The sequence below is a fragment of the Gossypium raimondii genome, chromosome 1, assembly GCF_025698545.1.
Source record: "Gossypium raimondii isolate GPD5lz chromosome 1, ASM2569854v1, whole genome shotgun sequence".
Classification (NCBI taxonomy): Eukaryota; Viridiplantae; Streptophyta; class Magnoliopsida; order Malvales; family Malvaceae; genus Gossypium; species Gossypium raimondii.
In genome coordinates this window covers 17,707,702-17,779,790 of record NC_068565.1, presented here as the reverse complement: position 1 = coordinate 17,779,790, position 72,089 = coordinate 17,707,702, and the positions used below count along the sequence as shown (strand labels likewise).

Here is a 72,089-nt window from a genome sequence, read left to right as displayed (position 1 = left end):
TCCACAACACATGTAGGATCACAACCAATCGGGATGCTCCGAAGAGCTATTAGTGAGATGCTCGCAATAACCATATAATGGGAAGCTTGAGAGGGCTAATAACGGGACGCTCTTTTGAGCTGTGGTGTGTCCGCAACATATGCAGGACTACAACCAATACGGGAAACTTGTATCCATCAATTTTCATTTGTTCAAATGGGACTTAACATTTATCAGGCATTATCGAATATTTAATCAATTTCACATGCATGAAAATTATATAATTCACATAGATAACAATTAATTTAAACAAATAAATGTACACAATTTAGTTACATGAACTTACCTTGACACTTGTTTGTATACAAGAATCTACTAATTCGAAACTTTTTTTTCCTCGATCCAATTCTATACTAGGTCTATCCGAACTATACGAGTAAATTTAAATCAATTTAATACAAATATTTTAGGTAAAAGTACCATTTTGCCCCTATACTTTTAATTAATTTCAATTTTGTCCCTAGGCTCGGAAAATGAAATTAATGAAATTTAATCCTTATTCCAAGACTAGTCAAATTTTTCATATGACAATATTAGTCCATTTATTTCACAAAAATTAGAAATTTTACATCTTTTCAATTTAGTCCTTAAATCCCAATTCTATGAAAATTTCCTTTACAAAAGTTGTTTATCTATCAACAACCTTTCTTTTCTTAAATTTCCATGGATGAATCGTCATAATTATCTACTAACTTCTCTTAATGCTATATTTACCTTATAGGACCTCAAATTTTGAATTCCATAGCTATTTAATCCCTCTAACTATTAGAATTCAACTTTTGGACTGTATGCAATTTGGTTCTTTCTAGCAATTAAACTTGAAATCGGTAAGATTTTCTTAACGAAATTTTCATACGTCATTCCTATCATAATGTATACTATGCAATAATATTTAAGAAACTTTCTTTCTGACTCGAATTTGTGGTCCCAAAACCACTGTTCCGATTTCACTGAAAACGAGTTGTTACAACTCACCTCCCTTAAAGAATTTTCGGCCTCGAAAATCTTACCAATAAAGAGGTTTGGGTATTGATTTCTCATTATTTGCTCTGGCTCCCAGGTAGCTTCTTCTATGTCGTGTCGTTGCCAAAGAACTTTTACTAAAGCTACATTTTTATTTTTTAACTCTTTTGTCTCTCGTGCTAAGATTTTGATCGGTTCCTCACTGTAAATCATATCAGGTTGAATCTCAACTTTTTTCGGAGAAATAACATGTGAAGGATCTAACCGATACCGTTGCAACATAAACACGTGGAAAACATTATGAATTCTATTAAGCTCTGGTGGTAATGCTAATTGGTATGCAACAGGTCTGATTCTTTCAATGATCTCATATGCTCCAATGAACCGTGGGCTCAGTTTTCATTTATGACCAAACCAGAAACTTTTTTCCAAGGTGACACTTTTAAGAATACATTGTCGCCAACTTGAAATTCTATCTCTTTTCGCTTAAGATCAACATAATAGTTTTGACGATCAGAGGCTGCTTTCAAACTATCCCAATTCACTTTCACCTTTTTTTCAGTCTCACTGATCAAATCAATTCCATGTATCTTTTTCTCACTGAGCTCAGTCCAATACAATGGAGTTCTACATTTGTGACCATATAGAGCCTCATATAGTGCCATTTTAATGTTTGACTGATAGCTATTATTAAATGCGAATTCAACTAAAGGCATATATTTTTCACAATTGCCTTCGAATTCCAAAACACAACATCGAAACATATATTCTAGAATCTGTATCACACGTTCGGATTGTTCATCAGTCTGATGATGGAATGCGGTAATGAAATGTAACTGCGTACCTAGAGCTTCTTGCAACTTGTTCCAGAATCGGGATGTGAACCGTGGATCCCTGTCTGAAATAATGGAGACTGGCACTTCATGTAGTCTGACAATCTCAAATACATATAACTTTGCTAACTTATCTAGGGAGAAATCCATATGTACCAGAATAAAGTGAGCAGACTTTGTTAGACGGTCGACGATTACCCAAATGACATATTTCTTTTTCGGAGATAAGGGTAATCCCGATACAAAATTCATAATAACTCTTTCTCATTTCCATTCCGGTATCATTACTGGCTGTAATAACCCTGAAGGTACGTGATGCTCAGCTTGAACTTGCTAACATATCAAACATTTAGATACAAATTCAGAAATATCCATTTTCATTTGTGGCCTCCAATATATCTTTTTAAAATTATTGTACATTTTATTATTCCCCGAATGAACAAACATAGTACCATTATGAGCTTCGTTCAAAATCTTTTATACAAGTTCTGAATTCTTTGGTACACATACTCTGCCTCTGAATAATAGGCAATCATTAGAACCAATCTGAAATTTTGAATCAGAAATCGATCCACACTGTACCCGTTTAGCTTGTAATTCATCATCATTTTTCTAAGCTTCACAAATCTACTGTAGAAATGTTGGTTTTGCTTGTAGTTCAACTATGATTAAACCATTATCAGACAAAGACAACTGGGTATTCATTTCTTGCAAAACAAACAGTGACTTTCTGCTTAAAGCTTCTGCAACCACATTGGCTTTTCTTGGATGATAGTCGATAACTAGATCATAGTCTTTTAATAATTCAAGCCACCTACGTTGTCTCAACTTCAAATCTTTTTGCGGCATCATATACTTTAAACTCTTGTGATCAGTGAATGTATGACACTTTTCACCGAATAGATAGTATCGCCAAATTTTCAGTGCAAAAACAATGGCTACCAATTCTAAATCATATATCAGGTAATTCTTTTCATGTGGTTTTAAATGTCCAGAAGCATAGGCTATTACTTTACCGTCTTGCATCAATACACAGCCTAAACCATTCAATGATGCATCATTGTAAATTACAAATTCTTTCCCGATTCAGGCTAAACTAGCATGGGTGCTTCAGTCAACAAGGTTTTCAATTCGTCAAAACTCTGCTGGCATTTATCGGTCCATTCAAATTTTACATCTTTTTGTAACAAGCGTGTCATCGGAGAAGCTATCATCGAAAACCCTTTTACAAACCTCCGATAATATCCAGCTAGTCCCAGAAAACTTCTGACTTCAGAAACATTTTTCGGTGGTTTCCAGTTAACAATAGCTGATATTTTATTCGAATTCACTCTAATACCTTTAGAAGATACATATATCCAAGAAAACTAACTTCCCGAAGCCAAAATTCACATTTACTAAATTTAGCATATAGCTGTTTCTCACGCAGTGTTTGTAGAACAATTCTCAAATGGTCAGCTTGTTTATTTTCATCTTGGGAATATACCAAGATATCATCAATGAATACAACAACAAATCTATCTAGATACGGTCTAAAAATTCTATTCATTAAATCCATAAATACTGCATTTGCATTAGTTAAGCCAAACGACATCACAAGGAATTCATAATACCCTTACCTGGTTCTAAAGGCTATTTTAGGCACATCAGAGTCTTTTACTCGTAACTGATAGTAACCAGAACGGAGATCAATCTTTAAAAATACTGTAACACCTTTCAACTGATCAAACAAGTTATCAATACGAGGCAATGGATACTTGTTCTTGATTGTAACTTTATTAAGCTACCGGTAATCAATACACAATCTTAGCGATCCATCTTTCTTCTTAACAAACAGAATCGGCGCACCCCAAGGGGAAGAACTAGGTCGAACACAACCTTTATCAGTCAGTTCTTGCAACTATGCTTTCAACTCTTTTAATTCTGTAGGGGTCATTCGGAATAGTGCTATAGATATCGGTGTTGTCCCCGAAATAAGATCTATAGAGAATTCAACTTCTCTGACCGGTAGTAATCTGGGTAACTCTTTTGGAAACAAATTAGGATACTTATAGACTATTGGCACTGATTTAATCTTCAACTCAGATACTTTAGTATCCAACACATAAGCAAGATAAGTATCATGACCTTTTCTGACATATTTCTGTGCTGAGATGGCTGATATCACATTAGACAACCCATTTAAATTATCAGATTCAATACAAATCATTTCACCATTCTGGCATTTCAACACAATATAATTTTGTTTGCAATTTACCACGACATCATGCTAAGTTAACCAGTCCATACCTAAAATTACATCAAACTCATCAAACGGTAATAACATTAACTCAGCCAAAAAATAGAAACCTCGTATCATTAAAGGACAATTTTTTCAAATTTTATCCACCATTACATACTAGCCTAGGGGGTTCGATACTTTAACCACAAATTCAGTGGACTCAACAGGTAAATTTTTATTATTCACTAAATTTTTTCAAATGTATGAATGTGTCGAACTAGGATCAATTAAAGCAGTTATTTTAGTATCAAGGAGAGAAAAAGTACCAGTAATCACATCGGGTGCTGTAGCATCCTCTCATGCACGAATAGCATATGTTTTGGCTGGTGCTCGTGCCTCAGATTTGACAGTTAAATCTTTTGTTGTACCTCGACTTCCACTGACATTGCTGGGTTTACAACGTGGTCTACCCCTTGTAGCGAAGTTGCTCAATTTTAAAGTCTATTTAATATATTCTCAGGCTTTTCTGGGCAATCTCTGAGATAGTGGTCAAAAGAACCACATCTAAAACATGCTTCACTTCTTATGCGACACTCACCAATATGGAATTTATACAGTGTTTGCACCTGGGTTTGGTGTTATTGACACTGCCTGCACTCGCTACAGATGTAGCATGAGATCTTGGATTAGAGCATTGAATACTTCTGTCTCTTCTAGAAAACCCCATAGAAGTGGTACGACGGTTATGATATTTCTTTGATTTCTTTGAAACTGACTGTTGTGCTTTCTATGTAAATCTTTTACTTGTAGTTCTGGCTTCCATTTCAGCCTGTCTCTTTTCGTTACTCAGTTCTTCAACTTTATGGGCTCAATCGACCAATACCATAAACTCTTTTAATTCTAGAATCCCAACCACCAACTTTATGTCTTCATTTAAACCTTCTTCAAATCGTTTACACATGGCTATTTCAGTCGGGATGCATTCTCTGGCATATTTACTTAACTGAACAAATTACCTTTCATACTCAGATACAATTACGTGGCCCTATTTAAGTTCCAAGAATTCTTTGCATTTTTAATCAAGGAACCTCTGGCTAATATATTTCTTTTTGAATTCAGTTTGAAAAAATTCCCAAGTAACCCGATCTTTTGGCACAACAGAAATCACGGTATTACACGACTGGTATGTTAAGTCTTTTAGCAGTGATACAACACATTTCAGACATTCGGTCGATGTACAAGACAATTTATCCAGAACCCTGATAGTACTTTCCAACCAAAATTCACCCCTTTCAGGATCATATTCGATTGTTGCTTTGAATTATTCTACCCCATATTTATGAATTTTATCTGCATGAGGCTTACCAGTTCTTACAAGTTCTATACCTTGTGGCGTGTCAGGAACCCGTTGAAAGACAGGAGGGGAGGTTGTTGTACAACCGGATTTGTTCTTACGTATTCTGTAAACCAATCGTTAATCATTTGGAAGAAGGCTTCTTTAGGCTCTCCTCCTCAACCTTCAGATACATGTCTTCTACTACTTGATGCTTCTCTTTGAATTGAAGCTAGAGCATTACTCTCAGCTTCTTTGGATTCAGCTCAGTTGGATGACATTACTATATGAAAAACATATTTAAAAAGGTCAGGAGATATCACGCTATCACATCTTATATAATGGCATGTATAGCTAGACTTGTATATGCTATGTTAGTCCGAGAATTGGCTAAACTGTAGCTCTGAGACCAAGAAATGTAACACCCCTAACCCGTATCCATCGCCAGAATAAGGTTATGGAGCATTACCAGAATAAACAGATCAAATACAGACGTTTCATATTATTTAACATTTATATCAGATATTATTCATATAGTCCCTTATATGAGTCCTCTAGACCCAATACATGCATTAGAAATGAGTCAGGACTAAATCAGATACTTAGAATTTTTCGCGAAATTTTCACAAAATCTTTTCTAGGTGTAGGGGACACACACCCGTGTTTCAGGCCGTGTGGGCATTCGAAATAGGGCACACGGTCGTGTCCCAGCTCGTGTCCGTACCCGTGTGACTCTCTGATTTGGGTCAGACGCCCGTGTGCTAGGCTATGTGTAGGTGTAGGGGTCACACAGCCAAGCCACACGCCCGTGTGTCAGGCCGTGTGAAAAATCCTGAGCATTTTATTTTGAATTTTTAAGATGCAGGGGATACACGGCCAAAACACACACCCATGTGCTAGGCCGTGTGTCACACACGGCTGAGACACACGCCCGTGTCTCTACTCATGTGGACAAAATAAGGCCATTTACAAGCCTTGTTTCTCACCCAAATTTGCCTTGCACCTACATTAACACTTCAACACTTTCCCAAGTCAATTTAAAACATTTAAACCAAGCCAAAACCAAGTCTTATGTATTATATATCACCTCATATAATCAAGTATACAAACTTAATTACTTACCTGCTTGATCAAATATTCATACACGTAATCCCTACTCACTTCAACTTCAATTGTTTTACCATACACATTAACTAGATAAAGACACACACATATATATACATCAATATATATTAATCACAAGTCATTTCAGATGGCTAGTTACAACCAAACATATATGTGCCAACATTAACTAATTAAACTATACATGTCATTATAACCAAATTTGATTTACTAAATATACCGAGATGAGGCGATGGATAGTGTGATGATATCTCCGCCAAACTTCCAACCCAACGAGCTTCCAAAGTACTATAAAATAGAGAAAATAAAATAGAGTAAACATTTAATGCTTAGTAAGTTCGTCTAATGGAAAATTAACTTACCATTCATATTCATTTAAAGTAAGCATACAAAGTACATCCAAATTAATTTAATCAATAACCTAACACATATACATCATTAAACAAGTTAGTCATGTATTTAAAATGCATTTCAAGTAATAGAGATGAGCTCATCGTATAAACATTTCCATATATTTTTAGGTAGATACAATTATTAATTCATTCAGACCTTATCTTAACTTATATCGGAACTTTACCCGTTGAACCTTATGAAATATCAATGGACATCGGGTAGTACACATGAATTGTACGAATCTGTAATTCGTCAATTCATATTCAGGAGTGTTCATAAGAAAACTTAAACGGGAAGCACTCTCTCGAGCCATATATCGGGAAGCTTTTTCAGGCTTTATAACGGAAAGCTCATAAAAGGCATATCCAGGAAGGTCATACGAGCCAATATCGGGTAGCTCTAAAGAGCCATTAACAGGAAGCTCCGGATAGCTTAATATTGGGACGTTCAAGCGAGCCTTATTGAGAAGCTCATAAAGAGCCAATTAATGGGAATCTCACGAAAAGCCATAATCAGGAAGCTTATAAGAGTGGTGGTGTGTCCATAACACATGTAGGATCACAACCAATCAGGATGCTTCGAAGAGCTATTAGTGAGAAGCTCGCAAGAACCATATAACGAGAAGCTCGAGAGGGCTAATAACGGGTCACTCTTTTGAGCTGTGGTGTGTCTGCAACATATGCAGGACTATAACCAATACGGGAAACTTGTATCCAACGATTTTCGTTTGTTCAAACAAGACTTAACATTTATCGGGCATTATCGGATATTTGATCAATTTCACATACATGAAAATTATACAATTCACATATATAACATTTAATTTAAACATATAAATGTACACAATTTAGTTACACGAACTTACCTCGACACTTGTTTGTATACGAGAATCTACTAATTCAATACTTTTTGTTTTTCTCGATCCAATTCTGTACTAGGTCTATCTAGATCTATATGAGTAAATTTAAATTAATTTAATACAATTCATATTCAATTCAATCCAATTCATATTTTAGGTTAAAATACCATTTTGCCATTATATTTTTAATTAATTCCTATTTCATCTCTAGGCTCGGAAAATGAAATTAATGCCATTTAATCCTTATTTCAAGCCTGACCGAATTTTTCATATAACAATATCAGTCCATGTATTTCACAAAAATCAGAAATTTTCCATGAATTTTACATCTTTTCAATTTAGTCCCTAAATCACAATTTCATGAAAATTTCCTTTACAAAAGTTGTTTATCTATCAACAACCTTTCATTTTCTACAATAAATTTCAAAATTTCAGCCTACTCATCTATGATAAAATTTTAATACTTTGACAGCTTTGTAAATTAATCCCAAAAATAGCTAAATTAGGTTATTATGATATCGGAAATATAAAAATTACTAAAAACGGGACAAGAATGCTTACCCAATTAAGCTTGCTTGAATTGTTTTCTCTTAGCTAGGGTTTCCATGCAAATAATTTGGGGAAGATGATGAAATAATATGATATTTTATCTTTTAATTAATTATCATCTTTTATTATTTCCCCTTTCCAATGTAGTCCTTTTCTTTTCTTAAATTTCCATGGATGAATCGTCATAATTATCTACTAACTTCTCTTAATGGTCTATTTGCCTTATAAGGACCTCAAATTTTGAATTTCATAGCTATTTAATCCCTTTAGCTATTAGAATTCAACTTTTGCACTTTATGCAATTTGGTCCTTTCTAGCAATTAAACTTGAAATTGTTAAGATTTTCTTAACGAAATTTTCATACGTCATTCCTATCATAATGCAGACCATGCAATAATATTAATTTTTTTACTTGAATTTGTGGTCTCAAAACCACTGTTCCGATTTCCCTAAAAACGGGCTGTTATGGCAACATCTCAAAAGAGGTCTAATGTGTATGACCATAGTTCAACTATGGCAATCAATATAGTCTGCCAGGACAGTAAACACGAGGTAGTTCGTCGAGACAGTAAACACGAGATAGTCTGCTGGGATAGTAAACATGGGATAGTCCATCAAGACCCTAAAAATGAGATAGTCTGCCAGGATGATAATCGAGGGAAATCACACAAAAGAAGGAAAGATAGAATTGAAAGAAAAGTGCAATTGTTGATGAAAAAATGGTTAGCCAGCAGATTAGTGATGAATTCGTCGAACGAGGCAAAAGAAATAGAAAAAAAAAGTCCGTCAAAAATAGTAATCCTGAAAGCTGGTAAGGCATATGGGTTGGAACCCAATAAGAATCGATCGTGGGAAATGACGGGCCAGTATTGCCTGGTGTTTAGGCAAACAAAAGAGGTTTTGTTCGAGGATTTCATATAAGGATCCGCCATTAAGAAACGCCATAGGGCGTTCAAAGAAACCCTATAGGTTGGAGATTTATCATAAGTACGCCAGTTAGTCTGTAAAAAAAAAGGGGGTTAGTTAGAACCCATTGATAGAGAGAGTTGCAAAAAGAGATACACCGAGTGGTAGATATGTTTTTCAAGACTATTTCTCTTTAAGAGGGAAATTATTGAGGAAGTACTAGCCAAATGGCTAGTTCCGTAGGGAACCAACATATAAGAGAAATCATGAACTCAAATGACAGTCTGTTGGTACTGTAGGTCAAAGTGGTCTACAGTAGACGAGCATGTTACACTTGAAAGTAAGGTATCGTAAATAAGGCGGGTTACAACCAATTAGGACTTAGCCCGCCAAAATGGTATGGGTCCTCATTAGATAACCTAACGGATGAAATGTCAGCAAGTCTTCCAGGACTATGGTAAGAAAAAGGAGTCTGCCAAGGATTAATCAACTGTGGAATGTTCGCCAAGGAGGACATAACCAAAGGGGAGATTAGGAAGGTAGGTTAAAAGAATACCTTATAAGAACATGGTGAAAGGAAGAATCCAACATTGGCATAAATGAATGAAAGAATGCAAGTATAGTAAGGAAAAAGTTAGTGAATATGGTGTAACACCCAAGGGAACGTAGAAAATAGTCAAAAGGTTATAGGATTTAACAAAGGAAAATTGCTTAATAGTTTAACCACAAATAGATGAGCTCAGTAATTAAATTAAAGACCGTTATTTCGAGTTAAGGAAAATTGTCCCCAAAATGAGTAGGGAGTTAAACATATTTAGGTTCTTTTCATTTACTACCCCCATCAGATAGGGTCTTTCGAGTTAAGAGACTCACTAAGTTCTTTTGAACTTATAGAATTTTGGCTTGTGCTTGTATGACTCGTGGGTAATTAATGAACTTGGGAAGGGACCAATCTAGGTCGTGTTGGATTCAAGATCAATTTTAATTTAGTGTCATGCACATAAGAAAAATGGGGTATCTTTAAAGGCTTGCCTGGGGGTCAATTACATTGTACTTGAGTAAATCTCTTTAGAGCTCGGAAATTTTGAGATAGTAAATTTTCATTTAATTTAAGGTTTTTGGTGTAGGAACATTTATTGTTAAGAAATAAAATCAATCTTTAAAATTGTTAAGTAAAAAATTTGTGTTATACAATTTAGTTCATTTGTGGCACCCCGTATCTAGATTCAGAGATCGGGTCGGGTGAGGGTGTTACATTATGATATCAGTTACTCATAGACACTATATAAAACTTTGAAAACAGAGAACAAGACAAGTCAATTTATTCCTTCATTTTTTTTCATTGTTTCTTCTTTACAAATGATTTGTTTCAATGGATCATAGATGCATTCTTGACATTTTCCACCCTTGAACTAGTTTTTCCACCATGTAAACCATAGTGGTGGTGCTAGAGAGGGTTGGTCGTGGCCTTGCCCCTCCCCCCTCCCTCGAAAAGTGGTAGAATTGCTTTAGAGCTCCTTTAAAAATTGTAAGAATATAAATTAGTACAATGGTAACATTTCATTTTAGCCTCCTGAAACATTTAAAATTTACTTCCAGCCCCTCCAAGAAAATTTCTGGCTTCACCTCCAATAAACCATCATAAGTAACATTGAACATGGAGAAGAAAAACTCAAAAGGGTTAAAATATTATTTGGGGCTTGGACTTGGCAAAATTTTTCACATTGGGGCCTGAATTTTTTTATTCAAGTTAGGCCTTGAATTTGGTAATTATTTCCACATTGAGGCTTGAATTTTTTTGTCCAAGTTAGTCCTTAACAGCCCTAAAGTTCAAGCCTCAATGTGAGAACAATTGGCAAATTTAATCCCTAATATGAAAACAATTGTGAAGTTCATGGATTAACTTGGATAAAAAAGTTCAAACCTAATGTAGGAATAATTATCAAATTCAGAGCCTAACTTAGAAAAAATTTAAACCCATAAAAAAAATTAACAAATTCAATCTCCAAATAATAATTTAATTCCAACTCAAAAATTATCAAAAAAGTCACTAACAACTTTAAAGAAACACTTAGAAAAAAGAACTACCACCAACTGCAGGTAACTAAAACTGGAACCCAAAAAATGAACAGAACTTATCACGAGCAGTTGCACAAAGAAAAGACTCTGAAATCCCATACCTTCCCTTGAAAAAATTAAGTATAGTATTAATAGAAGTTTATGTAAGCATGAAGGAAGCGTTGGTGATTAACCGATAAAGTTGTTCTTTTGGTTTTAATTTTATTGTTTATGGTCAAACGCACCTTTCATTATTCAACAATAACCCGACGAAAGTAATAGCGACGGCTTCTATAGGGACAGAAATGAAAAGCTAAAGAAATAGTGGTCGACGTGGCAATTTCCAACGCGGACTCCAAACGTGGTCCCCGACAGTCAACGCCTTTAATATAAATATTCACGCCACTTTATCGGCTCACGTGTAACATCATTTTTAACGGTCCAATCTAACACTTACTTTTTTAATCAACCATCTCTTTGGTTTTAGATCAGAAATATGCCAATACAAGGCATCGAGCTGAGATTTTTTTTTTATTTTAAATTGTTTACATGCCAATAGAATTTGTATTTTAATTAATTTCAAACAATTAATATAAATAAAAGTATTTAATAATTTTTCAATAAATAGTTTTGTTTATATTCAAAAGGTATATAAAAATTAAATTGATTTCTGTTTTATATTAATTTATTTAAAATTTATTTATTTTTATATTTAATTTTTGAAATATTTTATACATTATTAATGTTACAAATAATTTAGATTAATTACTTAAAAGGTATTTAAAATTTATGTTTGATGTTAAATTATCTAAATATCATATAACCTAACAAATTATTTTTAATATCTAAAAAGGACATTCTAACCTTCAACTTCAATAGAAAATATTCTTTCACGACATTTTTGTAATACACTTTTCAAAAACATTTTTTCTAAAAATGCTTTTCAACTACAACAACGATGGAGAGCTAGCTCTTCCAAACACAAGCCAAAAGCAAGTGAAAAAGTACTTTTTAACTGCACTTTTGACTCCGAAAATTAAATTTTTTTTATTGTTTTTGTAGTGAAAAAATACTTTTGAGTTGAAGGTGTTTTTTTACCGCAACAAAGAACATACCTTTTTAAGGTGTTTTAAGTCAACCTATATATTTCATTGATTGGAGATATAAAAATAAAATAAAGGGTACATTATTTCGTTTTTCACATTAATTTGTGTTTGTTTTTATTTTCATCACTCTATTTTTTTTAAAATTTGGTTACTCTAAAAAAAGTTGTTTAAAGTGGTCACTCCATCATTAAATGGTAATGGAAAGATTAACGATACATTTTCATATATTTTTTTAGGACAACCCAAATAGAAACAACCTCTATTTAAAGTGACTAACAGGTAATTTACCCTAATTTTAGGGTGATTAACATAGAAATGCATAGTCAGCATTCTGTTACCATTAACGAAAGAGTTGTCAAATTGGTTGACCAAATTAATAGGAGAAAAATAAAGTGAATGAAATAAAAACGACCTTATTTAGCCCTAAAATAAATCATGTTACCTCATTATATGGTGTTAATTATTTTAAACATATCATGATTGAAAGAATCGAGGTAAATTTTAAGAATCTTTTGTTAAAATATAATATAGGTCCTTGAATTCTTCACAAATTTAGAATTTAATCTTTGTACTTTTACTTTTAAGAAGTTAGTTTCTCTATTTTTAGATTTCAACATTTAATTCCAATTTTAACACTTGTTAATTTTTTCTTAAATTTATTAATGTGATATTATAAATAAAAAATATTTACTTAATAATAATGCAACTAAAATTAATGCAACTAAAAATGACGTTGTAATAAAGTTGAATTTAACAAAATAATCTTAATAATATTAACAACTTGACTTAAATTTAAATTTTAAAAATAGAAAAATTAAACTTTTAAAAATAAAATGTAAAAATTAAATTTAAATTTACCAAAAATATAACCACTTGTGAAATATTTTAAGTTTTTTCTTCTAAAGTATTATCATTATTTAACAATAAATAGATAGAGAATAGTAAAAGTAAAACTAATGAATACTAAAGCGATGAAAATGACGTGTGACTATAAAATATATACTAACAACTTTGCTTAATCATCATTGCATGCAATAATTGAAGAGTAGTCCGCCACAAAGTTGATGGCATATTGACTTGGTCCAACCTATGAAAAATGCAACAGACAAACCAGTTCGGATAATCGGATAATCTGGATTATACTTATATCTAGAAGTATTATTGTTACTTGAAAAGGATGTAGGTTAGTTGAAGGCACTTTAGCATGTAATTATCCTCAACCTTAAGGTTTGGAGGATTATTGATAGTTTAGCATCACAGTTTTTTATTTTTTTCGGCTTTCTCATTCGGATTGCAAAAATGTTGAAAATAATGAAGCGGGTTTGGGCAAGCGATTAATTATTAGAAATCAACTATTATGTTTAGCTTTAACACTCTCCTCTTCATGTGTGAGTCCATCATAGCACCTTTGGGGGTTATTGCCCCTCTTAATTATGGTTGCTATCTTAGGTTTCCATCTTTAATTGCTCGTAACAAGAAGTAGATTTTTTCCTTTGTGCGGGAGAAGCTCAGTAAGCGCATCTTTTGCTAGAAGAATAAGGTACTTCTAAAGCTGGGGAAAGAGGTACTACTTAAAATTGTAGCTCAGTCCATTCCTGTCTTTTGTATGAATGTTTTTTGTTGCCTTTTAATATGGGATGAGCTAAAGAAGATGATGAACTCCTTTTAGTGGGGTTCGAGCTCTTCTGACCGTAGGGGCAGTCATTGGGCGGCTTGGGACAAGTTATGCGCTCCTAAAAAGTTTGGTGGCATAGATTTCTGGAATTTATGTTGCTTCAATTTGGCCATTCTTGGCAAACAAGCTTTTCGATTTCGTTCGAATCCCAATACGTTGCTATCTCATCTCTACAAAGCTAAATATTTTCCTAATGGTAACTTTCTTGAAGCAGATGAGGGATCAAATCCATCCTACGTATGGCAGAGCCTATTGGCTGCTAGGCCACTACTAGTACGAGGCTGTCGTTGGCAGTTTGGGGATGGTGGCAGTATTGAGGTTGTTAACCACCTTAGGATTAATGATGACGAGAATTTTTTTGTAGAACCATTGCCTCTCCCGGGTATGGAAAATTTAAAAGTGAAAGATATATGAATTGTTGATGATAGGTCTTGGGAGAAGGATTTTATTGAAGTCATTCTTACACAATTTGATGTTGGACGTGTTTTGTGGCTACTAGTTCCGTATTACCCAATGTTGGATTATCTTGTCTGGCATTTCAATATGGATGGGAATTATTTTGGTCAATCCAGCTACAAATTAGCATTGACCACCACCATGAATATTGAGCAACATTTGTAGAAGAGACTAGGTCGATTTTGTGGGATAGCTGGCTTGCCCCAAAGGCAACGAACTTTGTTTAGCAATGCCTATGTGGCTTTGTTCCTACGAAAGCTCGATTAGTAGACAAATGAGTGATTGGGGATGTTGCATGCTTAGTTTGCGATGAAGTCAAAAATTTAGATCATGTGTTGCTAGGTTATCTTCGAGCTCGGGAAATATGGGATGTTGTAGGTTGCTAGTTGCAGCACTCGATGGTTCAAGAATTTTTTGATTTAATGTTGCGCTTAACAGATGAAAAGCTGGGAATTCGGTGCTTGGTTATTGCCTGGAGCCTTTGGCTCCATTGGAATCTTGTTGTTTGGAAGAATGTAATGGTTTCACTTATCTGTATTGTATCTATAACACCCTTTGCCCAAGCCAATTGTTGAGCCCAAGCCAATTGTTGAGTCCAGTTATGGAATGATACAGTCGTTGTTGGAGCAACTACCGAAAAAACACTGTAAATAAATAAATTAAACATTCAAATGTTCCATACATGCAGTCATTACATGCTAAATAAAATTTTCTGAGACTCAATCGAGCTTACGAAAACTCCATTGCTAAATCCAAACACGAAATAGGACAAAATTGCAAATTTTTCAAAGTCTCAAAATAGGTATCGATACCCTTCATAGGTACCGATACCATTTTGAACTTCAATGTTTCAGAAAAAATTAGTTTAAATTGAAAGGTATCAATACCGTACTTAAGGTACCGAAACTTCCTTCTAGGTATTGATACTTTACTTTAGTATCGATACCAATTTAAGGTTCTATGTTTGAAAAATTAAAGAAAAACCACTTATGTACCTATACCCTTGTCAATGTATTGACACCTCTGTGCCAGAAGTGTCAAAACTTGCATTTTGGTACCTATTTCATGCCAACTTATCACTTTATCCCAAATGGTGCACAAATACACACTAAAACTGACATAAAAGCTAACCAAATTCATACTAACACATGCATATAACCATTTATAACCAATCTAATTCAACAATTCAAACAACTTGGCATCCAATAATCATACCATCCTATACAAACTTAACTTTCAAATTTATACCATTTAACCATTCAAATTCATCACATTAACCTTACTATTCCACATTTAAAATTTCCATTCATAAACCACATTTATAGCTTAAATTATAACCAAACATACACATATACACATATGAATCATAACATTACCTAATTCAAATATTAATCAAGTTTAAACTAACTATCATTCATAGTAAACACATATATTAACACCTAAGTACATGCCACATAATCAACTTAAAACGATAAAAAAAACTACCTAGTCAGAGATAGATAGTGTGAGCTTCGAGGCGGTCTAGTCGACATGTTCCGCAAACCGATAATCTATAAGGAAAAGGGAAGCAACAGGTAAGCATTTTGAATGCTTAGTAAGTCCATATGAAAATTACCTTAATTTACATTGATATTACAATGAATTACACAATTGAAAATTACCTTAATTGGTACATAACATGGCATTTCCTTGGCATCCTTATACATTCATGTACAATTCCATACAACAACCAATAGGTTAGTATATTAACATAACAAAATCATAGTAATCCATTCATATATATGTATAACCATGTCATTGTAATTCATGCCATTCAAACTTGCTCATTTTGTAAACAAGTCTTTTGAATTCATATTCACTCTTTACAATTATTTCATTTCCATTTAATTACCTTTTCCGTTCAAAGAACTACAGAAAATTGAACTCGAATACATAGGACTAGTTTGCTCACACGAGCTGTCATAATCGGGCTACTAACACTAACTTCAAAACAAGGTTGCTCATTTGAGCTTAGTTCGATGCTACTAACACTAGCTTCAGAGAATCCACAACAAATGTTGGATCTCAAGCCATCATATTAATCCCTGATCAAACACTCATTTTCCTTTTTCAATTGAACAATTTCCTTTTTCCATTTGAACCCTAATGGCATGTCATTCATATCCTAATAGTTTACTAAGTTCACATGGGCATTGTTACCATTTTCGTATCATTTCAAACCTTGTAACATCATCATATATATACCATTCAATCATATAAACATTTCACATCCATTCCATACATTGTATTAATTTGTAATGTTATATTTCTCATACTTTACGATTTAGTCCTTTAGATGCCAAAATCGTCAAATTATGATTAATCTAAACTAATAGACATTATAATATAATTCAAACATAACATAAATAACATAGTAAGTTCCATATGAACTTACCTGACAAGAACAACAACAAACAAGACGTTGAGGATAATTTGTAATTTTACCTTTTCTTTAATTATTCTTCGATTGATTCAATTCCCGGTCATGCAATAGTCAAATATGATGAAGTTTTGAAAATGTTTCTCTAGGTTTCCTTTGATGGTTTCAGTGAAGAAGAAAGGCAAAATGGATGACAATTTCTATTTTGTTTTATGTTTTATTTGTCGAAACCATTTTTTTTGAAAAAAACCAGGAGTTAACTTTGAACAAAGAAAATGGAGTCGCCACCGATCCTTTATCAAGGTGTGATCAGATCACTTAAAAACAAATTTGGTCTACGAATTAAAACAATGGGTTTGGGAGTCGGTTATGTATGAGGAAGGGCTAGCACCCTCATAACGCCCAAAATTGGTACCTAATTAATTAGTAGATGTCTTATAGTCGAATAATGAAAATTCAAGACTTTAAAAAAAATTCCCCTGTGATTAATACCATATATTTTTAAAAACGTTTGGATAAATTTGAACGAGTGTAAAAGGCTTTCTCGCCTCGAGGCAACGACATATTGTACCCCGTAAGTTAGGATGCAACATTCTAATTCTCAAGAATAAGCTAACCTTTAAAAACTTTATTGAAATTTAGCGACTTTGAAAAATAAGAAATGTTTAGCCGTTTTAGTTCGACGAGAAAATCGGAACCCCGTAAGTTAGAGTACGATCCCTCGAAGTTCCAAAGACGACATGTAGCTTGCCTCTAAATTTATTTAAAAACACATGCTTTTGAAAAAGGGTCATTTCGGCTAACATGGAAATCAAGACCCCGTAAGTTAGGATACAATTTCTCGAAACCTCGAAATGCATTATAAAGCCGACTCAAAACGTATTTAATTGATATTAACATACCAATGAACTAGGAGTTAATCCTAAAGAAGTACCAAGTAAATTAACATACATAAAATGTACAAGTTAAAAAAAACTAGAGAACCAATGGCTTAAAAGAATGGAGATTGAAATAAGAAATTAAATATACAACGATTTAAAATAATATATATAAGTTTGAAGTAGATTCAGAATAAAGTTAAAAATAGACTTTACATAAGTGGAAAATATATATATAAAATAGGAAGAAAATCAACACAAGTAATATAAAATATATGTATATATATATATGAGTCTAGGTAAGTAATACATATAAAATGGAGAACTTAATATAATAATATATACATATTAGCATATACATAAAGTTGCAATGAACAAAAAAATAAAGAAATAGAATTTAAACTAATATGAGTAAAACGATTTAATAGGCAATAGAAATTTAAATAAATGTTATATGTAAATAATTTTAGAATAGTTAATATATAAAACAACTTGAAATAAAACTATATACAAAGTAATTCTAAAACAAAATAGTATGTAGTAAAATAATAGGTATATATTTGAAAAAATAAATGAAAATATAAATAAATATGATAGTAATCTATAATACTAAGAATAATAGTAAAATATATTATAATGAAAATAATAACAATAGGGTAATAATAATAATAATAATAATAATAATAACAAACATGACTAAATTGAAACTAAAATAGAAATTTAGGGGTAAATCTGAAATAAATAAAACACAAATGGACGAAATGGAAACGCGAATAACAATGGAGGACCAAAAGGGAAATTAATCTCGCCCTCCAAAATGTTGCGCAGCGACGTGGATTAAAATTCCATAAGGATAAAATATTTGGGCCAAATTAAAAGAAGAACAACATATCTGATTAAAACACGTTGCAAAAAGGGAGGCCTAATTGCGCAAATTCCTCATTTAGGGCAAGAACGCGCGGACCCTGCTTGCGAGTCGAGTCGACGCGCAGATCTTGCCCTCATCAAACGGTGCCGTTTTGTTTATATACTAAAAAAACAAAATTTCCCTAAGAAAAAAAAATTCTATTTCATTTTTCTGTTATAAAAAAAAGAAGCAGAAGGGGAGGGGGTTCTCTGCTAGGGTTTTGACCGTGGCACTTTCATGCCGCTGCCGCCATGCCCACTGGTGAGTCACCGCGAACGGCGCTTGAAACTAGGTAAGTCGTTTTTTCCTCTTTATTATTTTTTTAAAAAAAATATGAAACAAAGATCAAAACCAAATGAAGAAAGCTCGAAGAGAAAAGGGGAAAGAAAAACCTTTAAATTGCTATTTGATTCTCTGTTCTTTTCAATCGTTTTTGACACCATCCCCCTTTTTACAGAGTGAAATTGGCCCTTTATAGCCGAGAAATACAAAAATAAAAATAAAATAAAGAAAAAATAATAATGAAAAACTATCTATTCCATTATTTGCTGAATCTACTACCGTTTAGATCCATTTTTTTCGCAGGTATGGAGGCCACGAAAGAGTGCGCATGCATGTGGAGGCGCAACCCGCGCGAATGGGACTGTGGCTGCTGCGGCGCTAGAGATTGTATGCTGCTACTAGGGTTTCTGAAAATTTTGTTTTGGGCCACATTTTGATTGGGCTAGGGTTTAGCATTTGGGCTGGTGTAGTTTGGGCCTTTTTAGACAAATGTAAATGGACTTTATAAATATTGGACTTTATTTAGTTTTTATTTGGTTTAATTTTTAATGTGTTATGTGGGTCTTGGGAAATTGGGCCTATTACAGCTGCCCCTCTTTGCTCATTGTCATGTAACGAAAATGAAGGAAATACTAAAGAAAGCCAGTTTTGCCCAGTCGTGTTGGACTTTGGTGCACTTCTTTTTCAAGTAGCCTCTTCCTAACCCACTGTAGCTTCGGGGAGATAAGACTCACTTCCTTCAACCTACTCCACTGCAACTTCAGGGAAGTAGGACTATTGGCTTTAATCTGCTCCACTGCAACTTCAGGGAGACAAGATTCGTCATCCTCAGTCTACTCCACTGCAACTTCAGGGAGATAAGACTTGTAACTTCAATCTGCCCCATTGCAACTTCAAGGAGATAAGATTGATATCTTCAACCGGCTTCGCTGCAACTTTAAAGAGATAAGGTTGGTTATATTCAGTCTTGATATACTCTGCTGCAATGCCATGGAAACAAGATTCGCTACCTTTAGTTTTAATTTGTTCTACTGTAACGCCAATAAGATATGATTAGCTGCCTTCGATCTGCTCCACTACTGCTTAGGGAGACAGGATCTACAATCTTCAACCTAATCTGCTACTGCTCAAGAAGAAGGGATTGGTGGCTTAAATTTGCTTCCCTACTACCTTGGGAAGATAGGATTTGCTGCCTTCGATCTGCTCCACTACTGCTTAGGGAGACAGGATCTATAATCTTCAACCTACTCCACTGCTGCTCAAGGAGATAGGACTGGTGGCTTAAATTTGCTTCCTTACTACCTTGAGAAGATAAGATTTGCCATCTTCGATCTGCTCCACTACTGCTTAGGGAGACAAGATCTACAATCGTCAACCTATTCCGCTGCTGCTCAGGGAGATAGGATTGGTGGCTTAAATCTGCTTCCCTATTACATTGGGAAGATAAGTTTCGCCATCTTCGATTTGCTCCACTACTGCTTAGGGAGACAAGGCTTGTGACTTTGATCTACTTCGCTGCCAATACAAGAAGACAAGATTTGCTATCTTTAGTTTGCTCCGCTGCAAACTCAGGGAGGCAAGGCTAGTGTTTTCGATCTGCTTCGCTGCCAGTACAGGAAGGCAAGATCTACTATCTTTAGTCGGCTCCGCTGCAAACTCAGGGAGGTAAGGCTAGTGTCTTCGATCTGCTTCGCTGCCAGTATAGGAAGGTAAGATCTGCTATCTTTAATCTACTTCGCCGCCAATACAGGAAGACAAGATCTGTTATCTTCAATCTACTTCGCTGCCAATACAGGAAGAAAATATCTTTTATCTTCGGTCTACTTCGGTGCCAATACAGGAAGATAAGATCTGCTATCTTCAATCTACTTCGCTGCCAATATAGAAAGACAAGATCTGTTATCTTTGATCTACTTCACTGCTAATACAGGAAGACAAGATCTGCTATCTTCAACCTACTCCACTGCTACTTAGGGAGATAAGGCTTTCTGGTTTCACCGATCTGTTCTCTGGGGAACATGACCTTTCATTTTATGAACCTAATTATGCCTAGTGATTAGGATGTCATGATCAAAATGAATCAAATGCTCCTAACTAGACGCGTATGAATAATGTTTGTATGATTGCAGAATGTCATTTTTCGAGAATGATCTTTCTTTATCGCTTAGGTTGTTGTTGCTCAAAGTTTATTAAGGCTTTATCACTGACGTGCTACAACGCCTTTTTACTCAGCTGGCATCTTCAAAGAAACACTTGATCAGATTGCCCCCACTGTAAACTTCCAAGTTCGATCCACTGGGATGCAATCTTTCTCCCGTTGTAACCTAAGGGTAAAAAGATCTGGCCTTTTCTCAATCCTCTGCTATCACAATTCAAGGATACAGAATGTGAAACTCTTTGGTCTCTTACACCATTCCCAGGGTGTCATACCAAATGCTCATGCACAAATAAAGAATTTTCTTCTCAGAGGAAACCTCTTCTTATTGCTTGCTGATCATTGCTTACTTATTCATTTAAGCTTTGTCACCAACCTAACATCTTGCCATTTTGATCAATCAATGTTTTTGACAACAAAATCCAAAGAGAAAGTCTTAATTTAGACTCTTCCTTCTCAAATTTCCAACCTTTAAGCTTGGTGCGTTTTAAACAATAGTCTTGTTTCAGATTCCCGTATTATTTAGAAACTTCTAGAGTAATATGCAAAACTTCCCTTGTGAAAGTTTTATTAGTCCATTAATCATTATTCCAATGCAACATGCTTGCAAGAGATCATAAAAATGGGTAAGAATAAAATTGATTTAGAGCATGGCTTCGAAATTATCAAAGATAGTAAAGAAAGATAACAAAGAAATTAGTTGGGAACACATATCTTGGAAAAGAATGAAGTATTCCAAGAATAACAAATTCAAAATAAATAGTATAAAGACTAGGTGCCCCAGATATCGCAGCTTAAACTTCTCTGTACAAACTTTCTAAAGATCATTCTGAGTTTGACATGTGTTTAGAAGATCTACAGTACTCTGTCGATGCCTTAAGATGTCGCATATCCTTTCCTGCTGATTCAAGTATAGCAAGACCACTGCATGCCCCATTCTGATCAATATTTGAACTGCCCTGACCATCTTATGCCCTATTCTGATCAATATTTGAGTCACCCTTTTCAGGTTTTCAACTCAAATCCCTTTGGTTTCAAGGAGCCCTTTGCGGGTTTTCACCTTGGCCTCCCTATTTTCTTTACTTTTTGGACTCAAAGCGCCCTTTGTGGGTTTTCACCTTGGTCTTCTTTTCCTTTTTCCCTTTTTTTAGGACTCAAAGCGCCCTTTGCAGATTTCTACCTTGATCCTTTCTCCTTTTAGGTACTTCTTGACTGAATTTGAGTTTACAAGGTTTGACAAGTTTTTACCATCTATCTTACTCAAGATTAAAGCTCCCCCGAAAAAGGCCTTCTTTACAACATAAGGATCCTCCCAATTTGGCATCTATTATTCTCTAAAATATTTTTGTATAGGAAGGATCTTTTCTAATACTAGGCCTCCCTCATGGAATTCTCTAGGACGAACCTGTTTGTTATAGGCTCACATCATTCATTTCTGGTACATCTGACCCTGATGAATAGCACTTAGCCTTTTTCCTTTTATCAGGTTTAACTGATCACATCGCGATTGGATCCATTCTGCTTCATCTATCTTTAGCTCAACTAATACCCAGAGAGAAGGGATTTCTATTTCAATGGGTAAAATTTCCTGCATCCCACAAACTAAAGATAAAGATGCTGCCCTGGTAAAAGTCTTGATAGATGTTCGACAAGCAAGGAGGGCAAATGGTAATTTCTCATGCCAGCCATTGTAAGTCTCAGTCATTCTTAATATCCATTTCTGGGTGAAACAGTGATGAATCGCAGTGTCTGATTTTGAATTGATTACAGACCTTAGCTATCGTGCTATCATTAAAGTTCAACGTGTTTTTCATATCTTCTCTGGAATTTTATATCGGCACATGATGACATTGGCGTATGAAACAGCCTCTACCCGTTTGATGAAGGAATTGATAACCTCAAAAATTAGGTGATGCCCATTAGAAGCCTTCAGTGATATTGACGTTCATGCCCCAATTTGCTCAAAATTTGAGTCACCTTTTTTGGGTTTTCAACTCAAATCCACCTTTGGTCACAAAGCGCTTTTTGCGGGTTTTCGCCTTGGCCTTTCCTTTTTCTTTTCTTTTCTTTTCATTTTTCATTTTCTTTTATTTTTCCATCATTTTCAGTTTTTTGATTTTTGATTTTTTTTATTTTTTTTGAATCTCATAGGATTAGGCAAGTCCTTGTTACCCCTTTCGATCAGAATCAATGCTTTTCCAAATAAAATCTTTCATACAAGATCCTTCCTATCCACTTTCATTTGTACGCGAATGATCTTATTTGGTATCAAACTTCTTTCATAGAGCTTTCTGAGCGAGATTTGTTTCCGGTGCATTTGACTATGACAGAAAATTTTGGATCTTCCTCTTCAATTAGAGTAAAATCCAACAAAGAATGCGGAGAGATGGCAACTTGACTTCAATGGGCAAAGCTATGATAAGTCAAAGAGAAAGGCGTTGTCCCAGTAAAGAATTTTCACTGCATCGTTCATGATGTTAATCTTGAACATACTGTAAATTACTGATATCGTGCTGTTGTTCAGATTACAATATCAGTGTTTAACCCGGGCATATCCTATTATGACCATGCGAAGACATCATTGAACTCTTCCCTTAAGGTCACAATCTCTATTGTCTCCTCAGGAGGTAAAATTTCCTTCCTGCTATACCATCCTCAACAAGTCCAGAGATAGGCTACACTCTATGTCATTTTCAAAGTCATGAGATCCCTCTAAACACATGTCTCGCTCAAAAGGAAATTTTGAGTCTGTAGCAGCGTCACTCTTGTTATTAATATTTGGGGACCTATAGTAAGTACCAAAGAATATACAAAAGAATGTATGAATTTATGAATAATTATTTGTACAATATGATTATGAATGAATAAAAGAATGATGTGGAAGAAAATCCAAAAGAATGAAAGAATAATTGTTCAAAAAGAATGAAAGAATAGTGGCACAAAAATAAATGCAAAGATGTATTTTATTAGAATAACGACGTTCAGACATGAGTCTATTTCATAAAGAAATTCTTATTGCCTCTAGGCTAAAAGCAACAAGTGTGTTCTAAACATTACTCTAAGTAAGCTCTAGATGCTCTAGAGATTTCTTCTATAATCCGATTATTTAGAACACTCCCAAGTTTATAAGGGTAGATATCTAACAAGGTCCCTTTTCAAGTGTGTCTTCATATATGGCATTGATGTGAACACTTCCCAATATTGTGTGTATATTTCTCTCTTCTTTAATTTCCTCACAGAACTCCATTTCTTTGTCGCCCAACCAGCCCTGAACTAAGGTCCTGAATTCCACGCACTATTGGGTCTCGTGCCCCTTCTCGTGATGGAACTCATAATGGTTCATTGTCTTTCCATGGTTTCCTCCTGAATAAGAAATAACTAATCCCCTTCTTGCCTTCACGTTTACCCCATTATCCACATGATTGGGTAGCAGATTAGATGAGTCATCGAACTTGACGATACCCCTATTGATGAGCCTTTCAACTAGCTTTTTGAAAGCGGTGCAGTTTTCTATCGAATGCCCCATGATTCCTGCATGATATTCATACTGGGCGTTTGCGTCGTATATTTTAAGAAATAGGGGCTACATTGATTTCAAGTAGAAAGTTGATACCACATGTGCATTAAATAAGCCCTGGTATAGCTCTCTATATGACATCGGTATAGGCGTGAACTGAAGTCTTCCTATATTTTTCCTCATGTAAGGTTCTTGCTTTAAAGGGCCCTGATGGCTGGTGGTTTTTGTCTTTGGCTGCCCCACAGTGATTGGTTTTGAGTAGCCCCTATTGTACCTACTTGCATTAACCACCTTAGTCCCCTTCTTCCTTGGGGCTTTTCCAGTATCTGGGTGCTCTATTCTCGCATGTTTTGTTTCTGTTGGATCATCAAGGGCAATAAGATTGGTTAGATTGCCTCTTAAATTAGAACCTGGGCCTGTTGAGTAATTGGTCGGCGTCGATGTACCAGTCTGATATTGTTGGGGATTGATAGTAAAGAGTACCCCTTGTGGACGTGCATCTGGCTGAACCTGGACACTTATCGGCGTAAAACCTAGGGAATAGGCAAGATCCTTATTATCAACCTCAATGTGGCCCACTGAGTCTTTCCCTTTTTCTAACTCTCTAGCCAATAACTGGGTTAACTAGTTTATCATATTTCTTTGAAACTCTATCATCTGGTCTTTCATATCCTGTTGAAATTTGGTCAATTGCTCTAGCATCTTTATTTGTATCTGCTCTAATCTCTCCAACCTTTGGTCCATTCCCTTAGTCTTTGCTTAGGTACCATAAGGGTGTTGGTTTTCCAGATTAACTGCAATAACTTTAATCAATTAGGCTCTTTTAATGGATTTTAATGCATATGATGTAATGTAAATGCATGAAATGAATGCCTAAAGAGATGTTGATTCTAATTCAATTCCATTTAGAAAACTTCACTAGAAAACAAACTTCTTTTCATGAAACGGCTGCATGTACGGCCTCGCCCTTATACTCCAAGAAACATCAATCTCTTTCTTTATTCGTATGTTTAAGATAAGTCTCGTAAATTTCCAATGGATGCCATTGCTAGCTCCTTTTTCTTGATCCTGGTCGCGATCCATCATTTTCCCATCCACGTAATACTCATCAGCTTCTTTAAGGAAGTTGGAATTTCAGCGGATCTTGAATAATCCGCTTGAATCCTCGGCCACGAAGTAACGTCATGTACTTCTTCATCACTGTTATTTTTTTGTGTTTCTTGAAATATATTCGGGTAGCCATATTATCTTCCACTTTATCAAGAAATTCGTTTTCCATGACAAGCTCTCTAATTTAATAATCAAACTTGAATCAACACCTTTTTTTATGATGAAAATACAATGCAATCAAAATGCCATGCAAACACAACAAGTCAGTATCACGCAAAACAAAAACAAACAGAACATAATCAAGTACTTACTCGGGTAGCTACTATGGGTTTGGTGCAGTTCTACTTAAGGGAAGCTCCTAAGGTTCATTATATGAGGTTCGGCTTCTAGGGCGAAGGTACCCGAAACAGCAGATTCCTCGATCCTCACCCATTACAGGCTCATAAAGACCGAGTTCAGTTCAGGGGAATACATTTCCCTATGGCTGCACGGAGATAGAAATCTCACGAAGACATAGGTACGGATGTATCCCGAAAGTGATCTGCTATCCTGCACGGAGGTGAAAACCTCATGAAGGACTAGTTTCTCACTCCCACTTAGAGAGGTAAAATTGACCAACTTATGCAATGCAAAATGCAGATACAAATTAACAGATTTGGACCAATCAAGCAAACATATCAAGATGAAAACCAATGAATGCGAAGGGGAAATCGTGATTTTAAAAAAAATTGATTTTTTGACCACAAGACAAAAAATTAATCAATTTATGGCTCGACTCTCTAACCAGTCCCTAGTGGAGTCGCCAAGTTGTCAAACCATTTTTTTTAAAAAAAAATAGAAGTTGACTTTGAACAACGAAAATGGAGTTGTCACTGATCCTTTATCAAGGTGTGATCAGATCACCTAAAAACAAATTTGGTCTACGAATTAAAACAATGGGTTCGGGAGTCGGTTATGTATGAGGAAGGGCTAGCACCCTCATAACTCCCACAATTGGTACCTAATTAATTAGTAGATGTCTTATAGTCGAATAATGAAAATCCAAGACTTTAAAAAAATTCCCCTTTGATTAATACCATATATTTTTAAAAACGTTAGGATAAATTTGAACGAGTGTAAAAGGCTTTCTCGCCTCGAGGCAACGAAATATCATACCCCGTAAGTTAGGATGCAACATTCGAATTCTTAAGAATAAGATAACCTTTAAAAACTTTATTGAAATTTAGCGACTTTGAAAAAATAAGAAATGTTCAGTCGTTTTAGTTCGACGAGAAAATTGGAACCCCGTAAGTTAGAGTACGATCCCTCGAAGTTCCAAAGACGACATGTAGCTTGCCTCTAAATTTATTTAAAAACACATGCTTTTGAAAAAGGGTCATTTCGAGCTAACATGGAAATCAAGACCCCGTAAGTTAGGATACGATTTCCCAAAACCTCGAAATGCATTATAAACCCGACTCAAAACGTATTTAATTGATATTAACATACCAATGAACTAGGAGTTAATCCTAAAGAAGTACCAAGTAAATTAACATACATAAAATGTACAAGTTAAAAAAAACTAGAGAACCAATGGCTTAAAAGAATGAAGATTGAAATAAGAAATTAAATATACAACGATTTAAAATAATATATATAAGTTTGAAATAGATTCAGAATAAAGTTAAAATAGACTTTACATAGGTGGAAAAAATATATATAAAATAGGAAGAAAATCAACACAAGTAATATAAAATATATATATATATATATATATATATATATATATATATATGAGTCTAGGTAAGTAATACATATAAAATGGAGAACTTAATATAATAATATATACATATTAGCATATACATAAAGTTGCAATGAACAAAAATAATAATAAAGAAATAGAATTTAAACTAATATGAGTAAAACGATTTAATAGGCAATAGACATTTAAATAAATGTTATATCTAAATAATTTTAGAATAGTTAATATATAAAACAACTTGAAATAAAACTATATACAAAGTAATTCTAAAATAAAATAGTATGTAGTAAAATAATACATATATATTTGAAAAAATAAATGAAAATATAAATGAATATGATAGTTATCTATAATACTAACAATAATAGTAAAATATATTATAATGAAAATAATAAAAATAGTGTAATAATAATAATAATAATAATAACAACAACAACAAACAAGACTAAATTGAAACTAAAATAGAAATTTAGGGGTAAATCTGAAATAAATAGAACACAAATGGACGAGATGGAACACGCGAATAACAATGGAGGACCAAAAGGGAAATTAATCCCGCCCTCCAAAACGTTGTGCAGCGACGTGGATTAAAATTTCATAAGGATAAAATATTTGGGCCAAGTTAAAAGAAGAACAACATATCTGATTAAAACACGTTGCAAAAAGGGAGGCCTAATTGCGCAAATTCCCTATTTAGGGCAAGAATGCATAGACCCTGCTTGCGGGTCGGGTCGACGCACGGATCCTGCCCTCATCAAATGGTGTCGTTTTGTTTATATACTAAAAAAACAAAATTTCCCTAAAAAAATTTCTATTTCATTTTCTTTTTTTAAAACAAGAAGCAGAAGGGGAGCGGTTCTCTACTAGGATTTTGACCCTAGCACCTTCATGCCGCCGCTGCCATGCCCACCGGTGAGCCACCGCGAATGGCGCTTGAAACAAGGTAAGTTGCTTTTTCCTCTTTATTATTTTAAAAAAAATATGAAACAAAGATCAAAACCAAATGAAGAAAGCTCGAAGAGAAAAGGGAAAAGAAAAACCTTCAAATTGCTATTTGATTCTCTATTCTTTTCAATCGTTTTTGACACCATCCCCTTTTTATAGATTGAAATCGGCCTTTTATATCTGAGAAATACAAAAATAAAAATAAAATTAAGAAAAAATAATAATGAAAAACTATCTATTCTGTTATTTGCTGCGTCTACTGCCATTTAGATCCATTTTTTCTGCAGGTATGGAGGCCACGAAAGAGTGCGCACGCACGTGGAGGCGCAACCCCCGTGAAGGGGACTCTGGCTGCTGCGGCGCTAGAGGTTGTATGCTGCTACTAGGATTTCTGAAAATTTTTTTTTGGGCCACATTGATTTGGGCTAGGGTTTAGCATTTGGGCTGATGTAGTTTGGGCCTTTTTAGACAAATGTAAATGGACTTTATAAATATTGGACTTTATTTATTTATTTATTATTTGGTTTAATTTTTTATGTGTTATGCGGGCTTGGGCAAATTGGGCCTATTACATTATACATATAATACATTAAATAAAATTTTAACATAACTTATATATAATACTTTACCAAACCGTCCACTCATGTTTCTAAAATGATTTATTTGTCATTTTATACCTTAGTTTAATTGCTATATAAGTCCCTAAGCCTTTGATCAATTATAAATTTACAATTATGGACTTTTACAATTTTGTCTCTTTACTATAATTAACTATCGATTGAAAAAATTAAAGGAACAAATTTTAGTTAAACTTCATATGAACCTTTAATATTTATGAGACTTAAATATCAGAAATGGGGTTCCGAAATCACTGTTTTCGACATCATTGAAAAACAACTATTACAATATCTTTTGTTGATACTTTTGCGCAAAATAAGGGGGAGGCCGATCAAGTTATTGTTGCTACTCATCTTGGCTTTGGTGATTTGTTGGTTGTAACAGGGACAATGGCTACTAGGACTGCATTGAATTTGTGGACAGCTCCGTCAATGAGGTAGGTAAAATGTAATGTTGATGCCGTTAGGTCTGTCGAGAATGGTATGAAATCTTGAACAACAACCCTAAGAGATGAAAATGGCAGTGTGCTTAAGGGTATATCGAGTTCTTCTGAAGGGTTGTTGGATTCTTTGCTTGTCAAAGCCATTGCAGTATGAGAGGTGCTTTCCTAGCTCAAAACTATGCGCATGGACAATGTTGTTGAATCGGATTGTTCCATGGTCATTGACGAGCTTCATAGCTCAAGTAATATGGAATCTAAATTTGGCTTACTCATTCATGATAGTTTGGCATTGAAAACTTCTTTTGAACACTTATCTTTTCATTGGACATGTCGAGGTGCTAATAAGGTGGTTCACTTACTTGCTCAGGTGGCCTTATTCCATGCAAACCACATCGAATGAGATTGTTTCTGTGTTAATGTTCACTATTTTTTAGCTTTGGATTCTGAATCAATTATGGACCAAAGTGGTGAAGGTTTTAGGACTGGGTGTATGGGGTAAGCCTAAGTCTATTGGCTTGAAACTAGTTGCCCCACCATATTGGTTTGTTACCTTAAAAAAAAAATTCTTGAGAAAAGCTTACATTAAAACATTTGGTCGATTAAACCGTTTATTACCAATGTGATAGTAATTGCCAAAATTAGCGACATCAATTCGAATACAAATTATAGTAATTTTAATGTTTTTCAATTGTATTTATTATTAACAAAAATTAATTTATTATTAACTAACACATAATTGAATAAAATAAATTAATAAATTAATCTTGAATTTAAATATTCCATATTTATTTACATTAAAATATAATTTAAAATTTAACTTAATAATGCTTAAAGATTTTTCGTTAGAAATGGATTGAATAATAAAAAGATAATTTTGGCTCAGATGTAATTTTTATTTTCCAAATACATGTAAAATTTATTTTCTCATTTTTATTGAAAGGAATCACATTTTAAAATATGAAGGAAAGTAATTCCTATATGAAAATTGTATTCTTAGAAAAGTTAATGCTTTTTTCATATCAAACATCAGAATTTCTCTTACAATAATTAAATTCTCCGAAAAGTTATAGCTTTCCATCCTACTAAATACCCTTTGATGTTTAATAGCAAATATTTTACTATTAATTTCATGATTATTTAGTTTTTTCCCCTTATTTTGATGATTTAAAAAAAAATATCGGACTTTTAGGTGAGTTTTTAACAACATTATGCGAGGCCTCTACTTTGGTTGTGTAAATCAAGTGAGAATAGTTTATGAAGTTGTTTGTTTATATGTTTTTAATAGTCTTGAGTAGTCAACTTTTTGATAATAAAATTTAACTTTTAGGGTATGTTTGGTTGTATGAAAAAGTGGATGGATGGGGTGGAAAGGGTGAAAAAGTGAAAAGAAAATTAATTTTAAGTGTGTTTGGTTAGAAAGAAAAGTGAGAGGAAAGAAAATAAAAGAGAAGATCACTTTCCATCTTAATGCATAAAACCAATTCTTCCAAATTAGAATGATTAGAGAAGAGAAAATGAGAAAGATGCATATGTAAGTTTAAAATTATACATATTTCAAATGTTTTATATTCTTACCTTTCATTTTTCAACTCTACCAAGCAATAGATAAAAAGAATTTTTTTTTCAGTTTTCCATCTTTCTTACCAAGTACGCCTATGGAAAGAAAAGTTATGTTTTCCTTTCTTTTAGTATTTTATCTCTTCAATTTTCCATCTTTCCAATTTTCTTTTCACTCTACCAAGCCAAGTCTTAGGGTGTGCTTGGTCGAGATGAAAAGTTGAGGAATGGGAGGAGAGAGTCGAACAGTGAAAATAAAATAAATTTTGAGTGGGCTTGGATGGAAAGAAAAGTGAGACGAAAGAAAGTAAGAGAGATGATCATTTTTCATCCTAATGCATAAAAACCAATCCTTCGATATTGGAATAATGAGAGGAGAGAAAATGAAAGAGATGTGTATGTTAGTTCAAAATTATGCATTTTTCAAATGTTTTTTTTTCTTTCGATTTTTTAACTCTACCAAACAGTGAATGGAAAGAAACTTTCTTTCTATTTTTCCATCTCTCCTACCAAACATACTTATGAAAAGAAAAATAATATTTTTCATCCTTCTAGTTATTTACCCTTTCAATTTTAATTTTAATTATTTTTAAAATTATTTTCAGTCCAATTAGATTTTATATCATTAAAAATCATATTAATTTTATTTTTATAAAATTTCTTGAACTTTTATGTATATAAATGTGACTTATAATTTTTTTAATTTTAATTCTATAGGTGAAGGTAAACTACAGAGGTAGTCGCTCAATTATAATGTACTTCTCTTTTGGTCACGTAAGTCTAAAAAAATTTAATTTTAGTTACCAACATTATCAATGTTTGATATTTTAGCCATTTTTCCTTTAAATCATCAATGAAATACCGACTTGACCTTTTTATTCACATAATAATAAATCTACCTTTCAACTTTGCACATTCTTTCAATTTAGTCTTGATTCTTAAAAGTTCAAAATAATTTTTTGAAATATTTAAAATTTATTTTTCAATAAAAATACATAAGATTTTATAAAACTTATAAAATATATAAAAATTATAAAAAGAAAAGAAAACATAAAAATATTTATAAATAAGTACCCATTTTCCTCTTTTCTAACTTTGAATTTATTTTATAAATAAAACGCTTTAAATATTAAATCAAATTCAAACATTTTCCATTTTTTTCAACATTAACGACCACTACAACATGAAGACATTGATTTTTACCCTTTTCAATGTTGCCATTATGTATCGGTAAACTCAAAGAAATCAAATTCAAACAAAATAAAAAAAAGCTTTTAAGACCCAGACAAGCTTAGTGAATTAAACTTAAATAAGAATTTGAAATAGAAGAAAAATGAAATTTTCAAACACTGGTAATAAAGATTAAAGTGTGTGATTCCCAACTCTTTCTCCAACAAGACAATGGCTCTTTCCATGTTGGCACTACTATCTAGCCCTGTTCCTTAGTCCTCATCAAATTCATTGAGCACTAGGCATTGTCTTCGTCCACAACCACCGACACCATTAAACCTAACTCTTAACACCTTGTCTTCAATAATCGCATTGTCACACCATTGAAATATGAATCAATTGTGGGGTTATTGACATGGACTTTCACCTACTAGGTCTCTAAGACCTCATCATCATCGATATATCCTCAATCATGCCCACCCTTAAGCACAACCTCAAATGCAACAGACCTGTTTTAGGCAACAACACGAAGACATTGATATTATCTTTTCAACCTCAAGCTGTACTCTTCGATCGAACCTGAACATTATTGTAACGCCCCAATAATCTCAAAGTTCGGATTTGTTAAATTTAATCATAAGTTAAGTGTTGGGTTCAGTGGCTACAGGTGTTGGGTGTGTGGTGTAGGTCATAAGTTTGAGTCTTGGTGAGGGTGGTTTTGTCAGTAATTTTTTTATTGTTGTTTTAGATGTAGTCTTTGAATTAAACTCTAAGTGGTGGTTGGATAAAGAAAGGAGTTAGGGGGTTAGTGGTTGGTTAGGATTAGATTTTATTTTTCTTTTTAAAATTTTAATTAATTGTTTCTATTTTGTTTTTCCCAAAATTGCTGCCCTCTTTCCCACGTTCATTTTTTTTCTCTTTGGTTGACTACTCCTTTTGTGTTTTCCTTTATTCTTCCTTTTTATTCTTTTGTTCCAAATCAAATCCAAGTGTTACCACTTGTTTCAATCGGTATCATTGTTTCGCTCATCATATTTATTGTGTCAATTTCTAGTTGTGGTTCGATTCGGTAAGTTATTGGGGTAGGTGTAGTTCTATTATTTTTATGGTTCGTGAATAATTGGGGGTTTTCATTATTCTTGTAATGGAAATATTTCTTTTTGATAGTGTTATTCATTTAGTGCTCGAATATGGGAAAATAAAGGGGCTCAGAACTATCCTTTGGTAACTTAATTGCGTTAGGAACTGTTGCAGACGTTGGGTAAGTGATTCTACCAATCTAGTATAGTTACGGTTGTTTGAATGTTCGGTATGTTAGGAATATTGAGGTTTTCAATTTCGTAAATGGAGTGCTCTTTTGGTTTAATTCACTGAAGTTTGGTGTTTTTAGGTACTAGTTGTCTCATGGGATCGTTCGGACCAAATCTAGACCAGGTGTGTAACAAGAAACCTGAAAAATAGCGAACGGTGAAAGCCAAAATTAGGGTCTGTCAATGCCACATGACCGTGTGCAAGGCCGTGTGGTAGGTCGTGTGTGACACATGACCGTATAACAGGCCATCTACGAGGCTGTGTTTAGTGGCTATAGGTGTTAGGTGTGTGGCGTAGGTCACAAGTTTGAGTCTCGGTGAGGGTGGTTTTATTAGTCATTTTTTTTGTTGTTGTTTCAGGTGTAGTGTTTGAATTAAACTCTAAGTGGTGGTTGGATATAGAAAGGAGTTAGAGGGTTAGTGGTTGGTTAGGATTAGATTTTATTTTTCTTTTTAAAATTTTAATTAATTGTTTCTATTTTGTTTTTCTCAAAATTGCTACCCTCTTTCCCATGTTCATTTTTTTCTCTTTGGTTGACTACTCCTTTTGTGTTTTCCTTTCTTCTTCCTCCCTATTCTTTTGTTCCAAATCAAATCTAAGTATTACCACTTGTTTCAATCGATATCGTTGTTTTGTTCATCATCTATTATTGTGTCAATTTCTAGTTGTGGTTCGATTCAGTAAGTTATTGGGGTAGGTGTAGTTCTATTATTTTTATGGTTGGTGAATAATTGGGAACTTTCGTTATTCTTGTATCAGAAAGATTTCTTTTTGATGGTGTTATTTTTTTAATGCTCGAATATAGGAAAATAAAGAGGTTCGGGATTATCCTTTGGTGACTTAATTGCGTTAGGAACTGCTACAAATGTTGGGTAAGTGATTCTTCTAATCAAGTATAGTTGCGGTTGTTTGAATGTTAATAAACTATGCAAGTCAAAAGGGATCATGAAACACTTGATAGTTCGTCATGCTCGACAGCAAAACAGTGTTACAGAACGAATAAACAGAATGATCATGGAGAAGGTTCGATGTATGTTGTCAAATGCCAATTTACCAAAGTCATTTTGGGCCGAAGCAGCCTCTACTGCATGTTTTTTGATCAACCGATCTCTATCCGTTGCCATTGAGAAAAAGACTCCACAAGAAGTATGGTCAGGTAATCCTGCTAAATATTCTGATTTAAAGATTTTTGGGTGTCCTGTGTATGCTCATGTTGATAATGGAAAATTGGAATCGAGATCCATTAAATATGTTTTTCTTGGTTATAAAGCTGGTGTAAAAGGGTATAAGTTATGGTGTCCTGAAAATAGAAAAGTTGTGATTAGCAGAGATGTTATTTTGGATGAAAATGCTATGCTACCCTAACTTATCTCTTACAGGCTCTTCTAATAAAGAAAATCAAAAGTAGGTGGAACATCAGATTAATCCAGAATCTACAACAAAGTCAACTCCTCAAGCCAATACAAAAATTCAAAATAGAGTTGCTTCTTCACCACAATACTCTATCACCAAAAACAGAACTAGAAGAGAAATTAAACCTTCAAAGAAGTTTGTCGAGACTGATCTAGTTACTTATGCTTTAAATGTGGCTGAAGATATAGATACAAACAAAGAGCCATCTAATTATTCTAAGGCGGTTAGTTGTGAAGACTTAGAAAAGTGGATGTTTGCTATGCAAGAGGAGATGGAATCACTCCAAAAAAACAAACATGGGATCTTGTGAAACTTTCTAAAGGTAAAAAGGTTGTTTGTTGTAAATGGGTGTTTAAAAAGAAAGAGGGAACTCCAGAAGTTGAAGAACCCAGATATAAAGCAAGGCATGTTGCAAAGGGTCAAGAGTGGACTTCACAGATGTGTTCTCCCTAGTTGTGAAGCATAGTTCGATTCGAGCTTTGCTTGGTATTGTGGCCATGCATGATTTGAGTTTGAGCAGTTAGATGAAAAAACTATATTTTTGGATGGAGAACTTGAGGAGGATATTTACATGCAATAAACCAGAGGGTTTTACAATATCAGAAAAAGTGGGCTATGTTTGCTTGCTGAAAAAGTCCCTTTACGGTTTGAAACAGTCACCAAGACAGTGGTGCAAGAAGTAGCTTTGACAGTTGTGTTTACTTTAAGAAAAACAATGATGGTTCTTTTATGTATCTACTCCTTTATGTTGATGATATGTTGATAGCAGTGAAAGATAAATGAGAGATAAGAAAGGTCAAAGCCCAACTAAGTGAAGAATTTGAGATGAAAGATTTGAGACCAGCAAAGAAGATACTTGGTATGGAGATTCTTAGATATGGAAAAGCAAGTAAATTGTACCTAAGTCAGAAGGGGTACATTGAGAAAGTTCTTTGCAGGTTGAATATGCAGAGTGCTAAGCCTGTTAGTACTCCTTTAGCAGTCCATTTCAAACTTTCATCGGCTTTGTCTTCATAATCAAATGATGAGATTGAGTACATGTCACATGTTCCATAATCTAGTGCAGTGGGATCTCTCATGTATGCTATGGTTTGTTCAAACTTTCATCGGCTTTGTCTCCACAATCAGATGATAAGATTGAGTACATGTCACATGTTCCATACTCTAGTGCAATGGGATCTCTCATGTATGCTATGGTTTGTTCACATCCAGATTTATCCTATGTAGTTAGTGCAGTAAGCAGATACATGGCGAATCCTGGTAAAGAACATTGAAAAGTAGTTCAGTGGATTTTACGATACTTACGAGGTACTACTGATGTTTGCTTATAGTTTGGAAGAACTAGAGAAGGAGTCATTGGGTATGTTGATGCTGATTTTGCTGGAGACCTTGATAGAGAAGATCTCTTACAGGTTATGTCTTTACAATCAGAGTTTGTGCAATCAGTTGGAAAGCCGCTTTACAACTACAGTCGCTTTGTCTACTACTGAAGCTGAGTACACGACGATTACTAAGGCTTGTAAAGAAGCTATTTGGTTGAAGGGACTCTTTAGCGAACTCAATGAAGAACTTCAAATCAATACAGTATTTTGTGACAGTCAGAGTGTCATCCTCCTTACAAAAGATCAAATGTTTCATGAGAGAACAAAACACATTGATTTTCCGTATCATTTTGTTCGTGATATTATTACTCGTGGTGATATTGTTGTGAGTAAAATTAATACTTATGAAAATCTTGCAGATATGATGACTAAGTCACTTCCTATAACCAAGTTTGAGCAATGCTTAGACTTGATTGGTGTTCATTGTTAAAGTTAAACCCTTAAGAGGTTTTACGAAAAAGGTGGAGAACTTGTTCGTTAAGTGTTCGCGATGAAGAACTTGTTCATTGAGAATTCGTGTCAAGGTAGAGATTGTTAGAATTAAGTCACCCGAATCCTTATTTAAATAAAACACAGTGGTAAAATAAAATAAAAGTAAAATCCCTATAGAACTACACTTCTTTTATTTTATTTTAGAATAAGGTTTTTTAAACCTTATTAAACTCCATCTATTTGATATTGATTAGAATAAGGTGTTTCAATCTTACTACACTCCTATTAGAATATGGTTTTACAAGCCTATAAATAGACAAAATCTACTCCTCTTGTAATCATTTAATTTGACATAGTGGATTTTCTTTTCTTCTGCTCGTGGTTTTTTTTCCCGAAAGGGTTTCCACGTAAAAATCTGTGTGTTCTTTATTTTTATTTATCTTTTCTTTGCGATATATTGTCATTACCGACATTCTATTTTTACAATACTTGAATTAGATTTAAAAAAAACAATATGATATGATATTTGCATTTTGATAAAAGTTGTACATTTTATATTTGAAGATAATCAATAAAATTTTTAGTGTGTAATTTAAATTTTAAAGTCAACCTTAAAACTGAATTAAATCACACTCATCAAACTATATTTGACAAATTAAATCCAAAATTAAACGAATTCACAATTAAAACTAAATTTATTATATTAACAAAATCATAAAAATTCAAACCTAATAATATTAGCAATTAACTCTCATCAAATAAACTCTAAAACTTGAATTAAATACTAGAAAATTAATTTTGTTATCTTTGGATACCAAAATATATAACTTCTGACAAATACAGGTACCAGATTGGACCAAAAAAATAACATAGGTACCACATTGGGAAAAAATGTCAAACTCGGTACCAATTGATATATTAAGCCATTTAAATTTTATAGTGTGATTTATTTGTGAGAAATATGGGTAAAATTACTATAGCGACCCTTATACTAGAGGTCAGACTGCATTTTGCTCCCTCTACTAAAAAAGAAGAAGGGAAAATTAGATTTTATATGTTGGATCAAAGAACTAACTCGTCCTGTTAAAAAAAATTATCTATTTTTAAGTTTTGATGTGGCTAACATAATAACTAGACATTAATACGTGGCATGACATGTGTATCTCATGTTGGTGTACAATTTTGTCACGTGAGCAAATATTCAAAAATTTTTAAAAAATCCAAAAAAATTAATAGATATCTTTAAAATCCCACATCCAGGATTAATTTGTACAAATGGTTCATTTGAGCATGAACAACTATTTGTCCAGGTTCATATTGGATGTGATTTTTTAAATAATTTAAAAAATATTATTTTTTATTTTTTAAATATTATCATGCTAGCATAATATACACATGGCATGTCTTTATTGCTTGGTTGCTTCATCAGCCACATCAGCACTTAACAATAAAAGTGAACGAATTTTTTTAACAACATAGCAAATTTACTCTTTTATCTAATGTAGAAAAACTAATTTATCTATTTTTATAAAAAGACGGAATAAAAAGTAGTTTAACTTTTAATACAAAAATCTTCATAATACTTTTACTGAAAAATATACTATTGAATGATCATCTTATTTGTTTGTTTCCCTCAATTAAGAAAATTCGTTTTAAGTCAGATTATGAGATTCTAAAACTAAATATTAGATGCTTTGAATGGTCAATAGGGGGCCTGTATGTTGTTGCTAGTTGCTATAATTCAAGGATGTAGAAGGGGGAGGTGATGAGCAAACTATTATGTGAGAGAAGAGAATGAACTAAATAATAATAGTGGAAAAAGGAGAAGAGAAATGGAAATTGGAAGAGGAAGAGGAATCCAGCAGATGATGAAACAAGAACAGAAGGTATGGATATTGATGACTAAGTTGTGTTTTTAATTGCTTAGGAAATATGCTTTTAGAGTTAAAATCACTTTTGAACTTATTAACAATGCTACTCAGGAAATTTTTTAAGTCAAAAGACTAAGTGAAGACAAATGATTCAACAACTGGTACATATGGAATAATAATCCATCCAAACCTGTAACATCTCGGGTTTTGGGGTTAGAAGTTTTGAGGTTTGAGGCTAAGGTCAGTGAGTAGGATGAGCAATTGGGTTTGTGGTTGCGTTTTAATGTTAGAATGAGCTTATTGGTTCAGTGGTTGAATGTATGTTAGTTTAGCTTGAGTCTTGTGTTCAAGTCCTTAGGTGTGTTTTGGGGGAATTATTTTTGATTTAGTTTTGTTTTGTTATTAAATTCTAAACATTTATTTATTCATTCATTTATTTGTATTCATTTTATTATTTTTACTTTGAAAAAAAGATGTTTTTCACGTTCTTTTCCATATTTCCTAGCACGTTTTCCCCATTTTCTTTCTCCTTCAATTTTTGTTCCTTTGATTTTAAAACTTAATTTGGGGTTTCTTCGTTTTGGGGAATTTTGCTCTTTGCATTGTTTTCAACATCATAACTTCAGAAATCTGGTACTGATTCTTTGGTTGCTATTATTTGTGTGCAATCGTGTTCGTTAGGGTTTTTGAATCAAGTAAGTATTGGTATGGGATTAATTACTTCTTTTTTTAGTTTGAGATTAACTCGTAGTTGGTTCGTTGTAGCGATTTAGGTTGATGTTAATTGAGTATAATTGTTTTGCAAGTTTACGGAATTTGTGGATTTGAGGCTTCGATCATTCTAAGCATTTTAAATCGCTTATTCAGGTGTGTGTTTTTGAAATGTTTTGTATGTTTTTGAAATTGACCAATCGAGGTGTCGATTGTTGTGGAATTGCTTGACATTCGGTGTGATTTTGGTGTGTTTCTAATTTATCGAGGGCTGGGGATCGTTTCAACAACAAAGGCACGTTTTGTAGCCTGTTTCGTTGTGGTTTTGTGACCACACGGGCATGTGCCACACACAGGTGGTCCACATGGCCATGTGAAATTGAGGAATTAGAGTTTTGGATGAATTTTGGTGCCACACGGTCGTTTGGCTATTTTTTGGGGATTTTGTCATTTTTCACATGGGCATGTGCTTTGGTCACACTGCCGTGTCCCGTAGTCACATGGGCGTGTGAGTTTTCCACATGGTCGTGTCTACTCTGCACCTAATTTTAGCAATTCTAGATAGAGAGTTACACGGGCTGTTCACACGGCCATGTCACTCGTTCACACGGGCGTGTGCCTCCTTCCACATGGGCATGTGGATCCCCACACAGTCGTGTGGCCCTGTTTTGCAGAATTTTTGTGTTGTGTCATAATTGACTCGTTTAATGCCTCTGTGTATTTCAACCCTCAGCTAGGCCTCAGTAATGGTGTTTGGGACTCTGATCAGCTCAGAATCACGTGTTTATTCGCAATTGTAGAATTAATTAACAGTTTGTTTAAATGTGAGCGAGTTGTGATTTTGTTTGGTTAGATGGTTGTGTATTTGGTATATCTGTTCGAGGTTCTCTAATCGAGCGTTCGTGTTTGTAAGTAAGTTAATCTATCATTGAGTTTGGGCAACCGAAAATGTGTGTTTTTGCTTCTGTATGTCAGTTGTATGTGGTGGACATTTTTGCATTTGCATTAAGGTTTTGGATTTGGTAACGAAGAGAAGGAAGTCTGTTTGGCAGTTTTAACTACAATCTTTTGTATAGTAGTTTACCGTACTGTACTAACCGTATACCATCTCAGCTGTATACTTTAGCTCAGTGGCTTAGTTCCACTTTACATGATGTGTAGAGTGGATTAACCTTTTATGGTTCTATGTTGTGTGTAGGGTGGATGGGCCATTTGTAGCCCTTATGTGGTGTGCAGGGTGGACGAAGAGGTGTTCGGATGGATGGGTGGGACATCTGATTGTCGCATACTTTACGCATTTGGAATTACGTCTGTTGAATGACCATTAGCACATTTATGAAATGCTTTGAGTAATTTGTTGCGATTGGGTACATGGGTATTTGGAATGATAATATAAATGCGGTTGGTTTGTTAATGATAATTTTCCATATATCAGATTGCCGTTTGAGATATTTGTATGTGACATGTAAACACATGCTGCACGGGAATATTTTGTTGTGTCTCTCGGCCTTTTGTCTTCTGTAGAGTTTCGAACTCACACTTAGCTCGTGTAGCTCATCCCTTTTTTTCCCCTTTCAGGTGCTCTCGTGTTTTGAAGCTGAACTTGGCATGCCGGAGGTCTCAGAGTGTTACATTTTGAATCAAGCTAATAAGTTTTTCTTCAATTCTTATTTTATTAAGTTGTTTTTGGACTGTAATTTTTTACATGAACTGTGGTATAAATTTTGTTTTGAACTGAATTTTAGAAACTATAGAATTATATTTTGAATGTTTTAAACGTAACTTAAATTTTCTGTTTTGGATCCTAAATGGTTAAACGGTTTAGTTCGAACTTAGCAATTGTGTTTGAAATGAAATGTTAACAATTCGTCTTGTAAAATTGCCTCTAGATCACTTCGGTGGTCAATGTGACCTCTGAGATCAGGCCCAAACTTTTAGGTTAGATTTTTGGGGTGTTACAAACCCATGAAATGTCTCCTATATCGAGGCTTGGAAATTCACCAACGATTGGGAGCCTCAAGCGATTGTTAGCCAATGAAATTTTCAATGTAATTTTCCTTTGTGAAACTTAATTAAATGAAAAGATACTGGAGCTAGCTCAATGGGACTCGCAAAATCATAGAGGTGGAAGGGAGAGAATGGAAAAAATTGGAGGTTCATTGGTTTTTACGGGGAAGCGGGTGTTGGAAGACACAAGATGCGTGGAACTCGAGGGTGCAACTTGCGGCTACTCATGGTGGACCTTGGCTTTGTACGGATGACTTAATGAAATAGTGTGTTGCTTCGTAAAAGCAGTATTATGTTTACTAAATGACAATTTATTAGTGGCTTTTAGAAATACTTGAGGAGATGTGCGGATTTGATATGTTCTAGGATTCTTTGGGAAAGGAGGAGGCTTCAGCATAACAGTGTGAGAGAACCAAGGTATAGCCTATGAAGAACGATGGAACAAATTTCTGTCACGATTTGTATGATTATTATATTTCGAATTGTTAATAAATTTCTGTATGAATAAATTTCAATATTTTTTTATATAAATGAAACTATTTTTTCATGAAAAAGCAAAACTATTAAATAAATATTAGCTTGTGTATATTTTGATTAATATTAAGTTGCATAATAAAAAATGTTTATAATGCAAAAGATAATTTATATTAGTTGGTAATTTAAGCTACTAAAATAATTTATATGAGCAAATGACTCATGTTAGGGTGATTATGTTATCTATAAATTTATATGGGGAAGATAGTTTACCTTGACTATCGAATTTGGGGTTAATTTACCAGAAAAGATCTATTTTTTTAAAAAAATTATAAAAATGGGCCATTTTTCTTGATATTTATGGGAATGACCCAATTTTTGTAAAACGCACTGAGCTAATATTATTTTCAGGGGAAAACCAAAAAAGAGCCATCCAACTCAGCGCTTTTTTCCCCTTTGACGTATAAAACACATACAAGCTAGCATGTTTTACTAAAGCGCTTCCAGGTCAGCACTCTACTCGTGTTCCAACGGTCAATAACTAAATTTCTAAAAAAATGTTATTTTTAAAAAGATTTACAAAAATAAGCTAATTTTTTAAAAATTTAAAAAAAATGCGCCTTTATATAGACCCAAAGTGGCAACACTATATTTTTTAAAATTTTTTGGTGCCACGTGAAAATAAAACTTACAAAACAGGCCTTTATATAGACACAAAGTCTCATTTTCCTTGTTTTCTTAAGTAATGTGGGATGTGAGATATGTGCATATATAGACTCAGGAATAGGTTTGCAGCTTGTTCCTGGACAATGTGGGATTCCTTCCGCTTTTAACTAACAACATAAGATTAAATGCTACATTATATTTTATAATTTTTTTACAAAATAATTTCTATTTTTTTTACATTTTGTTAACTTTTTCTCATATTATAAAATTACCTTCTAAGATCTTTAATCTTGTTGCATTTTAGAATTGTTAGCGTTTACAAAATGACCATAATAAAAAAAGAAAAAGAAGAACAATTGCACATATGAAACTTGTACATGTAGTAATCTTCTATTCAATTTTAAATGTTTGAAGTTAATATCCATGCAATTCTATTGTTTAAAATATTTTTCCATTATTTCGATTTAGAAGTTATACTTTTAATTTTTTAATTTTATTTTTGTTAAGAATATTTGATTAATAAATAAATGGTGAGTATTTGGTAAGTTGAGCGGTTTTACATTTACAGACGCATAAAAAATAATTTTTTTGAAAAAAAACAGATTTTTTATGTTTTAACTCTTCCGTATACGTTTGCTTTGGTTTGAATGGGCATTTTGAAGAAACTTCAGTTCAGTTCTGCCATAGAAAAAAGAGAATTCTTGGATTGAGCTTTTTCCTCTCGGCGAGAAAGCCTTTATTCTGCAATTCATTTCAAAAGACTTCAATCGGTACAGGCAAAAAATAGGACAATTCAACATCTTTTTGTTCAATTTTGTGTGAAGTCAAATTCTAATTAGTATGAGTCAAGGGAACAACCCCTGGCATCTGATTTCCATATAAAGGGAAAGACGAGCATAAATACCCTCTTTAACTTCTATTTTGATGGACTGAATATCTTTCATAAGGAATCGAAGAAAGATGCGACGATTTTTTCCAAGAAAACCCCAACGAAATATATATACTATTCCCTCCTTTCTATCGAATCGATCATAACCACAGATAGTATTTTTTTGTAATTTTAAAAAATTGATATCTCTTTTTTTAAATATTTATTTTTTAAATATTTTACTATACTCATTATTTTTTAATCTTAATTTTAATTTAATTTCCATCACCTAATGAATGCTAATGAATTTATTTAAGATGTACTTTGACTAGATAGATAATCTATTTAAAAATAGCATATAATTATGTTAAATAAGTTTTTTTATAGAATATAATATACATAAAATATAGTAATTATTTTCATATTTTCATATTTAGATTAAATTACATTAGTAGTCACTTAACTATGATTTTTTGGCTATCGAATTATAAAAACTTACAAAATGATCACTTAACTATTAGTACTTTTTTTTGTTACCCAATTATCTTGAATTTTGATATATGTAACAAACAAAAAAAAGAAGACAAATTTGAATAGTTGAATGACAATTTTGAAACTTTTCATAGACAGATGATTAAAAAACATAATTAAATGACTATTTTATAACCTTTTATATTTAAGTGATAAAAAATTTACCTTAAATACATAAGAATAGACAACTTCATAATCAATTCATTAATATTGATTGTTTGCATCAAATTTTAGTGTTCAGTAAATAAATTTATATAAAAATTTTAGTTAATATCTAATAATATTGGTACTGAAGTATATAAAATGAAATTGCTTTAAAAGAACAAATGCAACAAAGCAAGACTGCATTAATGGCAAATACTATATAATCTTCCACACATCCCCCAAACACCTTTATTTCCAACCCATTTGGTCATCTTCAAACAAGAAGAGACCAAATCCCACATAATTTTATATTTTATAATATTTTTACTTATAGAGTTTAAAATTTTATTTATAATGTAACAAATGTCAATTTTTTCTAAAAAATTTAAACTCTAAAAGTAAAAATATTATAAAATAAAGTATAACCTTTAATCTTATGTTGTTAGTTAAAACAGGAAGGAATCCCATATTATCTAGGAACAAGCTGCAAACTTATTCATGATTTTATATATACACATATCTCACATCACACATTGCTTAAGAAAATAAGGGAAATGAGACTTTGGATCTATATAAAGGCCTATTTTGTAAGTTTTATTTCCACATTAATTGGTGGAACCAAAAAATTTTATAAAAAAATAGTGCTGCCACTTTAGGTCTATATAAAGGCTCATTCTAATAAATTTTTTAAAAATTGGCCTATTTTTGTATTTTTTTAAAATGGCCCTTTTTTGGAAATTTAGTTGTTAGAACACGGGAAAAAAAGTGCTGACCTGGAAGTGCTTTAATAAAGCGCATTGACTTGGACGTGTTTTATAGGTCAAAGGGGAAAAAACGCTGAGCTAGACATGCTTTTCTAACTTTTCCCTTGAAACGACGCCAGCTCAGCACGTTTTAGTGAAATCGAGCCATTCCCGTAAATATCAAGATGACATAATTTTATATTCATTTATCGATTCATTCAGTTGTGATATTTACAGCATAAACTTAAATCTTGAGCAACTGAACAATGATATATGCATAACTTACATCCTTTCATGAAACTTATGTGTCTCAAAGTAGTAAGTTGAAAGTTGGTACATTGGGTATTAGAGGATGAGCATTTGATAGAATCAAGTCGAATAGGGTGAAAAAGTTTCAAGTTAGTTGAGTTGACAAATACTATTTTATCATTTTTCAAATCGAGTTGAGTAAAATAAATTTGTTTAAGCTAAATTAAAAGGCGTCTGATTGCACTGTCAAATTTATCATATTAACTATCTTATTATTTTCTCTTATTTTGTTTTAAATGAGTTCTCAAATATATATGATATCAAATTTATGTTTTTAATTTAGATTTTAGTCATATTGTTAACAAATTTTTAGTGTACTGAAGTGTTGAAACATTTTCAACAATATTTATAATGTTCCAATAACTATAAATGAAATGGTGTAATTAATCAAAAGTTATATCTTTTGGTTATTGACAAAGAATTATGACTGTTCAAACAATATTATTTGAATAGTTATATTTAATCAAGAGACATTAGATGAATAATTATGTCTCTTTTAAAGATATTATTATTCAAAAAGCCACCTATTGAAAGATGTCGTTATGAAGAGACATGAAAATCCCTATAAATAGGAATGAGATTTCATTTGGAAATATATACCAAGAAGTTTTAAAATTTCTTTCTATCTTTCCTCTGTCGTCTAATATTACTAGATTGTTCAATAAAGAGTTATAGCAGAAAATCTTTATAGAAATTGATTTTCTTGTAATACATTGCTTGATGCTTAGTGGACTATTTTCATCAATGCAAAACACAAATAGTCATCGAGCTTCATTGTATCCTTGAGGTTCATTTGCTTGAAATTCATTTGCGCACTGAGTATAGGTGGGGACGAATATAACCATTAAGATAGTGGCTTGATACATGCATTGGAGTCTTGTAAGACCCCAAACCCGGCCTAGACGTTATGGTCGAATCTTGGCGATGTCACATGGAAAGGGATTTGAAGCCAAGATTGTCGAGTTTAAAAACCGTTACAGTAAGTTAGCTTTTATTTAATTCGAAAAAAAAAAACTAGTTGATTTGTGTCGAAACCATTTTTTTGAAAACAAAAATTTAGTTATCGACTTTTAAAAATAAAAATTGGAGTCGCCACCGATCCTTTATTGAGGTGTGATCGGCTCACCTTAAAAACGATTTTGGTCTGCGAAATTTGAGAAAACAGGTTCGGGAGTCAGTTACGCACAAGGAAGGGTTAGCACCCTCATAACGCCCAAAATAGGTACCAAATTGATTGTTTAATGTCTAGGTGTCGAAAATTTGACAAGATTTCAAAAGAAAATTTTTTATCTCATGAATGAATCAAAATAATAAAACATTCTTATCTCAAAGAAATAAAACACCACATTCAGTGAGTTAGGGCACAATATTTTTAAATCTTCAGAATACCGAATATTGCCTTTTGTTTTAGAAATTCTTATTTCGAGATGACAAAATGTCACGACCAGTAAGTTAGGACCCGACATTTTGAATTCCCGAGAATAAGCCTTTATTTGAAATTTGTGAATTTATTGCAAACTGAACACTTGGCTTTCTAAATTCGTTGAAATATAATCGCAATCCAGTAAGTTAGGACACGATCTTTCTCGAGAATCATGAATGCCAAATATTTTGAAAATTTACAAAATATGATGATTTTAAATGCTTTGATGCAACCAAAATAAATATTTTCTAGAAGGTATGTTAAAAAGTTAATGTATAACATGAAGCAAACACTTTAATTTAAAATGCATTTGTATATGTTTTTACAAAATATAAGCACAAAATACAAGTAGATTTGTAAATATGTGTATGCATATATTTAACACACATATACAAGTATACAAAAAAGAATGGAATACATCAAACAAAAAAAACTAATAAAATGCATGTATATAAGTATATGAAAATCGTGAAAATAAAATAAAAGTATAAAAATTATGCATATGTGTATATATTTACAAAAATAAAAATGTATAAGTGTATTGGTAAATCATGAAAATTAGCATTCGTATATATTTAAATATGTATATATGTACAATATGTATATAAAATAATAGAATATGTAACTAACAAAAATATTTACAATGATTTTTAAAACGTGTACATAAATATATTTAAAAAATGTATGTGTATTTTAAATTATAAAATGTGGAAAGTGTATATGTTATAAAACGTTTATGTATATAGATAAAATATAAAGTATATAAAAATTAGAGAAGTAAAATAAAAAAATATAAAAGAGTATGTATGTAAAAATATATGCATATTTATAAAGGCTTAAAAGTATATATTAAAGACATGCACATATATTGTATATGAAATATGCGTATGTATATGTATAGTAAATACAATAGTAATAATGATAGCAAATAATGTAATAATAATAATGGGATAATGATAATATCATAAAAAAATAAAAAAAAATAACTAAAAATGGACTAAATTGAATTAAAACGAAAAAAGGGGCAGATTTGAAATAAAATTGAAGATAGGACTAAATTGAATGCGCGCACAACAGTGGAGAACCAAAAGGGAAATTATTCCCGCCTTCCAAAACGCTACGTAGCGAGGGACAAAATTGAAACAAAAATAAAATATACGGCCCAATTTAAAAAAAAACAAAACTGGTTTCATTGAAACGCGTAACAAACAGGAGGGCCTAAATGCGCAATTTCCCCATTCAGGCTATAACGCGCGGATCCTCCCCTCTGGGTCGGGTCACCGTGCGGGTCATGCCTGGGTAAAATGGTGTCATTTTGCTCTGTTATTTAAAACAGATTTCTTCCTCTAAAATCATTTGCAACCGAATGAAAGAAAAAGAATAAAAAATGCCCTCTTTTACTCTGCTGGGGTTTCGTTCCTAGCATCCTTGCGCCGCCGTTCGCCTGTGCCAACGCTCCAATCGCGACGGAGTTGGCAACAATCTGGCATCCTCGACGAAGAACGGTAAGATTCCCCTTCTCCCTTTTTTTATATTTTAAATAAAATAAACTAAAAGAAAATATAAAAAAATATATGTAAACATAAACAATGCGCACTGCCAAGTAAAAAAAGAAAAGATCACCTTTGCAAAAGCAAATTTTATATTTCTATTTTCTTTGTATTCTCTCTGTTTTAGTATCTCTTTTTGCTCTTTTACAGGTTCAAAGTGGCTTTTTGTAGCCCAAAAAGGAAAAAAGAAAATAAACAAAAAAATGCTATTGCTTGCTGTTTTTTCTCCTTTGGACTCCTTGAGTCCATTTTTGCAGGCGTTCGTGGAGAGTTTGACGCGCGAGGAGAAGTCGGTCCCGAGACGTGCTGCGCTTGGGGAGTCTGCTGGAGGCGGGGGCTTGTTGCGGCGCTACTTGCTGCTATTAGGGTTTTTTCTTAGAGTTTTTTTTATTTAATTGTTGGGCTATATTTTGTTTTGGGTTTAGCCTATAAATGGGTAATTGGGTTAGGTTAATTTTGGGCCTTAATGTTTTGCGGAAGCTTTTGTAACCAAATAATTTAGGGAAAATCATTTCTATTTACGAAAAACCTTAGTTTTTAGAAAAAAATCATGTTTTGTGGAGTTGCAGTTTTAAAAAAATCCATAAAAAATGGTATAAAGTCCTAAATTTAAAGTCAACCAGTCCATAGTCCAAAATATACATCAAAAACCCCAAATAAGTAATAAATTCTAGGCATTAACGGAAATCATTCTAAAATTTACGTGTGGCCACCGTCGAGTCCTCAGCTGCACCGACCCATCAAGTCTACAGATTACCCGTACAGATTAAACAGAGAAAGGGTGAGTTTTTGTAAACTCAGTGTGTAATACCCACAGAAAACATGCATACAGATAATCAACAGAATTCAGTTCGATACAGTCTTGGGCCCATGCCCATCGTAGAATCAATTTGGGCCTTGACCCATTTAGATACAGTCTCAGAAATACATTAGGGCCTTGACCCATATCAGATACAGAATGCAGATACAGCAAATCAGAATCCTACCCACCAGCCTCTACGGTTGCGTGAGCCACACGAGAGGTCACGCGACCATGTGGCAAGTCGTGTCGATTTCACAATTTACACTCTAAACCTGCAGAAAAACGTGATTTTCAAGTTTTTTTAGGCATTCTAAGATGTATATATATATATGACAAAAACAATAAGATAGGAGAAAGCCGTCACATGATAGTTAAGAAACAACTCAAAAAACACCATTGAAGCGGATTCTGAAGCAGATTTCCATCAAGATTGAAGATTCCCTTTTTATTTCTTTGGAGATTATTATGAGTTTCTTTATTTCTTGTGGTTATATTGTATCTGAGATGTTTTTATTTGCAAGCATGAACTAATTTTCTAAATATCTAGGGAGATGAAACCTATGATGAATTTTGTCTTTTGATTTTTATTTTATGCAATAAATATTTAGATCTTGTTCTCAATTATGTATGTTTAATTCTTGGTTTAATATTTCTAGACTATTGATCCATGTTTGGTGTACATAAACCAGAGGAGGAATAGACTCTATTTAAGAGTAGATCTAGCATAGTTGAGTGGAGTTGCATGCAATCCTAGAAATAGGATGACATAAATCTATCGGATTAGAGTCAAATCTAATAGGGGAATCCACAGATCAAGTTAATGCGATAATAGGGGTTTTAATTAATATCTTTGCTCACTGTAACTATACTATTAATTGATAGGTGCACTTGCCTTAGTCAGATTTTTAGTTGGTTTCGTAGACATCAAGTTTTTGGTTCCATTATCAAGGACTAAAATATTAGGAAAATTTTATTTTTATTAATTTAGCTATTTTTATTTTTATTTTAATAGTTTTGTTTTTAATTTAATTTGTACAGTCTAATTTTTCATTTGTTTGATTCTAATAGGTTCTTTTGGTTTATGACTAGAGGAAACCCATTGAAACCGTTAGTGTTTGATAGTGAATTTGAAAAGACTGCTCATAGAAATTATAGAGAGGTTAGAGAAGCAAGGCAAGATCAACATATTTTAATAGATGATCAAGAGAAAAATGATATTATTGTGGAGATGGAAGATAATCAAAATAATCAAGAACCTCCTACACTTCTTGCTCATCGTACTATATTTGACTATGCTAAGCCCACTCTGATTGGGGCTGATTTGAGTATCGTCAGACCGACTATTGCTACAAATAATTTTAAGCTAAAGTCGAACACAACTCAGATGGTACAGCAATATCCAGTTTGATGGGTTACAAAATGAAGATCCAAATGCTCATTTGACTAATTTTCTAGAGATTTACGACACATTCAAGATTAATGGCGTTACTAATGATGTCATATTCTTACGATTGTTCCTATTCTCTTTGAGGATCAACACAAAACAGTGGTTGAATTCACTTCCACGGGGTTCTATCATGACTTAGGATCAGATGACTGAAAAGTTTCTATTGAAGTACTTCTCACCAACTAAAATAGCTAAGTTGAGGAACAACATCTCTTTTTTTGGTCAAATTGAGTTGGAGACATTATATGATGCATGAGAGAGATTTAAGGATCTTTTGAGAATGTGCCATTTTCCAAAACAAACTACCCAACAAGCTTAAAGATCGAGGGAGTTTTACTATGCATTGTCTTATTGATAGTTTAAATGTTGAAAAAGATTTGGCTGATTTGGGGTTTTACTATTCATTGTCTTATTGATATTGAGGTATCCATGATTTTAGGTCAGCTATTTTTTGCCACTGCTAGAACTGTTATTGATGTGGGTAGTTGTGAACTTGTGCTGAGTGTAGGTGGAAAATATTACTCTTCAAGCACGTGATTTTGTTAGAGTTCCTAATGTGTGAGATGATGCTCGTTATTCTGTTAATGTTAGTAATCATGTGGCTAGACATTCTTTGCAGGAATTCACTAATGAATATGTGTTTGAACAATATCTGTCTTAAGGTGATAAAAATCAAGGGACGACTGAAGACCAAATGGTGCAACTCGATGAATTAGATGAATGGCAAACAAAGGTTAGTGAGAACCCAATGTAACACCCCTAACCCGTTTTTGTCGCCGGATTAGGGTTGCAAGGCATTACCAAACAAAACATAGTTCAGCACGGTTATTTATTAAAAATGCAAGCACAAAGTAATTTAATCTTCTTTACAAATTTTTTCTCCGAACTCAATTAATAACCAACATCTTATTCCTACAATTCAAATTCGTATATTAAACCATATCAACCCATACCACACGACATATTATTTATTAGCATATAAGACAATAGCTAACATTACAACATGGCCAAATATACTTTTGATACTACTAATTTATGCGCAATTCTCCAGAACAACAATAGCTATTTCTAAGCTCAATTGCCGAACCAAACATACCAAATTCATATGCAAAGCATCACGCCACAATTTCATAAGCACAAACAATTCATTTCTCATTTATTCGGCTAGCAAATTAGCCTCAAAATTCATACCAATTCCACCATTCAATATTAAGCTAAATATACTATTTCATAACCTAATACAAACATTAATATGTCACTCTATAACTATATATATAACCAACGAGACATACCTAAAACATAATCATTATTTACCATTTAAAACCGTACCTAAATAACCAACCAATCAATCATAGAACATATTCATTCTTTGCCATCATAAACCACACCTAAATAACCAATACACAATCAATATATATATTCGTCATATAACCTATACGAACATACACCATGAGTAAAAAAAATACATCCATCATTTACCTCACTACTCAAGCCAAATTATATTACCATCCGCACAAGATAGACCATATAACATACTTCCAAAATAAGCTAATTACATGGTCGATTTATACATCATACTTAACATTACTTTCAAGCCATTTCGCATGGCCATGTATATACCATTCAAAAAAAAACATGTCGAAAATAGCTTATACATTATTTACAAGCCAGCTCACATGGCTAATTCCATATCTCAAAACATATCCTATTGACAGTAGCCTATACATGCCATATACCATATATACACAACTCAAAAGTACCAAGTAGATGGTTGGATAGTGTGACGTAGTCTCTGACGATTCCCGAATTCGAGCTAGCCTTGAATTCACTATAAAACACAGGAAAAACAAACAAGGTAAGCTACAAAGCTTAGTAAGTTCGTACTAAATATACTCAACAATTCATAGAACACAAATCATCAATTTGAACAAATTAATGTATAATTCATGATAATATCAAACCTTCCATAAGCTTATTCATATACTTATATGCAAAGTTTTAACCTTTTCTATTTGAACTTCATACTTACATGTACATACTTGTACAAATTCATAACGAATTCATACCTTCTCGTAACACTATCGAATACTCAATGTTTAGCACACTAAATTCCATCGCATAGCCGAAGCTATTATCATCCCGCACACTAAGTGTCTTACATAGCCGAAGTTATCTCAGTCTCGCACACTAAGTGCCATTTATAGCTGAAGCTATTTCCAATAGCACACTAAGTGCCATAAATAGCCGAAGCTATCTCGAATCGCACACTAAGTGCTAAACATAGTTGATTAATTGTCAAACATGACCGTATTCTCGTGTATACAATTTATGCAATATCAAAGCATTAAAAGCATAATTGTAACAATGTTTATCACGTACGAACTTACCTGGGATGCTAAAACCGCAAATCGAGTTGTTTAGTCAATAACTTTAGTTTTCCCCCAATCTAGGTCTGAATTTCGATTTTCTTGATCTATATAATATCAAATTCAGCTTATTCAATCACTACTTTATTCAATTTAATCCAAAACACACATTTGGGCATGTTTACACTTTTGCCCTTAAAGTTTCACATTTTTACAATTTAGTCTCTATTTCACAAATACACAAAATTCATGCAATTTAATACCTTCCTAAGCTAGCCAAATTTTCCTAGTGCACATATCAGCTCATATTTATCATTTATTCACACATTTAACCACACATTTTCACATTTTCACAAATAAATCCTTATTTGACATTTTTGTCAAAAAATCACTTAACAAAATATGATAATCTATCAACAAATATCCATTTTTCATCATCAAACATTTAAAAGCTTAAACATCCATCAATGGAACTTCAAAAAAACATTGACAATTTCAAAAATTAAGGCATGGGCTAGCTAGGATACAAAGCAACAATCTCAAAAACGTAAAAATCATCAAAAATCGAGCTCAAAACACTTACCAATTAAGCTCCCAATTGACCGAACCCTAAAATGAACTAAATGTTTTCTTCTTTCACCATATTCAGCCAAAGAAAGATGAAATGAAGCTTAGTTTTGGTTTTGTTTTAATTTAATTAAATTTAAATCACAAATTACTTAATTAACCTTAATGAAATAACATTAAATATATATAGTGGTTGTCCATAAATGTCCACTTACACAAGTCTAATATCACCATAAGGACCTTTGGTTTAATAAATCATAGTAATTAAACATATTTAACATATAGAATGCCACTTTTGCATTTTACACGATTAAGTCCTTTTTCTCAAATTGAGCTATTAAACGATAAAATTAAATCACGAAACTTTCACACATATATAGTCACATGCTGTAAACACAAAAAATAACATTAAAATAACTTTCCAAGCTCAGATTTGTGGTTCCAAAACCACTGTTTCGATTTAGCTAAAATCGGGCTGTTACATCCAAGAACGGTCAAAGAAATAACTAAAAAATGTCATAGTGTGCATGTAAAGATGACGAACCAATTCAAAGTTGGGGACACAGTGCTATTAGACAAATTAGATCCACGAATGTTCTCCTCAGAGCTTAAGTCAAGAGGGTCGAACCCATTTGTCGTACAAAACGTATTTCATACGGAACCATTGAGGTAACACACCTTGATTTCAACACATTCAAGGTAGACAATCATCATATCAAACTTTATTTTGGTGGTAAAATTCATAAAGAGAGAGGAGTTTCAACTCCAAGATTCGCATTAACTGTTAGCTTAAAAAGGGAAGTCCAGCTTAGACTCTAAATAAGCGATTCTCGAGAAGCAACCCGAGTGATTTTTATTTATTTATTTATTTTACTTCCATGTTATTTCAAAAACAAACCATTAGTACATTTATTTTTATTTTTATTTTTATTTTTATTTTTATTTTTATTAATTTAAAAAATTTGAAAAGAAATTCAAAAAAAATGTCCACTCAGTCTAGGGTGATCTACATAGCTTAGAGACACGGCCGTATGGGACATACTGCTTGGACACACGAGCGTGTCCTAGGCCGTGTGCATACTAGGGCTAATTTTTTCAATTTTATTTTAACTCACACAGGCATGGAGAGTTATACGGTCTGCAGACATGGTCGTGCGAGACACACAACCTCGCACATGGGCATGGGAGAATAGAACAAGCATCACACACGCCCGTGTGGATACTTGGCTCATTTTTTTTAAAAATTTTCCATTACACATGGCCTTAGAGTGCACACAAAGTTGATAGGCATGGCCGTGTGGACAACCACAGGCCAAATACACGACCGCGTAATCTATAAACTAGGGTTTTGAATTTTTTTACTTTTGTTCTTTAACTAGCCCTAGTCGTCGCTTTCGTTTTGTCCTTCCTAACTAGCCACCGCTGTCCCTCTCCACTCACACCGCCGATCTCTTTTTCTCCCCTCTTTCGCTAGTCTGACCACCACGCAACCACGACTCTCACACCGCTCACAATAGAACCCTTTCTCCTCCGTTCAACCACGGCTCTCGTCGTTCGTCCAAGCCGCCAATTTTTATTATTTTTCTTCCCTATCCCTTTCCCGACCTCAACCACTCTTCCCTCAATGTCACCATTGTTTAACATTACTCATTGTCGTCCCTTCTCGACCACCGTCTGATCTACATGCACCAACAGGCCACTGTCTTCCCCTTAATCCACATCCAACACTATTCGATTTACTCCCTCATCTCTACCCAACGCCGCCTACCTTAGATCCACTGTCGTCATTTCTCCATTAGCCATTTCACCCCCATCGATTATCCCTCCATTCATCGCTGTTGTTGTCTACACTCCTTACGACCGTTGGGCCTAGACCTAATCATGGGTCAGGCCACCCAGCCCGGCTTGAAAGCCCGCCCGAAATGTGGGAGAGTTTGGGCAAAAATATAGGCCTAAAAAATGGGCTTGGACAAAAAAATAAGGCCTGTTTAAAAAATAGGCCAAGCCTCGAGTAAGGCATTTAGGCCCGGGCCCGGCTCGAAATCACTAAAGCACAAAAAAATCTGCTCTCTTTTTTTATTTTTGAATGTTATTTTCTCGTTGTTTTCTCCCTATTTTGCTACCATTTTACTATTATGTTGCTACTATTTTATTGTTATTGTTTGGATATTGTATAAAACTTATTTTATTGTTAATTTTGTTATTATTTTAGAGGCATTTGCTTGTTAAGTTGCATTTATCTTAGTGTTATTTAAGTCTACATATTTTTTAAAATTTATTTTCAATTTTTTGGTAAATATTTTTTTGATGTTTTTAGTATTTTTGATGTATTATAGATATTTACAAATTATATAAAAATAATATAAAAATTAATACGGGCGAGCCCGATCGGGCCCGAGTTTTAGCATTTTTATCCAGGTCAGGCTTGGGCAAAATTTTAGTCCCATTTTTGGGTCGAGTCGGGCCCGAGCCTAGTAAATGGGCATAAATTTTTAGTTGAGCCCAACCCGACCCATGAGCACCTTTAGTTGGGCCCCTCCCTTTCCTTTTTAGTATTTTTATTATTTGTTTTATTTTAGTATTATTATTATGTTATTTTTATTGTTATTATTACTACTATTGTTATTGTCTTTATTCTTTGTATTATATTTATTATTATCACTGTAGCTAGTTTTAGATTGTTAGTTAAATTATTTTTGCTCCATTAGCATTAGTTTCAGTTCTTAGGAGTAGATTTTAGTTATGTTAGTTAAGTGTTTCGGTGTTTTTTTTTAGATAAATTGCGTGCTGATTTGTTTTATTTCATATGCTGATTTGTTTATCTGATATATTCATTACTGTTTTGGGCCTCTAATGATTTGGTTGTAATTTTTTTTTCAGGTACATGATGCCGAACACACGAGGAAAGAGTAAGGTCCCCGCTCATTCCAAGAAAAGTAAAGCTACTGGAACCTCATCTTGATATTTTCTGACTGCAAAGACATGCTACCAATACCTCACCTTCGATGATCCACCCCATAAGGAGAGGTACCAACATCTGAAGGATGGAGCATTAGGCTTAAACAGTGCTATTGTTGAGGGACAACCCACGAGCTATATCATTTCGTCTTGAGGCTATCACTCGGCATTTTACTATTGCAGGCTTTGGTGTCACTCTCAGCCTATATTCTAATGATTTTTTAGCCATGACCGAGTTCTTCCTCCTCCTACGACACATCTATCACTCGACCTCTTTCTATTGCATTTTACTATTGCAGGCTTTGGTGTCACTCTCAGCTTATATTCTGATGATTTTTTAGCCATGGCCAAGTTCTTCTTCCTCCTATGACACATCTATCACTCGACCTCTTTCTATTGGTCGGACATATCTGAGGTTTTCATTCCTTACAACCCGAGTCAGTCCATGGCTCGGTGCCTTCCTCCAATCCTGTGATACATTCACTCCATTTTAGCTCATACTTTGACTGGCCGAAAGGAGAGTACAAGCGTCGTGGGTACTTTAAATGCATATTTCTTATATAGCATGCATGAGCAGCACCTGATTGATTTATCCCATTTTGTAGATCAATGTTGTCGTAATTAGAGTGAGAGATCAAAGAGAGGACCCCTCTATATAGCCCTATATGTAACACGCTTGGATCATCAATTTGACCTCGTTGAAACCCCTGAGTAAATTGGTACTCTTTCTTTAATTAGAGACATGGCACCACAGGACTAGAATATCATGAAACTTATGAGGATGGTTGCTCGTTCGCTTAGACCTTTCAGTGATCATTATGTTTTGCTACGACTGATTCAGCAACACGAGGATGATAAGCATCTAGATGATGATCCCCCACCACCACCGCGACCCATTCCTAGTCCTCCAGTCAGTCCTCTTACTACTCCGCCTACTGATACACTTGATGATATTTTCGAGCGGTTTGACCGCTTTGAGAAGCAATATTTTGATCGGATAGACCTTTTCGAGCGGCAACAATCAAGGTGGATTGATCACATTGAGGCGTATCTACAATGGATATGCCAGGATTTACATATCTCTCCTCCCAATCATGTGCCTCACGATCTCGACACCTCACACGACGCCAATCACTAACCTAATTTAGTTTTCTACTTTATTTTTTTTCAATTGTACTTTTATTTTTATTGTTAGTTGTTTTTATTTTATTTGTGAAACTTCTTTGTTTTATTTGTATTGTTTTATTGGTTGTTTTCTTTTAATTTTATTATCTCTTAATCTTATTTATTTTTCTCCATTTTCTTATTAGTTTTCTTAAAAACATGTACTTCATTAAGATTCCCCAATGATTCTGATTTTCACTATTCTGGCGAATTCATCTAAATTCAGGGCAGTTTCAGTTCTCTTCCTCCTTTATGATATTGTGCTTAACTTGTGGTTATAATTGTTTCTACATTGAGGCAATGTACATCTTAAGTGTGGGGAGATTGTTTAAATTTTTATGCGATAAAATCCCTGAATTATTGTTTGTGTTTAAGTAATTCTCACACCTATCATTGAATTTATTTTTTGTAATTTAGAGTTTGTATTGATTTTGTTTTGGAATAATTTTTGGGGTGTTAGTGAATTGTGTGATTTATACTTTAATACACGAGAGAGTCAAGTATGATAAATTATTTTTCAGAAATTATTGTTTTAGGTTGTCTCCCTGAACTAAATCATTATCTTGAAATTTTAAATTTGCAAGTTTGACATCAAAACCATACTTTTTTATGAGCTTTTGAGCCTATAGAGCATATATTTATTCGTGCTCATTTTATCTTTGGTTGTGAGTATGTCAACTTGATTTGTTATTCTAGAACTTGCTTCAGTTATACATGTCGAGACCACATTATAGATTTGATATGCTAAGATGATAGAGACACCCCTTAACCTGTAAAAAGCTTACATGTCGAGACCACATTATTGATTTGATATGCTGAGATGATACAGACACCCCTTAACCTATAGAAAGCTTATATGTTGTAGTATCCCCTAGTAAACCTTATTAATCCTAACACATTTTTTAACCCGTAACCCATATATATGTTGTAAATTATCTCTTTTATTGACTCCCTTTTTGTCGAGATTTGATTTGGTTAGTTGTCTAACTATGTTTCATCATTGGAATTGTTGAATTTTACTTTGCTCAAAAAAAAGAAAAAAAGAAAAAAATCTGAAAATCCAAAAAAGAAAAAAATATTTTTTTTGATTGAGCTTGAATCGTTAGTTTCATATTGTGTTGAAAAGCTCATTTTTATTATATATTTCTTGTTGATGTGAATTCTTTAATTCGACATTTGATTTTTTTTTCTATTTTGGTAACTTATCAACTCGACTTTCGATTATAACCAACTTTTCTGACCTTTTCCATACCCTTAACTTAAGCCCCATTACAACCTTGTAAAGACCTCTTGATTGGTGTGTCATCTTATGTCACATCCCAAAAATTAGGTGAGTAGAAATTGGGTTAATGAACTGAGAATGGTCACGTCAAAATTTTTTTTAGATAATCTTACCACATTTGATAATAAATAAATATCAGTTATAGTGATTAAGTAGTGGTGGAGCTTTCCTTAATAATCTGAGTTTGAATCCCTTCCTTCTTGTTAATTTCTATTTGCTGCAAATTTGTTTTAAACCCTTAACAAAGGTCATCCCATGTTTTTAAATATTTTTTGATAAAATGGTAACAAGCAAGTGAGTGGTCAAGTGGTTAAGTGCTTAGTTAGTTTCCTAAAGGTCCTAGGTTTAAGTCTCCACATTAGAATCATTTAGATTTTTTTATTTTTTGTAATTATTCCCATGTGCTTAAGGTGCCTTACTGTCCACCCCATACATGCCATACTTAGGAGATTCATTCCATCTTTTATAACCCAAACTTACCTTATGAAGATGAAACATAATCCCCTTTTTACTCCCTTGTCTCCCTCTCTTGCCTTTCCTCTTCACAAATTCCTTGTGTGACATTCAATGAACCTAGTCATGGTTGACTAACTTTCTTCTCACCCATTTTCGCTTACACTCCTTCTTATTGCCGTCCCACCACTAGCTCCTCCTAAGTCTCTCCCATTTCCATCTTTTTTCTCTATTAGTTAGCCTTCATCCTTATTTTACTTTCTTTCCTCCCTCCTCCACCATGACCAACCTTGCTCCTCCACCATCGCACCACCGTGTCACCACCATAGCCCCCTCTTTATCCCTTTTTCTCTAAGCGTCGCTGCCGTTGCCGCTGTGACAACCACCGCACGCCACCGCGGTTTCTCTTTTCTCCTCCACCCTTTCTTTTTTCTTCTCTTCTCCATTCTTTGTTAGTGTACGAACCTTTCCATCGGACCATCTCCCTTCTTGTCACCGAACCACTGTCACCGCCGTAGCTCCACTGCCGGTGGTTGAAATTTTTCCCTTTTTCTTCTTAAATCATCCGTCTTTCTTTAATGATCAAACTTAAACTGTTTGTTTTAATGTTTCTTTCATTTTAGAATCATTAGTCTAGTGATATTTTGATAAATCCTTTGACTCCTCCGTTCTTCATCAAGATGAATCTTTGATCTTATTGTGTTGACCAAGTAGTGTAAGTATAAAAGTAGTATTGAAATCATCCTCTTCCCTTTAATCCCCTTCTTAACCGAATGGAATACTGGTCATTGATATTTATTTCTCCTCATGTATTAACGCTCGATCCTTATGTTTATTGAAGGGCCTAACAACAATCTGGGAAATCCTTAGCGTTTGAGACAAAATCATTGATCCGAGTGTTAGATCGTGGGGTAAGTAAAGTGGTGAGGTTTAAGTTATATTATGTATAACGTTCTTGATAAATCCTAACTTTTAATCATCGTTTGATTTTATAAATAAGACTTTTGGGGCTAAATCTAAGTGAGAGAGTTCATAATGAGTGTTTCACACCGGATCTACAAATCAGGTGTGGGTTTTAACACTAAACAAATAAATCTATGCTTTTTTAATGTTAAAATTATCATTATTTAATTATGATTAAATGTGGATACAAGTTGTACCTTTAAAGTGAGACTAGTCATTCTTGTGGGTTTTTATCAAGTGAGCATCTTTCCTAAATTGTACACTTTTGACAAGCATGTTGTGTGTTATTAGTGTTTGTTAATAATATGACAAATATGTACATCTCATTCTCATGTTATGTGATTATTTGGCATATGTGATATTCGTATGAAAATAAAATGTGAAAATTTGGTACCTTGAGTACGCATGTGATTTGCATGTTAAACATGCCTATATGATTTTAAGTGTTTTGTCCATATCACATGCATGGGGTGAGCTATGTGAAAGGTGGGAGTATATGACAGTTTATCTGTGTTAATGTGACACCGTTCACAATTAGGACTATATGGAAGTATATCTTTAACTCTGGTAGCTTGTCCACGAATTTGATTATATGGCAGTTTATCTGCGTTTGTGACACGGTTCACAATTTGGTGTGCTGGTTGGACAAGTTTTGGGAAAACTCAATTATGGTGTCTAGTGAAGATGAGTAAGACCTTTTTCCAAAAAATTACATCGCTTTTACAAAATCGACATTGACACAATCATGCATGATATATTTATGAAAATTGAATTATATGATTTTATGATTATTTATCGTAAATGTTTATAAAGTATGTGATTGAGTTTGTGTTAATCTCACACAGAGCGTAAAAGCTCACCCCATTAGTGTTTCAACCTTTCAGTTAACACTTAAACATAGGACTTGGATCAACACTCGGTTCGAAATATATCTTATGACATGGATATTTTTATGGATTTTAACATAATTGGATTTTGGGTTTGTGGTTTGTAGACTTTTGGACTTTGGACTTTGGACTTTACCTCTAATGGGTTTGTGGTTTTATTTTTATGACTTTAAAACGATCATTAATCCATATAATATGATGGGATTTTAAGTATCTTTGATAATGTCATTTTTTTCCACATTTATTATGTTTTTATTAAATTATAAAAAAATCATAAACTTTCCAAATAGCTTTATGAAAATCATTGTGAGTTTCTTTATAAAACCATTTTATAATTATAATATAAGAACCTTAGTATTTAAAACTATGTTCAAATAGCAGTACAATTAAATGATGCTTTTCTTTTTAAATAAATAAATCAATTTTACTAAATATGTTTTAAAGAAATAAAATTAGTTAAACGTCATAATTTTATGTTTCAAACTCAAAACCCTTTTTTTCAAGTAAACAAATAATTCCGCACATCGTTAATGTAATTTTTGAGATTCGGCCATAACATCTGAGCCGGGGTTGGGGTGTTACATCTTATTTATAGTGGTGGAGATCTGATTTTCATGCAAGCCTATGGTATTAACATTTCTCGTTTGACTGTTGAGTGCACATTATTTGAACATTAAACACTTTGACTGCTTTGAGTGAATCTTTAGTGAGGATGTTATTTCTTGTTGAGTTTGAATTTCAAGTAATTTTTTAGATAATGGAGATGCCAAATGTTTTTAAATCTTGAAACTTTCTGCCTGGATTGCTTGTGCTATTTAGTGTCATTTGAGTGTGAATTTTCATTGCATGATTATCTGTAGATTATCCGTAGATTATCTTAAGCATTATCGGTGAAAACAATAAATTGATGGAAGTTAACTTGAATGTGGGTTGAGAATTTTATTTTAGGACAAGCAAACGCTTAAGTGAGGGGATATTTGATAGGTGCTAGAAGTAAAATGGTTTAGTCTCATTCTTAATGTATTTTTGGATGATTATTCGATGTTAATAGTAAATTTTATGCTCTTAATCCTTTAAATTCATATTTTTTATACCTAGGAGAGCATTTGGGAGCAAAATGAGCAAAAAAATGATCGAAAATCGAAAAATTAGAGCACGGTATAGGGGCCACAGGAGCTGAGCCATTCCACATGGCCACACGATCATGTGGTACGCCGTGTCGATATCGTGATTTGCACTCTAAACCTACGGAAAAACGTGGTTTTTAGGTTTTTCAGGCCTTCTATGACGTATATATGATAAAAACAAGAAGATAGGATAGAGACGTCATAAGATAGTCAAGAAAAAACCTCTAAAAACACCATTGAAGCGGATTCTAAAGTAGATTTCCATCAAGATTGAAGATTCCCTTTTGATTTCTTTAGATATTATTATAAGTTTTTTTATTTCTTGTGGTTATACTATATCTGAGATGTTTTTATTTGCAAGCATAAACTAATTTTATAAATACCTAGAGAGATGAACCCTATGATGAATTTTGTCTTTTGATTTTTATTTTATGCAATAAATACTTCGATCTTGTTCTCAATTACGTGTGCTTAATTCTTGGTTTAATATTTCTAGACTATTAATCAATGTTTGATGTGCTTAAATAAGAGTAGGAATAGCCCTGTTTAAGAGTAGATCTAGCATAATTGAGTGGAGTTGCATGCAATCCCAGAAATAGGACAACATAAATCTACCAGATTAGAGTCAAATCTAATAGGGGAATCCATAGACCAAGTTAATGCGATAATAGGGGTTTTAATTAGATAGAAATTTCAGTTAATCAACCTAGAGCCAATTGCTCTTATTCTTAAAGAGAGATATTAGCATAATTTAGGGATTTTTACGGATCAAGATACTAAGTGAAGAAATTGCGTAATTTAGATTGGTAATGACAGATGAAATCTAGGTGGATTTTTTCATGGGTTTTGTTTCACTTCTTGGTTGTTTATTCGATTATTTTCCTGATTTGTTTTTTGTACGTTTGTAGTTAATTAATTTAGTTAATTTTAGTTATCAGTCAATCACTCAAATTTTTCGATTAAATAATAGAAATACAGTAATTACTAGTACTTTTAGTATTTGTGGAAATGATATCTTTGCTCACCGTAACTATACTCTAAATAAAGTCTCTTAAAGTGAAAGTGGAATACGAGAAATTCTCTTGTACTTTTCACCTACTATGTACTTGTTAGTGTTGTTCTCTTTATTTTTCTATTACACGTTATCAACACGAGCCTCTACAAGTTCATAGTGAAGTTCACGTCATTACGACTATATATAACTTGCTCATAAAGCTCCCGTTGAACTATATACGATGGATGGTGAAAGACTTAATATCAACTCAACGTTGAACAAGAAAGTTGCTATTAAAGCTTTCGTAGAAGAAAAGAAATGGAGGTAAATTTCACTTATTACATTACATACTTATATGTACTTATATTTTTGTTCATCAAAATTCATTTTTCTTCATATATAATTACTTGGTAATTATATCTAAATGGTGATAGATTAATTTTAATGTTATAAACTGAAGATTTTTAAATCACGGTTCATAATGTTATCAATCATTTTTATTAATCAAGGCCTAAGGTTCATCATAATATGTGACCTTGCATCAGTTCTTAGTCATCATTAAACTAGTTATTTTATATGTTTATTTGATGGTTTCAATTTATATATATGTAAAAATAGAATAATGATAATGGCAAAAAAAAAAGAGAAAAATAGAACATAGATTTTACGTGGAAACTCTTTCGGGAAAAAAACCACGGGCAGAGGAGGAGAAAATTCACTATGTCAAATTCGAATGGTTACAAGGAGTATAGACTGTGTCTATTTATAGGTTTAGAAAACTTTATTCTAATCAACATCTAATAGAAGTAATGCAGTAAGGTTGAAACACCTTATTCAAATCAATATCAAACAGAGGAAGTAAACTTCTATACGGATTCTTGTTGTGCATCCCCCTGTCTTTCCACTTGTATTTTATTTTAATAAGAATTTGGGTCACAACTCTAAAAATCTCCACCTTGACACGAATTTTCAATGAACAAGTTATCAACCTCTTCCATGAAACCCCTTAAGGGTTTATCTTCAACAATGAACACCAACCAAGTCTAAGCAATGCTCAAACTTGGTTATAGGAAGTGACTTAGTCATCATATCTGCAGTATTATCATGAGTACTAATTTTGCTCACAACAATATCACCACAAGCAATAATATCAAGAAAAAAATTATACAAAACATCAATGTGCTTTATTCTCTCATGAAACATTTGATCTTTCGTAAGGAAGATGAAACTTTGACTGTCACAAAATATTATACTAATTTAAAGGTCATCATTGAGTTCACTAAAGATCCCCTTTAACCAAATAGCTTCTTTACAAACCTTAGTAATCGTCATGTACTCAACTTTAGTGCTAGACAAACATAATAGTTTACAAGGTGGCTTTCCAACTGATTCCACAACCCCCAATGTAAATACATAACCTGTGAGAGATCTTTTTTTCTCAAGGTCTCCACCAAAATCAACATTAACATACCCAATGTCTCCATCTCTATTTCTTCCAAACTTTAAACAAACATCAGCAGTGCCTCGTAAGTGTCTCAAAATCCACTAAACTACATTCCAGTGTTCTTTACCGAGATTCACCATGTATTTACTAACTGCACTAAGTGCATATGATAAATCTGGACGTGAACAAAACATAGCATGCATAAGAGATCCCACTTCACTAGAATATGGAACATTTGACATGTAGTCAATCTCATCATTTGATTGTGGAGACAAAGTTGATGAAAGTTTGAAATGGGTCGTCAAAGGAGTACTAACAGGCTTAACACTCTGCATATTGAACCTACATAGAACTTTCTCAAATTACCATTTCTGACTTAGGTACAATTTACTTGTTTTTCTACCTCTAAGAATCTCCATACCAAGTATCTTTTTTGTTGCTCCCAAATCCTTCATCTCAAATTCTTTCACTAAGTTTGGCTTTGACTTTTCTTATCTCTCCTTTATCTTTTGCTACTATCAACATGTCATCAACATAGATGAGTAGATACATAAAAGAACCATCACTGTTTTTCGTAAAATAAACACAACTATCAAAGCTACTTATTTTGACATCATGAGAAGTCATAAAGGAATTAAACATCTTGAGCCACTACCTTGGTGATTGTTTCGAACCGTAAAAGGACTTTTTTAGCATGCAAACATAGTCCTCTTTTTCTGAGACTATAAACCCCTCTGGTTGTTGCATATAAATGTCCTCCTCAAGTTCTCTATGCAAGATCGTTGTTTTTACATTTAATTGTTCGAGCTCCAAATCATACATGGCCACAATACCAAGAAAGGTTCAAATCGAACTATGCTTCACAACTAGAGTAAACACATATGTGAAGTCAAAATCTGGAATATGATTGTAACCCTTAGCAACAAGCCTTGCTTTATACCTGAGTTCTTCAACTCCTGGAGCCCCTTCTTTCCTCTTAAACACCTATTTACAACGAACAACCTTATTACCTTTAGGAAGCTTCACAAGATCCCATGTTCTACTCTTGTGGAGTTACTCCATCTCTTCTTACAAGGAAAATATCCACTTTTCTGAGTCTTCACAGCTAACTGCCTTGGGATAAGTAGATGGCTTTTGATTTCCATCTATATCTTCAGCCACATTTAAAGCATAAGCAACTAGATCAGCCTTGGCATGCGTCTTTGGAGGTTTAATTTCTCTTCTAGTTATATTTTTAGTAATAGAATATTATGGTAAAGAAGTTACTCTATTCTGACTTTATGTACTAACTTGATGAGTCGACTTTGTTGTAGATACTGGATCAATCTGAAGCTCCACCTACTTATGTTGTTCTTTATTTGAAGAGTCTTTAAGAGATAAGTTGTGTGGCATAGCAGTTTCATCAAAAATAACATATCTGCTAATTACAATTTTTCTATTTTCAGGACACTATAACTTATACCCTTTTACATCAGCCTTATAACCAAGAAAAACACATTTAATAAATCTCAATTCCAGTTTTCCATTGTCAACATGAGCATACGCAGGACACCCAAAAATCTTTAAATCAGAATAATCAGCAGGCTTACCAGACCATATCTATTGTGGAGTCTTTTTCTCAATGGCAATGGATAGAGATCGGTTGATCATAAAACAAGCAGTAGAGGCTGCTTCAGCCCAAAACAACTTTGGTAAATTAACATTCAAAAACATACATTGAACATTCTCTATGATCGTTTTATTCATTCATTCTGCAACATCGTTTTGTTGTGCAATATGACGAACTGTCAAGTGTCTCACGATCCCTTTTAATTTTCACAATTTGTTAAATTCATCAAAATAGAACTCCAAGCCATTATCTGTTTGGAAGTGTTTTATCTGTTTTCCTATCTGTTTCTTAACCATAGTTTTCCAAGACTTGAATGCAGAAAACGCATTGCTTTTCTGCTTCAGGACGAATGCCCAAACTTTTCTAGACAAATCATCAATAAGAGTTAGCATATAATTAGCTATACCTCTCGAAGGCACCCTGAATAGTCCCCAAAGATCAGAATGAATATAATCCAACATTCCCTTCGTGTTATGGATTTCTCTAGTGAATTGAACTCTATTTTTCTTCCCAAAAACACAGTGCTCACAGAACTTCAGTTTGCTGATGCCTTACCTATCAAGAAGTCCTCTTTTGCTTAACTTTGTCACGTCGTTTTCACTCATATGCCCTAGACGCATATGCCAAAGTCTAGTAACATCAACATCTAACAAGAAAAAGGAAGCGATTGTAGCATCATTAGTAACAGTAGAACCCTATAAAACATATAACTTGGCAATTTTTTTCTGCCCTTTCATCACAACGAGAGAGCCTTTGAAAATCTTCAAAACCCCTTTTTTGGTTGTGTATTTGTACCTTTTTGAATCAAAAGTATTTGAAAAAACCAAATTTCTCTTCAATTTTGGAACATGTCGTACATCACTAAGTGTTCTAACAACTCCACCAAACATCCTAACTTTAATCGTTCCAACACCTGCAATTTTACACGAAGCATTATTTCTCATTACAACAATACCTTTAGAAATTGTTTCATTAGTTGTAAACCAATCTCGGTTGGGACTCATATGAAAGGTGCAACCAAAATCAAAGATTCACTCCTCGCTCACTTTAGAATTGTTGACAGAAGTAAATATGAGTTCACCATCTCTGTAGTCTTCTACAACATTAGCCTCACTGGATTTTCTAGTTGTTTTCTCTTTTGATTCGCAACCTCTCTTTTGATCTTATTTTGAAACTTATAGCACTCAGATTTAATGTGCCTTTTTTTTACAGAAGTTACAGGTTTTACCTGTATTTGAAGATTTCGATCTACCCTTAGATTTACTGCGAGGATTATGTTCGTATGCCCTTCCACGATCATCATCAGTATTTTGTTCTTGTCTCCCATGAGTAATAAGATCCTCTTCCTGAGAGTTAGATTTAATCACAAGATGCTTCACCTTGTCATACGAGGTCAAAGAATCATAGACCTCATCAACTGTGAGAGATTCACAGCAATACAAAATCGTGTCTCTGAAGGTTGAATAGGACGGGGGAAACAAACAAAGTAGAATCAACCCTAAATATTCTTTATCAACTGAACCTCAATAGCCTCTAGGTTCGAGATAATTTCCTTAAACATAGTTAACTGTTCGTGCACAGACGTACCTCTTTCTAAACGATGAGTATAAAGACGCTACTTCATATGTAACTTACTCGTTAGGGTTTTTGACATGTATAGTTGCTCTAGTTTTGCCCATAATGCAGCGACGGTCTTCTCCTTCATCACATCTTGCAAAATTTCATTAGACAAATGCAAATGTAATTGCGTTAAGGCCTTTCAATCTTTACGCTTCTTCTCTTCATCCGTCAATATTGAAGGCATCTTATCTATCCCTAACAGGGAATCTTTCAAATCCATCGGCTCAAGAACTGTCTGCATCTTTATTTACCACAACACGAATCTAGTGTTGCGATCCAACAGTGAAATTTCATACTTCAGTGACTCCATTACCGTGATCAAGATAAGCAACCCGAAAAGATCTAATACCAATTTGTACAAATAGAGTGACGATAATGACAAGAAAATAGAGAAAAATAGAAAATGTAGATTTTATGTGGAAACCCTTTCGGGGAAAAAATCACGTGCAGAGGAGAAGAAAATTCACTATGTCGAAATCAAAAAATTACAAGGAGTATAGACTGCGTTTCTTTATAGGTTTAAAAAACCTTATTCTAATCAACATCTGATACAAGTAATGCAGTAAGGTTGGAACACCTTATTCAAATCAATATCAAACAGAGGAAGTAAACTTCTATATGGATTCTTCTTGTGCATCCCCATATCTTGCCACTTGTATTTTATTTTAATAAGAATTTAGGTTTCAACTCTAACAATACATAAGTTTCCTAAATTCTAGAAATCATGTTTTGGACTTTGATATTGTTTAAATTTCTCTTAATCAACAATGCTTAAAGTTTCTACATATATTAATAAAATCAAGATTATTTCAATCCAAACAATCAAATATTATTTCACATCAAACATGTTTGTTTAATTTCATTTTAATGAAAAATTCTAAAGAATGTCTAAATTGATTTTTGAGTTGATTCTAATATATAATTTCAAGTATAGTTATTGTCATATTTAATTCTTGAATTATTTTGGTTGGAAACATTTTATAAACTTAAAATTAGAATTACTATACTAATTTGGCTATTGACATTTCTACTGAACTTTATTTGTATTAACCGATTTTTGTTTGATAAGAAGCATAAAAAAAAAAGCTTGTGTGGTTTGATTTTGTAAATGCCTTGTATTTTTCTCACTATACAACCCTAACAAGCTTGTTACTTTTGTAGAGATGTTAAAGGTAGTCCATACGCTTTATATTATTCCATTTGTTAATTATTTAGAGGAATGATATGAACAATTATAAATGGAAAGGTTTTAGTGAACATGAAATGTATTATTTTGAAGTAAATTCCATGCATGTCTACAATGGTTTATGAAATTTTGCTAGCACTAGCATTATATTAGGTTTGATATTTTAGATGTCAGTTTTATCCATACATTTGATTTACAATAAACTCCATGCATGACTTGACTATTTCTTTCTAGTTAATTAAATATGCAAAACTCTTGTGAAAAAGGGTTTTTAAGTATTTTGAATTAATCTCATGCCTTCTTATGGCTAAACAAAATAATGAGTTATTTGTTCAATTGGTTCTACTCTATTCCCAAGTGAATGTAGCAATACATAGCAATTATAAAATGGAACCTATTGTCATTATTGACAAATAGATAATTAAAAAATATTGATGATTCAAATGTTGCTACATTTTCATTCTTAGAACATAATGATCAATGATTTATACTAATTAATCATTCCTTAAAGCGGATGATATCTATATAATCTTATTGGTAAAGAATATGATATACGCTTACATTATTGCTGAATTATTTTTGCACATTCCTTGAAGTGAATGCTCGTAATAAATATAACAAATTTTATAATCACTTTTGATCATTAAAATCAATTTAGACATTTAAAATTTTGACATACTCCTGAAATAAATATTGCAACTAATTGTTTGCAAATTATATTTCTTTTATTGAGTTAAAGGGATTATGGACTTCACATTAATGTAGACATCGTAAGTAAATGTCACTATATTGCTTATATGTGGATGCAAAGTAAAATGAATGTCAATAAAATTATCAATTGTCAAAATTTATATTAACATTATTAGTACAATTGAAAAGCATGTTAAAGTAAATTAGAAGTTTATTGATACAAATACATTTACTACTTGGCGTGACTAGTTAGATCATTCGGATCGTATATGGTGCAAAAATTAATTAAGAATTCATATGAACATTCATTAAAGAATAAGAAGTTTCTTTAATGATGTGTTGCTTGTTCTCAATGATATTTGGTTCTTACAAACTCACTAGCTAAAGTTGATATTTAATTTTAAAATAAATATGGGTCTATTCATCCATCATGTGGATGGTTTTGATATTATATAATTTTGATAGATGCATCTACAAAATAATCACATGTGTTATCAACTCACAACTTGTCGATTGCAAGATTGCTTGTTTAAATGATTAATTTCAAATTTTGTAATTAAAACAATTTATCTTGCTAATGCTGGTGAGTTTACGTCCCAAACTTTCAATAATTATTGTATGCCAATTGAAATAAAAGTTAAACATCTTGTAGCTCATATTCACACATAAAACAGTTTAGCTGAATCCTTTATCAAACACTTTCAACTAATAGCTAAACCATTACTTATGAGAACAAAACTTCCTATTTCAACATCAGATTGTGTTGATTTACTTGTTGTACTCATCTACTCAATAAATTACAAATACTCCCCATTACAATTGGCTTTGGAATTTTTGGATGTGTGATATATGTTCCAATTGCTCCACCACAACGCACAAAGATAGGTCTTTAAAGGAGGTTGGGAATATATGTTGGTTATGAATCTCCTTCTATAGTTAAGTATGTTGAACCATTAACTAAATATTTATTTAGTGCACGATTTGTTAATTGCCACTTTGATGAAACAACATTCATAACATTAGGGGGAAAGAATAAAAAGTTGGGTGAATAAAATATTTGAAATGAATTATCATTGTCTAAGATCCTTGTACAAAGCAATGTGAACTAGAAGTTCAACAGATAATTCATGTTACAAATCAACTGCTAGATTCATTTACTGATCTAAAGAGAATTACAAAATCTCACATACCAGCTAAAAATGTTCTAATACGAATTGATGTCCTAATAGGGCAAATTGTTAGTACAAAAGAAAGTAACCCACGTTTAAAGTGTGGAAGACCAGTCGGTTACAAAGATAAAAATCCTTGTAAAAGGAAAAGAGCAAAAATTCAAGGTCATCATATAGTGGAGGTAGGTTTTCTTGAAAAAACCCATGACATAACTAATTATAAAACTCATGAAGAGATTCAGGTACTTGGAACTGAAAATGAAAATGATGAAAATAAAGAGATCTCAATAAGTTATGTCAATACGAGAAAAAGATGAAACCGGAAAAGTATAGTTGTAAAGAAAAAATTTTCTTATAATGTTGCTATTGAAATAGCAAAAGAAAATGAGGATCCTGTGCCTAAATCTATTGAGGAATGTAGAAATAGAAAAGATTAGCCAAAATGGAAAGACACAATTCAAGCAAAATTAAATTCACTTTCTAAACGTGAGGTTTTTGGACCTATAGTCCAAACACCTAAAGATGTAAAGCTAATAAGATATAAATGGATATTTGTGAGAAAATGGAATTAGAAAAGTTAAATCGTAACATATAAAGCACGACTTGTAGCACAAGGATTTTCAAAAATACCCGGCATTAATTAATAAGAGACATATTCTCTTGTGGTGGGTGCAATCGCGTTTAGACACCTTATTAGTCTGGCAGTACGTGAAAAACTTGACATGTGTCTAATGGATGTTGTTACAACCTATTTGTATGGTGCACTTGATAATGGAACTTATATGAAAATCCTTGAAGGATTTAAAATCCCAGAAGGATATAAAGTTTCTCAAGAAAATTGCTCGATTAGATTAAAGAAAATTTTATATGAATTAAAACAATCTGAACATATGTGGTACAATCGTCTTAGTGAATATTTGTTAAAAGAAGGTTATAAAATGATCCAATATGTTTATGTGTTTTTATAAAAGGTCTGGATCAAACTTTATGATCATTGCTATTTATGTTGATGATCTAAATATTATTGGAACTGATAAAGACTTTAAAATGTAGTAAATTATTTAAAGAAATAATTTGAAATGAAAGATCTTGGATAAACAAAGTTTTCTCTTGGCCTGCAGATCGAGCATTTAAAAGATGAAATTCATGTCCATTAATCCTTATATGGAAAAGATCTTAAAGAACTTTTACTTGGATAAAGCACATTCATTGAGTACCCCGATGGTTGTACGATTGTTAGATGTGAATAAAGATCAATTTCATTCTTGTGAG

General features: G+C 33.1%; 1 protein-coding gene across 1 annotated transcript; it reads right to left on the bottom strand.

Moving 5' to 3' along the window:
* Positions 1 to 1,394: 1,394 nt before the first annotated feature.
* Positions 1,395 to 1,985, bottom strand: LOC128041323 (uncharacterized). Its single transcript, XM_052631310.1, has one exon. The coding sequence runs from the start codon at positions 1,983 to 1,985 to the stop codon at positions 1,395 to 1,397; it is 591 nt and encodes a 196-aa protein (XP_052487270.1).
* Between the last annotated feature and the right edge of the window lie 70,104 nt (positions 1,986 to 72,089).

Bases quoted from the DNA above. Each gene is read 5' to 3' on its own strand.
- LOC128041323 (XM_052631310.1), bottom strand. From the start codon at position 1,985: ATGGATTTCTCCCTAGATAAGTTAGCAAAGTTATATGTATTTGAGATT.